The sequence below is a fragment of the Ranitomeya imitator genome, chromosome 3 (assembly GCF_032444005.1).
Source record: "Ranitomeya imitator isolate aRanImi1 chromosome 3, aRanImi1.pri, whole genome shotgun sequence".
Classification (NCBI taxonomy): domain Eukaryota; kingdom Metazoa; phylum Chordata; class Amphibia; order Anura; family Dendrobatidae; genus Ranitomeya; species Ranitomeya imitator.
The window spans coordinates 412,718,193-412,790,281 of NC_091284.1; the positions used below are offsets into that span (position 1 = coordinate 412,718,193).

The 72,089-nt window shown below is 41.9% G+C and overlaps 1 protein-coding gene and 1 long non-coding RNA gene across 2 annotated transcripts; one reads left to right on the forward strand and one right to left on the reverse strand.

Moving 5' to 3' along the window:
* Positions 1-19,963: 19,963 nt before the first annotated feature.
* LOC138672130 (uncharacterized) lies at positions 19,964-24,169 on the reverse strand. Its single transcript, XR_011319596.1, has 3 exons — positions 24,018-24,169; positions 21,646-22,116; positions 19,964-20,207 (listed from the first exon to the last, which is right to left on the reverse strand). It is a non-coding gene; the product is annotated as an uncharacterized lncRNA (long non-coding RNA).
* A 313-nt stretch (positions 24,170-24,482) lies between these two features.
* GRHL3 (grainyhead like transcription factor 3) lies at positions 24,483-42,796 on the forward strand. The gene is made up of 16 exons (XM_069757131.1): positions 24,483-24,759; positions 31,891-32,077; positions 32,396-32,457; positions 32,970-33,303; positions 33,399-33,478; positions 33,803-33,956; positions 34,786-34,897; positions 35,037-35,131; positions 36,536-36,694; positions 36,871-36,946; positions 37,154-37,287; positions 38,037-38,068; positions 38,214-38,302; positions 38,720-38,805; positions 39,488-39,552; positions 41,774-42,796. The coding sequence occupies exons 1-16, from the start codon at positions 24,743-24,745 to the stop codon at positions 41,886-41,888; spliced, it is 1,797 nt and encodes a 598-aa protein (XP_069613232.1). The 5' UTR covers positions 24,483-24,742; the 3' UTR covers positions 41,889-42,796.
* Positions 42,797-72,089: the final 29,293 nt, after the last annotated feature.

A 72,089-nucleotide genomic window follows, 5' to 3' on the forward strand; every position in this document is an offset into this window, starting at 1 on the left:
AAGGATTTTAATACTGACCGCTTAGTATCCTGTCCTATCCTTTCCTATTTTAGCTAGAGTGGCCTCTTTTGCTAAATCCTGTTTCCTGCCTGCGTGTGTCTTTTCCTCTACTACTCACAGTCAATATTTGTGGGGGGCTGCCTATCCTTTGGGGTTCTGCTCTGAGGCAAGGTAGAATTCCTATTTCCATCTATAGGGGTATTTAGTCCTCCGGCTGTGTCGAGGTGTCTAGGATTTGTTAGGCACACCCCACGGCTACTTCTAGTTGCGGTGTTAAGATCAGGATTTGCGGTCAGTATAGTTACCACCTACTCCAGTGAAAGTTTTCATGCTGCTCCAAGGTCACCTGATCATAACTGGCATTATTCATAAAGCATATTTTCTGTTTACATGGAATGCCTGATAAAATTGTCAGCGACTGGTGTCCCCAGTTCGTGTCTCGGTTTTGGAGAGAGCTCTGCCGTTTACTCAGCATAGAGTTGAATCTCTCCTCTGCATACCATCCTGAGACAAAAGGGTTGGTAGAGAGGACCAACCAGACTCTGGTGACATACTTGCGGCATTTTGCCTCTGCTAGGCAGGATGACTGGGCATCTTTGCTACCTTGGGCGGAATTTGTCTTGAACAACGACGTAGCCGATTCCACTGGGCAGACTCCTTTTCTCCTTAATTACGGCCAGCATCCGCGTGTCCCTGTGCCCATGCCCGTGTCATCCACCTATTCTAGGGTGGCAGACTGGGCAGTGGAGGCACGTGACATTTGGGACTGCACACAGGATGCCATCCGGGCCTCCAAGGACAGAATGAGGGTTTCTGCTTATACACACCGGCGCCCCGCTCCGACCTTTGCTCCTGGTGACTTAGTGTGGCTCTCCCCCTGTAACATCAGGCTGCAAGTTGAGTTGAGTCCACTAAGTATGCGCCTCGCTACATTGGCCCGTTCAAGGTTCTGGAACAAGTCAACCCTGTGGTCTACCGTTTGGCTATTCCTCCACGCCTTGGTATCACCGACACTTTTCACGTTTCTCTCTTAAAGCCCGTTCATTTGTCCCGGTTTTCTGAGTCATCTGCCGTGACATTGGGTTCATCCATGGATGAGTTTGAGGTGAATGCTATCGTGGGGTGCAAGGTGGTACATGGCAAGAAATTTTATCTGGTGGACTGGAAGAGTCACGGTCCAGAAGATAGAACCTGGGAACCTGTGGAGCACTTTCGGGCTCCGCTGCTCATTGCAGCTTTTGAGCGTAGCAAGGCTCAGGGAGGGGGGGTAATGTTAGGAGTCGAGTTCCCACTGCTGCACAGGGAGAATCTCGAACCATGTCTGCTGTGGTCTCCCATTCTGCATTGGCCGCAGTGGAGCCTGCTCAGTGGAGACGTCGGTCCCAGCGTCTCACTGAATCTGGGCAAAGGGTTACTGCTGCCTCTCCAGGCTCTACTATTGTACCCTGCACTGGTCTGCGGTGAGCAGGCTTTTCTGGGACTAAGTCCTGCTTTACACACACTGAGCATGCCCAGGGTAAGATCTCTCAGTGGAGATCAAGGGTCACATGCTCAGGTACTGCAGCAACTTCTGTTGGTCTTCCAGGAAGGTCCTGTAGCTGATCAAGTTCTGTGGCAGCCTTCCATTGGTCCTTCTAGGAAGGTCCTGTAGGTGCTACAGCTATAAAAGGTTCTCATGACCGCACGGCCTTGCGCTGGTATCAAATATATACGAGCTGAGCGCCAGCGTGGTCGTGTGTGTGGTCAGGGACCTGGCTGAAATAAGCCCCTCGAATGCTGGCACCTCCGGCGAGGAGTTTATGTCTGAATTCAGGGCTGGCTAATAGCCATTAGAATTCCGGCTCCACCGGAGAGGAGCTGCGTGTTGGTTGGACTGCATGACCACTGTCGGCTCTACACAGTAGCTGTGTCCCCTGTGAGCTAAACAGGGCACAGCGTTCTCTTTACTACGGGCTCTATGAAGTAACAGAGTTCATTTGTACTAATTTGCTTCGCCGCCTTGCTTAGCAGCAGGTTCTTTCCTGCACGGTGGATCCCGGGTGGCGAACACACCTATCTCATTTAATAAATATATTCGGTGCATTCCGCCAACCCTAACACATACATTCTTAAATTGGTACAGTAAGCTGGGTGACAGGGGCATCTCAAACTATAAAAGTCATTAAAATTGATGTGTAATTGCGCTACTGCAAGGCACAGGTTTGAGATTCTGGGGCCATCACTACACATCACAGGGCACTGTGATGCTGATGAGAGGGGGCTGGTAAAATAATGAAGACCGGAGGCAGAGTTTTCTTCCAGGCACTGCATGCCACAGAACCTTGAAGATCTCATTACCATAAAAGAATAAAAGGATTTCTCCACAAGAACACTGTTGATATGAGGCATACAGGTATGACTATTTTTATCATTCCATCACCTGTATGATGATATTAAAAGGATAAAAAAGTCCCAAGAGGTGAAAGATTCCCTTTAATACTGAATAAATCAAGATGTTTTAAAAATTAAATTTTCCTTTTCCATCATATGCAAATCATTAACATTCCCATCAATCCTGTGATTTCCATAAGTCCCCGACTTTTCGTTCTTGATGTTGCAATTTCAATGTTGAGGTATGGGTAAACTGTAGCATACAAGTAAACCTGAGCAAATATAATGACATAATACTCTATGCAATCATACAGTATATATACGCTGCTCCAAAAAATAAATTGAACACTAAAATATCACATCCTAGAAATCACTGAATGAAATATTCGAGTCGCAAATCTTTATTCATTTCGTAATGGAATGCGCTGAAAACAACAAAACTAATATCCCATGGATGTCTGGATTTGGAATGATGCTCAAAATCAAAGTGGAAAACCAAATTACAGGCTGATTCAACTTCAGTGGAAATGTCTCAAGACAAGGAAATGATGCTCAGTAGTGTGTGTGGCCTTCATGTGCATGTATGACATCCCTAAATTCACTTATGAACCCTAACTTCAAAATTCCCTTGGCTTGTGTGTGATAAATGCAAAACATTAATATGCTAGTTGTCATATTACTGGTCAGCTTTAAATTAGTTGGCAATACCATTTATTCTGTTACAGTTTTACTGGTAAAATAAAAAACTATTCTCTTTTCCCCCTCAATCTAAAGGAAAGCCAGCTAATTATGAAGCACGTAATAAGAACATTAAAGAGGAGGGAAAGAAGACTGGAAGAAAAAACAGTACATGAGTATATTTTGCGCCTATTTTAGCAGGTGATATGAATTGTAGAGTGATTTGTGAAGGGCCATTAACTAGAATTGGTGCTTAATGATAGTTGCCATTGTGGATAGACAGGAGGTGATTCTTCAAACAGCCAAAGACCTCCCTCAGCTACACCTGAGGCCGCTAGCTACCATCCTTCAGCCATTATTATGTCACAATAGTCCAGTCCAGAGTATGCAATTACTATAATGATGACCCTCAGTGGCTACATGAGTAGGTATAGTTACATTTTGTATGCCTAAAAGTTACTCAATATTCCTTGTAATTATCCATATCTTCCATTTATGGGGGAAATATAGTATGAGTATATCCACTGGCTTATAATATAAAGAAGGAAATCAAATATGAAGATCTTCCATGATTCAGTGCTGATTCTACTCATCAGGCACTATCTGCACCTTGTTCTGGGACGACGTCAGTGGGAATGATTCACCAGGCATATGACATTGTATGTCTCAATAGGTATATATACATCTGACGTTGACCCGTATGTAGAAAAAAAACTTTTTTATTAGTTGCTTTAACTCTGTTAATAACCAATTTCCATTTTTGTGCTTTTGTTTTTTCCTCCCCTTCTCCCCAGAGTCCTAACTCTTTTATTTTACTGTCCAAATAGACATATGAGGGCTTGTGTTTTGCAAGTTGTACTTTGAATAACTCTATTCATTTTACCATATATAGTATTGGAAAATAAAAAAAATTCCAAGTGGGGAGAAAAAAACACAATTCAATTGTTTTATGGAAATTGTTTTTACAGTGTCCATTTTGTTGTAAAAGAAGATCATGAATTGTGATTCTACTCATTCGTACATTTATGGCGATACCAAACCTGTACAATTTTTATATTATTTTAATGGTGAAAAAAATACGTTTTCAAAAAACATTTTGTTGGATTGTGTCGCCATTTTCCAAGTCCCATAATGTTTTCATTTTTTGGTCGATAGAGCTGTGTAATGACTTGATTTTTTGCGAGGCAAAATGGCTTTTTTATTAATACCATTTTTTTAAAGATGTCTTGCTTTGATTGCTCCTTAGAATTTTTTTGTGGAATTGCAGTGACCAAAAAACATATTTTTGGCATTCTTGAATATCTTCAGTTTGCAGTATTTACTGATTGGTAAATTATTTTTATATTTTGATAGTTCGGACTTGCTTGAACAAGGCATTACAAAATATGTGTAGTTTTTATTTTTTTTAATAACTTTATTTTTAATGGGGGAAAGGAGGGTGATTTGAACCTTCATGTCTTTTTGTGTTTTTGTTTCTTATTTTTTAAACCGTTTTTTACTTTTCATTGTTCTTAATATTCACCTTTGGGGATTTGAAGCTGTGATACTCCGATCACTTGTGCTTTGTACAGCGATGCCACAGAATCATTGGATGCCCAACCACAGGCAGGGTTTCAAAGGTGCTCCATAATAATAAGCATTATCCCATTAATTATCCCATCGGCAACCAGCGATCAAGTCACAGGAGCGCCGATGAGTGTACGTTAAATGTCTCTGTCAGAGATTGATAGCAGCATTTAACAAATTAAGATTCGCACCTCTGCTCCACCTGCGATTGTTAGAGGCAGGTCCTAGCTGTAGCACACATCTATGACCTGCTGGGTTGTGAGCCTGGCCCATACACGCGCTTCCGACTTGCTTTGTACATGTGCGGCAAATGTTGTGAAGAGGTTAAGAAAGGTAGAAGAAAGTGCTTTTTTATATAGTTGACGCTGGAACAATAAAATTGACAAACACAGATAATGAAGAATGGATTTACAGGTGCATCTCACCAAATAAGAATATCATCAATTTCAGTTCTTCAATACAAAAAGTGAAACTCATATATTATATCGAGTCATTACAAACAGAGTAATCTATTTCAAATGTTTATTTTTGTTTATGTTGATGATTATGGCTTACTGTGTTGTGAATTCCGTTATTGGGCTCCCTCCGGTGGTTGTGGATGGCACTTTTGTGAGTTCTGCCCTTGGGCTCCCTCTGGTGGTTTTGAGTGGAACTGCCGCTCCTTGGGTTTAGCTTTAGCAGCTGCTTTCACTAATCGTCTCTCTTGGCTCTGCTATTTGACCTGGCTCTAGTTTTCAGCCTATGCCACTTGTCAATGTTTTCTGCTGGATTCACATCTCTGCTTGGATTCTCCTGGTTTCCTGACCAGTTCTGCAAAGATAAGTTCTGGCTTTGCTCATTTCAGTCCACATGTTGTGGACTTATTGTTCTGTGCATTCTATTTTTGTCCAGCTTGTCATTATGGATTTTTTCTGTTAGCTGGAAGCTCTGGAAAGCAGATTTACCCTCCACACCTTTAGTCAGGTGTGGAGATTTTGTAAACTCTGTGTGGATTGTTTTGTAGTTTTTATACTGACCGCACAGTATCCTTTCCTGTCCTATCTATCAAGCTAGACTGGCCTCCTATGCTAAAATCTGATTTCATCTCTGCGCATGTTATTTTCCCCTCCTTTCACCGTCAATATTTGGGGGGGGGCTATCTTTCCTTTGGGGATTTTCTCTGAGGCAAGATAGGTTTCCTGTTTCCATCTTTAGGGGAAGTTAGATCTTAGGCTGTGCCGAGGGGTCTACGGAGCGTCAGGTACCCCCCACGGCTATTTCTAGTTGTGCTGCTAGGTTCAGGGTCTGCGGTCAGTACAGATACCACCTCCTTCAGAGCTTGTCTCATGTTGTTCCTAAACCACCAGATCATAACAGTACAAGTGGCCAAAAATGAATTAAATGTATCTCAAAAGAAGGAAAAGAAAGTTCTGAACCATTTTTTTTTCTGTGCTCTGGTTTGCCTCTTTTTTTCTCTTGATATCTGGGTGGTGCAGGATATATGCTCTGGCATGGATGTTCAGGGTTTGTTTTCTCGTGTGGATCAACTGGCTGCAAGAGTACAGAATATCCAGGACTATGTTGTCCAGACTCCGGCTTTAGAGCCCAGAATTCCTACTCCGGATTTGTTCTTTGGGGACAGATGCAAGTTTTTGAACTTTAAAAATAACTGCAAATTGTTTTTTGCTTTGAAACCCCGTTCTTCAGGTGATCCCATTCAGCAGGTGAAAATCATCATATCCTTGCTGCGTGGTGATCCGCAAGACTGGGCTTTTTCTCTTGAAACAGGGGATCCGGCATTATTGAATGTAGACGCATATTTTCAAGCGCTCGGATTATTGTATGACGAACCTAACTCTGTAGAGCATGCTGAGAAAACACTGTTGGCCCTGTGTCAAGGTCAGGAAGCGGCAGAGTTATACTGCCAGAAATTTAGAAAATGGTCTGTGCTCACTAAATGGAATGAAGAGGCTCTGGCTGCTATTTTCAGAAAAGGTCTTTCTGAAACCCTTAAAGATGTTATGGTGGGCTTTCCTACGCCTGCTGGTTTGAACGAATCTATGTCTCTAGCCATTCAGATTGATCGGCATCTGCGCGAGCGCAAAGCTGTGCACGATATGGCAGTATCCTCTGAGCATAGTCCTGAACCTATGCAATGTGATAGGATTTTGACTAGAGTAGAACGGCAGGAATTCAGACGTCAGAATAGGCTGTGTTTTTACTGTGGTGATTCGGCTCATGTTATCTCTGATTGCCCTAAGCGTACTAATAGAGTCGCTAGGTCTGTTACCATTAGTACTATACAGCCTAAATTTTTCTTATCTGTGACCCTGATTTGCTCATTGTCGTCCTTTTCTGTCATGGCATTTGTGGATTCAGGCGCTGCCCTGAACTTAATGGACTTAGAATTCGCCAGGCGCTGTGGTTTTTCCTTGCAGCCTTTGCAGAGCCCTATTCCTTTGAGGGGCATTGATGCTACACCCTTGGCTAAGGATAAACCTCAGTACTGGACACAGATGACTATGTACATGGCTCCTGCACATCAGGAAGATTGCCGTTTTCTGGTGTTGCATAACCTGCATGATGTTGTTGTGCTGGGATTTCCATGGTTACAGGAACATAATCCGGTGCTGGATTGGAAAACTATGTCTGTGACTAGTTGGGGTTGTCAAGGGGTACATAGTGACGTTCCTTTGATGTCAATTTCCTCTTCCCCCTCTTCTGAGGTCCCTGAGTTTTTGTCGGATTTCCAGGATGTATTTGATGAGCCCAAGTCCGGTTCCCTTCCTCCACATAGGGACTGTGATTGTGCTATTAACTTGATTCCTGGTTGTAAGTTCCCTAAGGGCCGACTTTTCAATCTGTCTGTGCCAGAACATGCCGCCATGCGGAGCTATGTTAAGGAATCTTTGGAGAAAGGGCATATTCGGCCCTCTTCGTCACCATTGGGAGCGGGTTTCTTTTTTGTTGCTAAGAAGGATGGCTCCTTGAGACCCTGTATTGATTATCGTCTTCTTAATAAAATCACGGTCAAATTCCAATACCCCTTGCCTTTGCTTACTGATTTGTTTGCTCAGATTAAGGGGGCTAGTTGGTTTACTAAGATTGACCTCCGAGGGGCATATAATCTTGTTCGTATTAAACAGGGTGACGAATGGAAAACTGCATTTAATACGCCCGAAGGCCATTTTGAATACCTTGTGATGCCATTTGGGCTCTCTAATGCTCCATCTGTGTTCCAGTCTTTCATGCATGATATTTTCCGCAATTATCTTGATAAATTCATGGTCGTATATTTGGATGATATTTTGATTTTTTCCAATGATTGGGAGTCTCATGTGAAGCAGGTCAGGATGGTGTTCCAGATCCTTCGTGATAATGCTTTATTTGTGAAGGGGTCTAAGTGCCTATTCGGAGTTCAGAAGGTCTCTTTTTTGGGTTTTGTTTTTTCTCCCTCGTCTATAGAAATGGATCCTGTTAAGGTCCAAGTTATTCATGACTGGATCCAACCCACATCTGTGAAGGGTCTTCAAAAATTTTTGGGCTTTGCTAATTTCTATCGCCGTTTCATTGCCAACTTTTCCAGTGTGCTTAAGCCCCTTACTGATTTGACGAAGAAAGGCGCCGATATGACGAATTGGTCCTCTGAGGCTGTTGAGGCCTTTCAAGAGCTTAAACGCCGATTTACTTCTGCCCCTGTGTTGCATCAACCGGATGTTTCTCTTCCTTTTCAGGTTGAGGTCGACGCTTCTGAGATTGGGGCAGGGGCCGTCTTGTCTCAGAGGGAGTCTGATGGTTCTTTGATGAAACCGTGTGCTTTTTTTTCCAGAAAGTTTTCGCCTGCGGAACGCAATTATGATGTCGGCAATCGGGAGTTGTTGGCTATGAAGTGGGCGTTTGAGGAGTGGCGACATTGGCTTGAGGGAGCGAAACACCGTGTTGTGGTCCTGACCGATCATAAGAATCTAATTTACCTCGAGTCGGCCAAGCGGCTGAATCCTAGACAGGCTCGATGGTCCCTGTTTTTCTCCCATTTTGATTTTGTGGTCTCGTATCTTCCGGGATCTAAGAATGTTAAGGCTGATGCCCTCTCTAGGAGTTTTTCGCCTGATTCTCCTGGAGTCCTTGAGCCGGCGTTGGCATTCTTAGGGAGGGGGTGATTCTTTCTGCTATCTCCCCTGATTTGCGGCGGGTGCTTCAGGAATTTCAGGCTGATGGGCCTGACCGCTGTCCAGTGGGGAAGCTGTTTGTTCCTGATAGATGGACAAGTAAGGTAATTTCTGAGGTTCATTGTTCAGTGTTGGCTGGTCATCCTGGGATTTTTGGTACTAGAGATTTGGTTGCTAGGTCCTTTTGGTGGCCTTCCTTGTCGCGCGATGTGCGTGCTTTTGTGCAGTCCTGTGGGACTTGCGCCCGGGCCAAACCTTGCTGTTCCCGCGCTAGTGGGTTGCTTTTGCCTTTGCCGGTCCCTGAGAGGCCCTGGACGCATATTTCCATGGATTTTATTTCGGCTCTTCCTGTTTCCCAGAAGATGTCTGTTATCTGGGTTGTTTGTGACCGGTTCTCTAAAATGGTCCATTTGGTACCTTTGCCTAAGTTGCCTTCCTCCTCAGATCTGGTTCCATTGTTTTTTCAGCATGTGGTTCGTTTGCATGGCATTCCGGAGAATATTGTGTCTGACAGAGGTTCTCAGTTTGTCTCTAGATTTTGGCGGGCCTCTTGTGCTAGGATGGGCATTGATTTGTCTTTTTCTTCGGCGTTTCATCCTCAGACTAATGGCCAAACTGCGCAAACTAATCAGACCTTGGAGACCTATTTGAGATGCTTTGTGTCTGCTGATCAGGATGATTGGGTGTCTTTCTTGCCGTTGGCCGAGTTTGCCCTTAATAATCGGGCTAGTTCGGCTACTTTGGTTTCACCTTTCTTTTGTAATTTTGGTTTTCATCCTCGTTTTTCTTCTGGGCAGGTTGAGCCTTCTGATTGTCCTGGTGTTGATTCTGTGGTGGACAGGCTGCAGCAGATTTGGACTCGTGGTGGACAATTTGACGTTGTCTCAGGAAAGGGCTCAACGTTTTGCTAACCGCCGTCGGCGTGTTGGTCCCCGGCTTCGTGTGGGGGATTTGGTGTGGTTGTCTTCTCGTCATGTTCCTATGAAGGTTTCTTCTCCTAAGTTTAAGCCTCGGTTTATTGGTCCTCATAAAATTTCTGAAATTATTAATCCGGTCTCTTTTTGCTTGGCTCTTCCAGCCTCTTTTGCCATTCATAATGTTTTCCATAGATCTTTGTTGCGGAGATATGTGGTGCCCGTTGTTCCCTCGGTTGACCCTCCTGCCCCGGTGTAGGTTGAGGGAGAGTTGGAATATGAGGTTGAGAAGATTTTGGATTCTCATTTTTCGAGGCGGAGGCTCCAGTATCTTGTCAAGTGGAAGGGTTATGGCCAGGAGGATAATTCTTGGGTTGTTGCCTCCGATGTCCATGCTACCGATTTGGTTCGTGCTTTTCACTTGGCTCGTCCTGATCGGCCTGGGGGCTCTGGTGTGGGTTCGGTGACCCCTCCTCAAGGGGGGTACTGTTGTGAATTCCGTTTTTGGGCTCCCTCCGGTGGTTGTGGATGGCACTATTGTGAGTTCTGCCCTTGGGCTCCCTCTGGTGGTTTTGAATGGAACTGCCGCTCCTTGGGTTTAGCTTTAGCAGCTGCTTTCACTAATCGTCTCTCTTGGCTCTGCTATTTGACCTGGCTCTAGTCTTCAGCCTATGCCACTTGTCAATGTTTTCTGCTGGATTCACATCTCTGCTTGGATTCTCCTGGTTTCCTGACCAGTTCTGCAAAGATAAGTTCTGGCTTTGCTCATTTCAGTCCACATGTTGTGGACTTATTGTTCTGTGCATTCTATTTTTGTCCAGCTTGTCATTATGGATTTTTTCTGTTAGCTGGAAGCTCTGGGAAGCAGATTTACCCTCCACACCTTTAGTCAGGTGTGGAGATTTTGTAAACTCTATGTGGATTGTTTTGTAGTTTTTATACTGACCGCACAGTATCCTTTCCTGTCCTATCTATCAAGCTAGACTGGCCTTCTATGCTAAAATCTGATTTCATCTCTGCGTATGTTATTTTCCCCTCCTCTCACCGTCAATATTTGTGGGGGGCTATCTTTCCTTTGGGAATTTTCTCTGAGGCAAGATAGGTTTCCTGTTTCCATCTTTAGGGGAAGTTAGATCTTAGGCTGTGCCGAGGGGTCTACGGAGCGTCAGGTACCCCCCACGGCTATTTCTAGTTGCGCTGCTAGGTTCAGGGTCTGCGGTCAGTACAGATACCACCTCCTTCAGAGCTTGTCTCATGTTGTTCCTAAACCACCAGATCATAACATTACTGCCAATGAAAACGCAAAAGTTATTATCCAAGTAAATTAGAATAATTAGCAAAAAACACCTGCAAAGGCTTCTTAAGTGTTTAAAAAGGTCCCTTAGTCTGTTTCAGGAGGCTCCACAATCATGGGGAAGACTGCCGACTTGACAGATGTCCAGAACGCAATCATTGACACACTACACAAGGAGGGTCAGCCACAGAAGATCATTGCTAAAGAAGCTGGCTGTTTGCAGAGTGCTGATTTCAAGCATATTATTGGAAAGTTGAGTGGAAGAAAACCGCAGCCTTGAAAGGATTGTTAAGAAAAGGCCATTCAAAAATTTGGGGGAGATTTACAAGGAGTGGATCTTTGCTGGAGTCATTGCTTCAAGAGCCACCACACATAGAGGTATCCAGGACATGGGCTACAAGTGTCGCATTCCTTGTGTCAAGCAACTCATGATCAATAGACAATGCCAGAAGCGTCTTACCTGGGCCAAGGAGAAAAAGAACTGGACTCTTACTCACTGGTCCAAGGTGTTGATTTCAGATGAAAGTAAATTTTGCATTTCATTTGGGAATCAAGGTCCCAGAGTCTGGAGGAAGAGTGGAATAGCACACAATCCAAGCTGCTTGGGGTCGAGTGTGACGTTTCCACAATCATTGATGATTTGAGGAGCCATGTCATCTGCAGGTGTAGGTCCACTGTGCTTTATCAAGACCAAAGTCAGCGCAGCTGTTTACCAGGAAATTTTAGAGTACTTCATGCTTCCCTCTGCCGACAAGCTTTTTGGAGATGGAAATTTAATTCTCCAGCAGGACTTGACACCTGCCCACACTGCCAAAAGTACCAATACCTGGTTTAAAAACAACAGTATCACTGTGCTTGATTGGCCAACAAACTCGCCTGATCTTAACCACATAGAGAATCTATGTGGTTTTGTCAAGAGGAAAATGAGAGACACCAGACCCAACAATGCAGACGAGCTGAAGGCTGCTACCAAAGCAATCTGGGCTTCCATAACACCTCAGCAGTACCACCGGCTATTTGCCTCCATGCCACGCCTCATTGATGCAGTAAATGATACAAAAGGAGCCCCTACCAAGTATTGAGTGCATTTACTGGACATACATTTCATTAGGCCAACATTTTGGATTTTAAAATCACTTTTTCAAGCTGGTGTTATAAAAGCATGAACAGTCTATAACTTTAAGGGTAGGTTAATTTTGGCATTGAGAGATATAATATCAAAAATAAAATCAAGAAAATCACATTGTATAAATTATATAAATTGATTTGCATTTTGCAGTGAGAAATAAGTATTTGATCCCTCTCGCAAGCAAGACTTAATACTTGGTGGCAAAACCCTTGTTGGCAAGCACAGCAGTCATACGTTTTTGTAGTTGATGATGAGGTTTGTGCACATGTCGGGAGGAATTTTGTTCCACTCCTCTTTGCAGATATCTCTAAATCATTAAAATTTTGAGACTATTGCTTGGCAACTCGGAGCTTCAACTCCCTTCATAAGTATTCTATGGGATTAAGATCTGGAGACTGGCTAGGTCCCTCAATTACCTTAATGTGCTTCTTTTTGAGCTACTCCTTTTTTGCCTTGGCTGCATGTTTTGGGTCATTGACTTGCTGGAAAACCCAGCCACGACCCATTTCTAATGTCCTGGAGCAGATAAGGAGGTTGTCACTTAAGATTTTACGGTAAATGGCTCCATCGATTCTCCCATTGATGCAGTGAAGTTGTCCTGTGCCCTTAGCAGAGGAACACCCCCAAAACATGTTTCCACCTCCATGCTTGACAGTGTGAACGGTGTTCTTTGGGTCATAGGCAGCATTTCTCTTCCTCCAAGCACGGCGAGTTGAATTAATGCTAAAGACCTCACTTTTTGTCTCATCTGACCATAGCACCTTCTCCCAATCAGTCACAAAATTATCCAGGTGTTCATTGGCAAACTTCCGATGGGCCTGCATATGTGCCTTCTTGAGCAGGGAGTCCTTACAGGCATTGCAGGATTTTAAACTTTTACAGCGTAATGTGTTAGCAATGGTTTCTTTGTGACTGTGGTCCCAGCTGCCTTGAGATCATTAACAGGTTCCCCCCGTGTAGTTTTAGGCTGATCTCTCACCTTCCTCATGATCAAGGATACCCCACAAGGTGAGATTTTGCCAGTCATTTTGCATTTCTTCCATTTTCTTACTATTGCACCAACAGTTGTCTCCTTGTCACCCAGCTTCTTACTTCTGGTTTTGTAGCCATTCCAGCTTTGTGCAGGTCTATGATCTGGTCCCTGACATCCTTATAAAGCTTTTTGGTCTTGCCCATGTTGTAGAGGTTAGAGTCTGACTGATTAATTGAGTCTGTGTGCAGAAGTCTTTTATAAAGGTAACTATGTAAGACAGCTGTCTTTAATGTAGGTAACAAATTCATTAGGAGCATCTAACTGGTCTATAGGATCCAGAACTCTTAATGGTTGGATGGTGATCAAATACTTATGGAGGCAGTTGAAGCTCCCAGTTGCCAAGCGCCAGCCTCAAAATCTTAATGATTTATGGATGATCTGAAAGGAGGAGTGGACCAAAATTTCTCCTGACATGTGCGCAAGCCTCATCATCAACTACAAAAAACGTCTGACAGCTGTGCTTGCCAACAAGGGTTTTGCCACCAAGTATTAAGTCTTGTTTGCCAGAGGGATCAAATATTTATTTCTCACTGCAAAATGCAAATAAATTTATATAATTTATACAATATGATTTTCAGGATTTTATTTTGGATATTCTATCTCTCAATGTTAAAATTAACCTACTCGTAAAATTATAGACTGTTCATGTCTTTGTCAGTGGGCAAACTTACAAAATCAGGAAGGTATCAAATACTTATTTACCCCACGGTATCTCCTATTGATTTGTTATTCATATTTCTAAGAAAAAAAGTAACATATATTATTAGTCATCATTTAAAAATGTATTTGACTGTGTAAGAGCTAGTCTTGGGTATTTTGGAGTAGGAGTCAGAGTATGGAAATATAAAGTAGGAACCATAGGTAACAACTCCACAACCCTGATGGTGCAAAGTTTCTATGTAATATAAATACTAAAATTTTGCATTATTTGAACTTCCAATCATTTTTGGTGATAACAGTTTTGACTATTGTTTCCCAAAGCTCTTGTGTCTGAGTATACTAACAGATGAATAGTTATACAGTACTAAAGGTTAGTAAAGGCTTAGATAGCTAAAACCCACACATATGCGCACTACGGTAGTCCTTAATGCAAACAAATTGGTTGCTACCAATAAAGATATGTAATCCTTTTAACATATATTGCTAAAAATTAACCATTAGGATCAGCAATTGCAAATCATGAATATTTCTCTATATAGGTAGTTTTTTTGCAGGACAGTTAAATACTTGTTTGATAGCGTCACTTATTATTTGCAGTCCATGAGTGTCCTTTTTGTTCTATCTCCACATCATTCTCAATACTCCTTGACTACTAGCAGCAAAAATTGTTTCTGTTCTTCATTTTTGTGTGCAACTTGTTATATTTTTCTATCAGTGCTACTCCTCGTTCTGCAGTATCATTAGTCACTCTTGTACCACTGACTGTTTTCTTCGAAGCCTTGTAACCTTCATCTGGAGAAGGTTCATCTATATCTTTGGACAGGAACGCCAATGACATGAAGGTGATGCTAAAGAACCTGTAGGCTTTCTAAGTGACAAAGTCTTCCAGGTTCTTCTTCACAACTAAGGCCAGATTCACACTGCGTTTTAGTGGTCCGTTAGATGGAGTACATTACACTGCGGCATAACGTGGTGTAACGCAGTCCGTTAATGCCGCCATTAAGCCCTATGGCGGACGCATCGCTAGTGCACACCCACAATGGGCATGCGCTAGCGATGTGCCGTCATTGAGTGACATACCCTGGGAGGCGGGCTGCAGCGTTTCCGGGTCCGTCACTGCTAGCGCAGATAGAGCATCTGGTAGCTCTATCTGCGCTAGCGCTATGACAAGTCAGCACTTGCGTTAACAGCAGCCCGTTAACGCATGTGTTAAACGGGCTGCTGTTAACGCAAAGTGAAACTAGCCTAATGCTGAATCGTCAGTTGTCTTCTTGGAAGGATGCTCTACAGCTGGTCTTTGTAGGGATGTCACCATCAGATCTTTTGAGTCATTTGACAAAGCATCATCAAACAAGGATATAACGATCAGCTCTTCGGACAAGTACCATAAGGGTATGTGTCCACGTGCAGTAAACGCTGCGTGTTTGACGCTGCATAGGGACGCAGCGTCAGACACGCAGCGTCCAGATGTTACAGCATAGTGGAGGGGATTTAATGAAATCCCATCTCCACTATGCGTGGTAACACGCACGCGGCGGCCCTGCGACTCCGGACATGCTGCGCGTCTTTTCTGATCGCAGCATGTCCGTATATCTTGCGGCGACGCTGCGTCGCCGCAAGATATAGCACAGGGCCCTATGGTGGGGAGCGATGATCCCGGATGTGTGCTATGAACACATCCGGCATCATCGCGTCCCAGAAAGGGGGCGGGGCTTACCGCAGAGCGGCTAAGCCGCTCCGACGATACCGCCGGCCATCCTGAAAGTGGACACATACCCTGAGTGTCTTTTCATCTTTTTCATCGGGAATTCTAACACTGAGTTGTTCTGTTCCTTGTACTTATAGATGTCCTTGAGCAGCAGGTGATTAATGCGTAGAGCTGATGGTGCTGACGGCGCCAGGAATCATACCTTCACATAGATCAAAGCAGTGAACTGACAGATGTCTGTAATAGCCTTTTCTTCCTTATTTGTCAGCACGAACTGACTCCTGAACATCCACAATTTTAACGTATAGATGGCCTTTGCTATCCATCTGGCTCGGTGCAGTCCAGCTGCAGCTCTGAATGAAATTCCACTAGATGGAACAACACCAAGGAAGTCCTCACAAGGTTGGTACTGAAGGAGTTGTGTAGTGTCCGCATCTCTGCCTGCAGTCCCTCTCTCCCTGCAGAGAACACCAGCGTGCTCACCACCAAGGCTCCGGTCCTACTCCTTCTGGGTCTGCTGCTGCCTGGGGTGCATGGACCCCTAGCAGGTCTCCAGGCACTGTGCTTAGGGCACACATGCACACACTTCCTCTTTCTTAAAGGGGTCACGCAACTTCCTCTAAAATGTCCCCAGCCAATAGCTGGTGGTCACTTACTATTTAAACCGCCTCTTCCAACATGGTGGTGCCTGTGCAATGTTGTGAGTTTGTTCCTAACTAGTGTTGAGCGATACCGTCCGATACTTGAAAGTATCGGTATCGGATAGTATCGGCCGATACCCGAAAAATATCGGATATCGCCGATACCGATATCCGATACCAATACAAGTCAATGGGACATCAAGTATCGGAATGTATCCTCATGGATCCCAGGGTCTGAAGGAGAGGAAACTCTCCTTCAGGCCCTGGGATCCATATTAAAGTGTAAAATAAAGAATTAAAATAAAAAATATTGTTATATTCACCTCTCCGGCGGCCCCTGGACATCAGCGGGAGGATCCGGCGTCCGGCACGGCTTCTTTCTTCAAAATGCGCGCCTTCAGGACCTGTGGAATGACGTCCCGGCTTCTGATTGGTCGCGTGCCGCCCATGTGACCGCCACGCGACCAATCAGAAGCCGCGACGTCATTCCTCAGGTCCTAAAAGGCGCTCATTCTAGGACTTTAGCTGAGGAATGACGTCGCGGCTTCTGATTGGTCGCGTGGCGGTCACATGGGCGGCACGCGACCAATCAGAAGCCGGGACGTCATACCACAGGTCCTGAAGGCGCGCATTTTGAAGAAAGAAGCCGTGCCGGACGCCGGATCCTCCCGCTGATGTCCAGGGGCCGCCGGAGAGGTGAATATAACAATATTTTTTATTTTAATTCTTTATTTTACACTTCCGATACCGATACCCGATATCACAAAAATATCGGATCTCGGTATCGGAATTCCGATACCGCAAGTATCGGCCGATACCCGATACTTGCGGTATCGGAATGCTCAACACTATTCCTAACACACTTGTCAGTTCTCAGGTCCCAGTACTTGCATCCTAGCTTGCTGCACCCGCCAGTGCTTTCCTCAATATATTAAGGAAAAAGGAGCGCACTCAACTTTTTGATTGGTGCAGGCTGTACTTGGGAAAACCCCAAAATAGTCCAATACAAGAAAAACAGCCGCACTCTCTTAGGATATATCTTGCAAAAAAGTGATGTGTTTATTCACATGTGTTGAAACAAATCTATATATACACACACAGCAGGAAACATAAACGGAGTAACGTTTCGACCCTGCCTCGGGTCTTTCTCAAACTGCGTTTTTTAGATAATGGGCAGAAAATAGAAGTGTGGTCCCTTTAAGGGCTCCTCTTGTTGCGATATAAGGATGTCCTGCTTCTGTGAGGGTCTGACCCGAGGCAGGGTCGAAACATTACTCAGTTTATGTTTCCTGCTGTGTGTGTATATATATATTTGTATATATATTCATGCTAGCAACTATGTTTGATATTTTATTTTTCTAACCCCTGTAAAGTGAGTATGGTGTACAGGAACGAATGCAAACAGAAACAGACAGTGCTTCTCAGTAAGAGACATTAATCATCTCAGAGCTGTATTGCCATGGCAACCTTGGGGAAGAGGAGCACATTAGAGGACAAGACTGATTGGCTGAGCAAGCTAGAGAAGGAAGGTGTTGTTAATGTCAGGCTATAGTCAGCAAAATGTGTGCCGTCCTGCCACAACCAGATCTTTTATTTATTTATTATTTATTTTACTCACTTATATAACGCCATTAATTCTACAGCGCTTTACATACACACTATTGGCACTGTCTAGTGATGAGCGAGTATACCCGTTACTCGGGTTTCCCCAAGCATGCTTGGGTGGTCTCCGAGTATTTTGGCGTGCTCGGAGATTTAATTTTCATTGACGCAGCTGCATGATTTGTGGCTTCTAGACAGCTTGAATACATGTGGGTGTTGCCTGTTTGTTAGGGAATTCCCACATGTATTCAGCCTGTCTAGCATCCACAAATCATGCAGCTGCAGCAACGAAAATTAAATCTCCGAGCACACCAAAATACACAGAGATCACCCGAGCATCCTTGGGGAAACCCGAGTAACGAGTATATTCGCTCCTCACTAGCATTGTCCCCATTCGGGCTCACAATCTAGATTCCCTATCAGTATGTCTTTGGAGTGTTTTAGAACAGGTGCAAATGGGACTCGGCGATGGCAAAAATCCAAAAAGTGTGATGGTAGGTAGGAACCCCTAAATCTGTGTGTAGCTGGCTGAATTATATTCTGCCGTTTTAGTTTACTTACAGAACCAGAATCAATGGGTGCCTACTGCAGAAAATACAAGTAAGGACCACCCTAATGCGCACTCGGCCAGGCGTGAACATGTTTTCGCCTCTATCAGTGACTTATCTTCCAGATAAACAAAACAATCAGCGCTTTAGCTCAAACTACTTGATCCTGCTGTCCTTTTCGGGACATCATGCAAAATCCCAAAACCATTGTGACAGTCTGGGTATGGGAGTACTAGAATAGTACAGCCCCCGACAAACAAGTCCGCTCCACACAATACATATCAAAGGAGGAGAATAAGGAGCATATCATGGACAATATATAATTAAATCTTTATTAATACATAGAAATGATTAAAACACGATCAGTAATAAGTCACAGCGTATAAGTTCCAATGAAGGGCCGAAAGAGGACAGTCCCTCCAAAATACCCCTAAACATATGACAGGGAAAGTCCCGCTACATGGGTGTTGCTTTTGAATAGCTAGATTGACTTTACTGCTCTACCTGATACTTAGCAAAAAAAAAAGGAAGAAGCCAGCACTGCTTATGGTCAGAACGCAATAACTGAAGTGCAATTGCACATAAATTCTAACTGTATTTCAAATATGAGACATTTAGCAAACAATTGATCAATTCTTTGAGCTACCCCGCCACTTCACGGCAATCTCATAATGGGGCAGTCCTAATCTTCGTATTTTATTTACGTTGTGCCATTATGGCTTCCTGAATGTATAAAAAAAAAAAAAAAAAAGGACCACATTAAATGCGAACTGTACCTGGAGCTGGGTAGCTCAAAGAATTGATCAATTGTTTGCTAAATGTCTCATATTTGAAATACAGTTAGAATTTATGTGAAATTGCACTTCAGTTATTGCGTTCTGACCATAAGCAGTGCTGGCTTCTTCCCTCTTTTTTGCTCTACCTGATACTTACCTGTCTTGTATAGTGCTCCTGGTAAGCATATTGTGTGCTTTATCCATTATATGCAGGACTTTCCCTGTCATGTTTAGGGGTATTTTGGAGGGAATGTCCTCTTTCGGCCCTTCATTGGAACTTATACGCTGTGACTTATTACTGATCGTGTTTTAATCATTTCTATGTATTAATAAAGATTTAATTATATATTGTCCATGATATGCTCCTTATTCTCCTCCTTTGATATGTCCTTTTCGGGACCTAGAGCCCCCATACCCATTAGATGGTCCCAGTGAAATTATCAAGATCTGCTAATTAAAATCTAGTGCATATATAGATTTTAGGCCTCCTTCATATGTATTATTTTAAAGCTGTTTACAATTGGATACAGATTGTTTCCTTTTTTTCTTTTGTGCAAAACTCTGGCATTTTTAAAATCTTTTTTTTACTTACCTGAACGCATGTAATTGGGGCTAAAAATTATTTTTGCAGTTGGGCTTCAATAAAAGTTTTGCGCTGTTTGCCATCTATAGCCTCTGTATTACATTGCCTGTTGAATCTATATTTACCTCCATGACCAGCGCGCCGCTCCTCTGCTCCCAGCCCTATCTCCTACATTTGTTTTTGACATGCCCTATGAAGAAGCCCATATGAGAAATGCCATGAATAAAATCATACTCATTGCATGTTCTGTTTCTAAAATAAAAACACTTTCACCCAAAATGCCACAAACAAAAATGCTTTATATATGGTGCATTCTAAAACACTTGGCCGCAGTATTTGTCATCCAAAAAGCCTATAAAATTGTCAAGAAAAACGCTGCAAAGAAATGCAAATTGCTGTGTGAATCCAGTGTGAGACTGTATATGTAGTGTCACTTGCTCCCAGGGTCTCTGTATATAGACAGCAGGCTGTGTGTATCAGTAAACATGTATACACATCACATTGTTTGATGACCACTGTGTATACAAATCTTCCCGAGCAAAACAGAAATATAAGTTCTGAGGAAAAAGGAACAGAAAAATCGGTCAGGAGAATAGTCAGTACAACAAACTCACTGCAAGCCTGAGCTTGTGTGTCCTACAGAAACTCATCCTGCCCAAGATAACCCATCTGCTGGCTGACTCACAGACTCTGCCCTTCTCTATTGCATCAAGCACAGAGTACACCTTCTGCTCCTGTGCTACATTTATCACTTCACTTGCTTCTCACACTTTCTGTTCCCTATTACATCACACTATGTGAATTCACAGAATGACTCCATTCATACTCCAAGATTATTGTGACCAAGCATTCCTATGATACTCGTATCCCAATAACCTTGCAGATTATACAGGCTGCCGATTACCCAATGAAGAAGCAAAATGCTTGTTCATCAATTGAAATTATCTTTTGTGCTTCACAAAAGATCATTGTTCTCGGCAGCACATCATCCTGTCTAAATAAGACCTGTTCTGACGAGAGCAATGGCACCAAACTATCTATTACCGATCATTTGGTGTGCATAATTAAGAAAGGTCTGCCTGTGTAAACAGGTTATTAAACAACTGTCGATCAACAAGTTGTTGCTCAGCAGTTGTTTAGTGCCACATTAAAGGGGTTATCCACTATTACGACCAACCTTCCTTAAACTAAATGTTCAGCACCGATAAAATACTAATGCCTATACTCACCTCCTATGCTGACAACGTTCTGGTGGTTTCGGCACTCGCTCTCCTGGGGATGTGATGCGGTGTTCTGACACATGACGACGGAGCCCAATCAGCGCTGGCGTCACTGTCGCTGCCTTCACACAAACTGAACTGGACGTCCTCTTTATGATCAAGTTGTCCAAAGTCAGAGACAGAGACACCAGCGTTGATTGGGCACTGTGCATCATATGTCATTCCACCGCAACACAGCCCCAAGACCGTGAGTGCAGACACCATTGGAGCAGAGTCAGCACGGGAGGTGAGGCTTTATTCTCATTATTTTATCTGGGCTGAACATTTAGTTTAAGAAAGGGGTTGTCTTAATAGTGGACAACCCCTTTTAAGAGTCATTCAGGGTTTTTGATCTTTTTAAAAAAATAACATAAAATAGACCAGATTCAAAGTGGCAGAGTGGTTGACTGTTATAATGTATATTTAGAGCCAAGGACAGGATGGTGACATTTGTAGGGTTTTGTACACCATCCGATCCCCTTCTTTAACTTACAAGAGGCAGCCAAGAGTTTTCACGGGAGAAGTGTTCTGATCATGAAAAAATACAGGTCAGGAAAAATCTCACATTCTATGTTAATGATTCCCATTCAACCCTCGCTTAGCCCTACCTCCAAGGAAACCCTCACTACTTACAGTAAGCACTGAATAATCATATGCTTAAGGGCTGCATTTTTATAAGTAACTGAAATTACTGTGAAAAACCTTTTTGGAACAATCCTTAAAATTATGTTTTTACCTGATCGGAAGCGATGGTATGTCACTAAAATATGACGTCACCTTCTGATAGTGGAGTTTCAACAGTTGTGACCCTAACTATCATGGGATTATTGGTTTTACGTCAGTGGTTAAGTATTGCGTTCCTTCTCGAAATTTTCCTGGGAGATTCTCTTTCTCCTATCCTGTGTAGAGAACTTTATAGACATTGACTTGAATGTGGCTGTGTTACAGTTTCCTAATCCTAGTCTTTTTGTTTCCATGGTTCTTGGGATCACAAAAGTCAGTTCCCCACCAGTCTTAAAGTTGTATAACAATGGTCCAACCACTGTGTCTTCAATTTGAATGGAGAGGATGTCTCGCACGTGTGCTGTCACTTCATTCAATCCCCATGGGGCTGATATTAATATTTGATCATCTGGATTGGGAATAACTAGATTGCTTGAATATGATTGGTTAGTCGTTCATACAAATTGTCACTTCAAAGGAAATTCTAGAAGGGAAATCAGAATCCAAGAGGTTAAATGCAGCTTACGCAATCCTTCTTTTCCCTAATAGCAGTTGTGGTAGGACCTTACGGCACTACAGACAAGAGTTTTTATGCAGTTTTTACTAAAAATAAAGTATTTGTTCATCTTAAAATACTTTATTCCATTTCACCACTCCTCAGAATATTCCTTATGCAACCAGACATAGCGAGAAAGTGGCATTATATTACAGATTTTCCCTATTTCTGATGCTACTCTTCAGTCCAGCTAAGGTGCATTCATATCGGATATGAATGCATGTAATAAAAAAAGTAAAATAAAGCAAAGTAATAATTTTCCTGCTCTGACTACATCTATAGAACTTGTCTAAATCCAATGTTTTGCTGAGGCATCTTTTTCTTCAAAGGCAGCGTGGGTACGCCTGAGTTTAAAAGACGTCACCTGGCATATACCCTTAAGGTTAAAAAAAATGTGACAATAAGACTTGGCTACCCTAACAAGCGAATAAATCAAAGATATTACTTTTTACATGGTATTAAGAGATCAACTGTTCCTCACCATTTTCTGCATGCTCCAATTTTATGGACTAAGTGACAATTTTATGGATAAAGAGAACAAATTGGTAAGGTTTTACTTCATGCTGGGCAACGAGATCACCTTAATGATGACACAGATAATCTACTTACAGTGCACATTTAGGCTGTAACAATGCTGCTTGCTCTTAAAAGTAGTTAAGCAACCTACCAAGCCAGGGTACAGGACGTGAACAACACTCTTTTGGCCATTGACTTCTTCAGTGTGTTTTTCTGCAAATTTGCAACAAAAATACACTGAGAACAGAAAAATGTGCTAACTAATGGATGAACTGTCAGAGGGAGCACCATGTCACAGTATATTTATATATATTTTTATGGACCAGTTGAATACACATGGATCAATGCAACAATGCAAATAGAAACAGTCATGAAATAAAAAGCAAAACATGTTAATGCATGCTTATGGAACATAAAACAACCGGGTCATTGGGTCATTTTGTACTTGCATTCATTTTTGTTAATATTTGTTTAAATGAATTGGGGGGTGGCTCTCTGTTGTATTTTTGAGCATCAAACATTGATTAATTGAAATTTAAACGTCTATTTTGGAGAAATTCATTTATATTTTCAGTTTTATAAAAATCACCATTCTCTATTCATTTTGAACAAAACCAAATAAAAGAGCTGGATCATAAGTTGGTAAATGTGCAATATGTAAGAGCACATGCACACTGTGGGCATTTCACAGACAAAACCCAAGAAAAATAAACAAAATGAGTACCGTATATCCACTGTGGCAGGTAAATAGTAATAGTAAATGCAAAAAATATAGGGTGCTTAGTTATTACTATTTTGATTAAAAAAAATAGAATGAAAGCCATCCCACCGCAACAAGGTGTACCCTATTAGGACAGTCTTATCCTGTCTCTACTGTTAAAACCTTATCTGGAGTCAGCCAACCTCAACACAGATAAGGTCAGAGCATGAAAGGGGAGCAACTGTTCAGACACCTGCCCACGAAAAGCTATATAGATGAAATGCCTAGCTCAAAAAGGGGGGCCATGTCCTTGTTTGTACAGAGTACAAGAAACTACAGCAAAACCAAATAAATCAGCTGGATCATAAGTTGATATATGTGCAGTGTGCAAGAACATGTTTCTACTGTTGCTATTTCACAGGCAAAACCCAAGAAAAAACAAAATTAGCATATACCCTATAGTAAGTAAATATGCAAATAGTAATAATACATGTAAATAGCATAAGGTACTTAGTTAACACTACTTTGATCAAAGAAGCATGAAAGTCATCCCACCACGACAAGGTGCACCCATTGGGTCAGTCCTATCCTGTCTCTACTATAAAAACCTTACCTTGTGTCAGCCGACCTCAATGTAAATTATTTAAAAACATTAAGAAACCCATTGGGATGCTTCAGATCAAACCAAATGAATAAAGAATGGGATCTATGGACGTCATGTATAATATGATTATGTCACTATGGGAGAGAAAACTAACACTAATATCTAATCCCCCCTGCTGTAAAATCAATGCCACATTATTCAGCATCGCTAAACTTATTTCTGCCCAGTATTATAATGTGTAAGTAAACTGTAGGAATCTATGCCTGTTAGTTTAAGGTAAGCTTTCATAGATCACCAACTCAGAGAGTAAGTATTCGGCTGTTGCTAAATCTTTTTATTATTCAACCACAAGCCTACAGCGTGCAAAGACATGCCTGGAGTTTTGGTTAAGTTTCGCCTGAAGTCTGAGTTTCTTTAAGACTTTTTTTTATCTACCTGTGTTGGGGGAGGTGTTTGCTTAGCTATGGTTCATTCATATGTATCCTGGCTTCCAAAGAGTTAAGTACTGCACCTGCTGAGGTGTGCCTGTCTTAAGGCACCTGTTTCATCAGCCAATGAGATTCATCGCTGTACAAGAGCCCACCTGTCAAAGAAAATACCTGCACACAAATCCTGGAGCATAAATCCAACACTTCATTCTACAGGGGATGTCTAAGCCTTAGCACTATTAGATAGAAGAGAATCTAGAAGTCGTAAGAACTCGTATCATTGCTGCTGCTGAGCCTTGGGAGACAATGTCTAATGAACTCGAGTAAGTATTGTGCCTGACTTACTATATACACGTTTGTCTGTGTGTGTCTGTGTATATATATTTTGCTCATTTATATAGCACCATCATATTCCACAGCACTTTACAGACATTCTCATAACTACCCCCATTGGGGTTCACAATCTAAATTTCCCATTAGTATGTCTTTGGAGTGTGGGAAAAGAGAAAAAAAAAATATATATATATATATATTAAAAAAAAATATATATATATATATATATATACATATATACAGTGTAGATATATATATATATATATATATATATATATATATATATACATACACATCTCCTAATGTCCAATAATGTGACCTACTGATATAATATGTGAATTATATATATTGTGCTTTATTGCATACCCCTTTTATTTAACATTTTTGTTGTTTCATGTTGTTTGTTTTTGTTGTGGTAGTTTTGGCCTGTAGGCATAAATCAGGTATACAGTAGGAGAGAGTATTGAAAATGTGGAGGATAAATAGTATAATCGGAAATATCAGTAATATCTAATATGGCTTTCCTATATTTCTCAGTAAAGAAGAATTTTATTTTTTCGGTAGCTGGAGTTAAATGGTGTTTGTAAAATTGTTTTAGGCAAAAAAAATTATTGTTCCTCGTGTGCTTGAAATGACTTTGATTCACATATAGTCTACATATGGGCTTTTATAAGGAATAGATAACAGACACGGGGAGTTAAAAAAAATGGATTTTCGGATGTTCTTGCACTGTACGTGATGCCAGATGTGGAGCTGAGATGTAGCAGCTTATCGTTACGCGCAGTGAATGTTACATCCCAATGTATTTTTTATGGTTTTATATAGGCAAGCGAGTAAGTCTTCATCTAGGCACAAAGATGGCAGTACCATTCTGGAAAACGTCAAAATCTCCACTGCCACATGTGTAGCTGTAGTTACTCTGGACTGTCTGCTGTCACCTGGGACTGTATCAGAGAGCAGGAAAATCTAGTGGAAAAGCTGGAGGTCTAGTGATAGTATTGACCAAGTGATGTCCATGGCTGATAACACAGATTGCTCAAAGGATGACCTGCGTTTCAAAGAATTTTTATTTGCAGTTACTTGTACTCAACTGGAAATTTATTTGAATTCCAGCAATAAAAGAAATCCTAATAAAATAAAGAGAGCATAATCCATCTAATTGGAGCCTCTTAAAAGGACGCATGCAACAATTAAACTCTTTGGCGTGGCTCTTTTAGAGGGGAATTAACTTGTGTTTTTCCAAAATTTTCTGAACTTCAAGAGACAAAAAAAAGGGTTCTAGTAGGCAAATGTGTGGGTCCTTAAGACAAAAGAGTTTAGAAGGTGTGAGACAAGCTGGCACCAGGAATACAAAAGCTTGGGTGTCTCTGTTGTATGTTTCAGTCTTGGTGAAGGGAGTTTCACTCTAAACATCTTACAGATCCTATAACCTTTATTTTCATTATTATAAAGGTTGTGGTCATTCGCATATACTAAGGCTACGACAAAGCTTTGTGTAGTCTCATGCTAATAAAAGTAACGTCTCGAATCCCCTCTAAGGGGCTTTCATGTGCAATACATATAATTAGTCCCTTGTTGCTCTAATTGGTTTTATTGTGATGAAACACAGATCCCTTTTTGAATCAATGTGGCATTATACCACCATGACTGAATCACTTCACAGCGCTCACAGAAGGCCATAATTGGCCCCAGTTAATTCAATTGCTGCTTAGTGGTGTCACTTGGTATCAAACTATATGTCCTACTTTTTACATAGAAGTCCACTCACTTTATAGAGAAGACATCTGTATCTTCCTCCCAAATATATGATTTCCAGTTCAAAATAGTTCAGTATTTCAGATAAGACTGGGGCTTCGTGTCGCGTGACGGCAATGCGCTGAAAAGTCGCATCACAAAAACATTTGTGTAACTCATCGGCAACTGGCTGTAACCCCATTATTTAAGGCTACGTTCACATTAGCGTTTCGCTAATGTGCGTCGCTGTTGCGTCGGCGACGCAGCGGCGACGCACCCCTATATTTAACATGGGGGACGCGTGCGTTTTTTTGGTAGCGTTTTCCGACATGTGCGTCGTTTTCGACGCTAGCGTCGGACGCAAGAAAATGCAACAAGTTGCATTTTTCGTGCGTCCGATTTTCGTCAAAAAAACGACGCACGTGTCGCAAAACGCAGCGTTTTTGCGCGCGTTTTTGGTGCGTCGTGCGTTGCGTCGCCGTTGCGTCGCCGACGCACCGGCGCGCAACGCTAATGTGAACGTAGCCTTAGAGTTGCATATCATATGCCACTTGCATTAAAGTCTATGGCAAGTGTGTCATGTGTGACTTGTGCCCAACGACAGAAAATGCAACATATTTGCATTGAGCAAGGGGTTGGACACGATGACCATTGAGGACCCTTCCAACTATAACATTCTATGATTCTATGATATTTGGAAAAATATGCGACTGTGTAGCAGGTTGCAACATGACACCCTAGGAAATCATTCCATCTAATTGTGCAATGTGTTACTGCGATTTCAGTGTTGACGCGTCACCGTGTATCCCTAGCGTAAGATACATTGGGATTATGATAACTAAACTGGTATAATGTTATTTTATAGTACCATATGTCATTACGTTGGAGTGTTGGTGCCTGAGTGTGGATGCAGTCCATTCCATACTGTAGATAGAGAAAAAATGCCACAGCACATGCGCTACGTCTCCTGGAAATACCCTGTCTACGGCAATCCATTGCTTTCTGATGAAGGTCCGGAACATGGGACCGAAGCATCATATATATAGTAGTGTGGATTGTCTAAATAAAATGTTTTCACTATTTTACTGCTCAATCACTAAGTCCAAGCTTTTCTCTATCTACAAACTGGTATAATGATGGGAGTAACTAAACCAGCCTTCAGGTACCTCCAAAAGGTCTTGATTTTAACATAGCCCAATTGGAAAACACCTATTCCTGGTGCATTTATAATTATAATACAGTATATCTGCAATAGTGGGGAAATTCTGAAAATATGATGTGTTGGAGGACTGAAGTTGAGAAACATTAAAAGTTGAGAAATAAAACACAATTCAAGGTGTGTGGTATGTGGTATTAAAAAATCCACTTAACACATGGAAGTAGTCAATTTACTAAGGATAATTAGAAATCGATTTGAAATACAATAAATGAGTTGCAAGTCTGCATATATTTCATCATGGACTATTAGATCAAGGCAGGCAAGAGATAATATACTGCAGTAGTATAATAATAATAATCTTTATTTTTATATAGCGCAAACATATTCTGCAGCGCTTTACACACATTATCATCGCTGTCCCCAATGGGGCTCACAATCTAAATACCCTATCAGTATGTCTTTGGTATATCAGTATACCAATGCTTTGCACGTGAACTATTGACTAGACTATCAAATTAGTTCTCACTCATACCTTCATGATTGATGCAAAAAAATATACGTGGTGATGGCTTATTAAGAACCAAGACTGCGCTAGTCTATACTTGTATGGGTAGGAAATATACAAAAAACATGTAAATATGCAATCGGAGAAATAGATGAATTTTCCATTTCGTGAGAATAGTTATGCAGGTTATACTTGTCACATCACTGCACTTATGACTATACTGCACGCATTATGCTAGAGCTACATAGCGACTATACACCACACAGTAAAGGCCTTTTTAGATGAGCCAATAGTCAGCGAATGGGTGTTTGTAGGCATAAAAATCACTGTTATCAGCAGCGCATCACCATGTGTAAATAGGCCAATAAGGTGCACAAAGCTGTCATATTGGTGATCGTTCTGTCCTCAACATTGGTGGTCATCTATGTAATCTGACTGGTAAACGAGCAACAACAGCTTACACATTGCCAATTGGCATTTTTTATTAGCATTGACCACTATAAAAAAGTCATAAGTCTCTTGGGACTATGACTTGCTTGCAACCTGACTACAACTTGGTTGGGTTTCATTTTTACAGCCGAATCACAGCTAAGAGTTGGACAACAGCAAGTTGTAGACAACTAGTGCAAATTTTTGGTTGCTCAACTTCAGACTTGATGTCTCATGACCAAACTCACTGAGTAGCTCTAGCCTAGCCTACATATCACCTTAATCCAGAAATGAATGTTTGGTCAGCATACCATGACACCTGTCAAATCAGGCAAGTGCATGGACATAAATTGTTTCCCTAGTATCAAATAACCAGACCTACGTGAAAATTAAAAAGCAGCATCCCTTTAAAAGTTATTGCTCGATTGTTTTCTCATGTGTCACCATCTATTAAATTTACCCGTGGAGCCATATGTGATAAATATTTCTGCATGATTTAACATATGATATGACTCAACAATGACTAAGAAGCGTGAGCACCTGCCTAAACTAAATTTGATAGACTATGGAGGTTCGGAATAATAGAGGTCTTTATCTTGAGGGCTTCCTGGAATACAAGGTCTTCAGAAACATTCAAATAACCAGGAGGTAACTTGTTTAACAGATGTAAGGAGTAGATTGACAAGAAGTCATATAAACCAAAAATAGTGAGCCTCTTCTACTAGTAAGATTAGAGTAGCTACACTCAGCCCTGCATAAATGAACATTTCAGTTGCTTAGGCCTCTTTCACACTTCAGTTGTTTGGCGTCAGTCTAAAACCGCCATTTTCCTCAAATAACGGATCCATCATTTTTTTTGACGGATCCGCTATTTTTCCATAGACTTGCATTAGCGACGGATTGTGACGGATGGTCGTCCGTTCCATTCGCCATGCGACGGATCTGTCCAAATTTGGCGGACGTCATCTAGACATAGACGGATATTATAACGTTTTTTGTCAATGCCGAAATGGCGGATCGCGACGGATCCGTCGCGTCCGCCATTCCATAGAATGGCCGCCTATGGGCGACGGATCCGTCGCGACCGTCATTTCGGCGGATCCGTCGCCCCAATCCGCTTTTTCAATTGCGTATGCTCCAAAAAGAAGATACTTTTCCCAGACAACCCCCAAGTAACGGATCCGTCAAAAAAACGGATCCGTTAGAGCCGTTTTCTCAACAATTGTGACGGATCCGTCGAGCCGTCACTTATGTCGGAAGTGACTGACGCCAAACAACTGAAGTGTGAAAGAAGCCTTAGCCCACCTCCACAATTTTCTTGAGGGAACACACACCCTCAGCTCCTGGCCCACACCTTCAGTAGTCCATCAAACATTCAGTGACTTCATTGCCTGCCTTTATTGACACCAGCCACAAGTGTGATTGCTAACTCTTTCAAAAGGTACTGTCACACTAGACGATATCGCTAGCGATCCGTGACGTTGCAGCGTCCTCGCTAGCGATATCGTCCAGTGTGACAGGCAGCAGCGATCAGGCCCCTGCTGGGAGATCGCTGGTCGGGGAAGAAAGTCCAGAACTTTATTTCGTCGCTGGACTCCCTGTAGACATCGCTGAATCGGCGTGTGTGACACCGATTCAGCGATGTCTTCGCTGGTAACCAGGGTAAACATCGGGTAACTAAGCGCAGGGCCGCGCTTAGTAACCCGATGTTTACCCTGGTTACCATCCTAAAAGTAAAAAAAACAAACACTACATACTTACCTACAGCTGTCTGTCCCCGGCGCTGTGCTCTGCACTCCTCCTGCTCTGGCTGTGAGCGTCGGTCAGCCGGAAAGCAGAGCGGTGACGTCACCGCTCTGCTTTCTGGCTGCCCGGCGCTCACAGCCAGACCAGAGAAGCAGAGCGTCGAGGACAGACGGCTGTAGGTAAGTATGTAGTGTTTGTTTTTTTACTTTTTAGGATGGTAACCAGGGTAAACATCGGGTTACTAAGCGCGGCCCTGCGCTTAGTTACCCGATGTTTACCCTGGTTACCGGGGACCTCGGGATCGTTGGTCGCTGGAGAGCTGTCTGTGTGACAGCTCTCCAGCGACCAAACAGCGACGCTGCAGCGATCCGGATCGTTGTCGGTATCGCTGCAGCGTCGCTATGTGTGACGGTACCTTAACTGCATGTGACATAGGTTCCATACAATGACCTTTTGGCATCATGTTTATTTTAGATCCAGTGCTGGTCATTTAGTGGTGAATGGCATTACATTGCTCCCGAGTCTGACTCGAAATATGTTGAGGATATGATATGCGTTTATCTCCTAATCACAAGACAAAACAAATTATTGCCGCATAATCATACCTATTTACCCATTGTATGGCTTGGGTTTAATTCTCTGTGATGCAAGTGATTGGAATATTTATTATCAATAAAAGGTAATACAAGTGCTTATGGCTATGTTAATTTAACAGTATATACTTAGGTTTTTTTTTACTAAACTGTGAGCAGTGCAGTTGCCAGAGGGATGGACACAGGTGACCTTAGCATTGGTGTAACTTGGCGCAAGAGCCCAAGATTTGAGGAGGTCCACTTCCACCTCCTAATCAGCAAATAGCTTCACACACATAAACTGGTCAATTACAATAAACTATTGGACTGCTAAGGGCCCATACACGGTTCTTGCACAGGGGCCCTGTTCTGTCTGCTTCAACCCTCGCATAGTTATGCTGTATATTAAAGCTTATCGTGATTTCCAGATTTCCATGTTGGTTGAACCATAGGCATGTGTACAGAGTACATATTTATCCAATGCATTATGCTGGAGGGACTGAAAATAGTGTTTTCCTGGAAAACAAAGGGAGCAAGTTAGGAGTGGCAAAAAGTACAGAAATGACAGGCGAGAACAATCTATAAAACACATATGAAAAGAAGAATGATTGAAGATTGAAGCTAAGGCATTAAAATAACACAGGCAGGTGCCTTTCCACTTGGTTAAACTTGTAACCTCCCTAAGCAGAGCTGGCAGCCCTGAGCAACCTATGTTTGCTTTATCATAAAGGTTCAGCTTGTGGTCTGAAAGAAGGAGCATTAGTAACAATGCTAGCCTGTCACACTCATCAGCAAGTGTCTGACTTGAGGGTGTGTGGTAACCATATTCCCTTCCTACGGATCAGGTATAACAGAGACGTGAAGGCTCCATCGTGAGTGAAAGTGGTTAAGTAATGACATACAATTATATATTTTTCATAGTATGTATAATAACATATTTGTAATATTAACAATACTATTTGTCTCTTGTTATCAGTTATCGGCCAGTTATGCTACTACAGAACGATAACATAAACCTTCAAAAGTATCCCTACTCTAGTGAAGATGAAGCTTGGTCAAAGTACTTGGACAACCCTATGACAGCTGCTACCAAAGCAATGATGAGAGCAAATGGGGATGATGATGGAGTTGCTGCACTCAGTCTTCTCTATGATTATTACAGGGTAATTAGTTTAATTGCTCTTTTATATTCAGTGCTAACAATACCTGTTATCCTCTGGCTAGACTGAAAGGACATCCATGATTGAGATAGCATTTATGCTCTGTTACTTCCTATGCATATGTCTGAGACATGTCTAATCCATCTCTCGTCTGGTAGCGTTACTGATGCGTTTAGTTGTTTTTTAATCTAAAACATCTTCTACAGCAGAGCTATTTAATGGTTAATATTCATAGGTAGTAGTGTTTTTACATCATGAGTGTGGAATATTTAGTACATGAAGGCATTGGTATCATATACTTCTCATTACTTTATTTCCTAGGTACCAAGAGAAAAAAGAATAATTTCACCCAGTTCAACAGAACGTTGTGAACAAGTAAAAAGGTGAGGCTAAATAATAATAATTATAATAATTAGCTTGAGAGTAACATCATTTACATACATTAATGTGAATTCTCAGAAGTTGTGACTCATATTTGTCTCAAACGCACTAAAAAGTCATCACAAACTCAGTTTCGAGACAAGAACAAGTTTTAAGAATATTTCTTAGTGATAGCACTTTTAGTATAGTAGTTGGAGATGAGCGGATCACTTTATGCAACTTCGATCCATGGTCCATGGTTGTAGCTTCTGGCCAAGGACAGGAGCTGTGCGAAGGATTCGTGGCTCGGCTTAGGACTAGCCAGCTGGTGACACATCACATGTGCACCTCAAGATGCTAAATGATGTCATGCCAGGCTGGCAAATCAAATGTTGTGCTGGGGAACTCGGAAGCTCAGGATATCAGTGCAGCTCCTGTCCATGACTAGAGACTATTGACCCGGACCATGGGCAAACTATTTATAAGTATCTTATAACATTAAAGCTTGATTTTATATTTTTCTTATTCTCTGTAGGAACTGCATTGAATATGATTCAGACATTTCATCTTTTGAAAATTCCACACAGCTTCTGAAATTTCTAACTGACAGTTCATCCTCTGCTCAAGAATATTCAGAAATGAACAAAAAGAACAGCTATCTAACGTTGGACTGTCTCATTAACCCAAACAAACTGACTGTATCAGCAAATAGCAGCAAACTAGCCAGCAACACACATGATGATTTTATGACTACACCATGTGACGTGTATGAAAAGAATCCATTGAACACTCTCTTTGAGCCGCTACATGTACAACAACCTCAACAGAGATGGCAACCAGACAGCACCTTCAAAGAGGACTCACCGGAGGTACATATAATATAAGTTCGTTATAGAACTATATATAACAAATATAAAAGTCTACATCTGCTCTATACAAAATTCTTTCTTTTTGTCATTTCTAGCCTCTTATGTTCAGTGACATTCTTAGAAGTCAAACAGAGTCCACCTGCTCTGAAGACTACCTACCTGGAGAAGCAAATCAGTAAGTCTCATGAGTTTTGGAATACCACCAATCTACATTACAACTAAATGCCATCTGGACAACTATTTTGTGGACTTTGTCTATATTCTACAGAGCACCAGCTGTAAGAACTAATCATTGGGCCCACAGTTAGGTGACTTACGTTCCAATCAATTTCATAAGTCCAGTTGGTTGGAGTATGGCCACCAGCCATCTGTCAATAAGAAGCATACATTGACTGCTCACATTTTAAAAAAAAACCTTCTGTTTACCCTTTATGTCTTCATAATGCTTAAGAAATGGACATCTTGATTGAATGTATGAACACTTGTGTTATTTTTGCAGTGACTTTGAGTACACACTGGAATCCCCCAAAGCGATTCATGTGAAGTCTGGAGATTCTCCAATGGCATATCTCAACAAAGGTCAATTTTACCCTGTCAACCTGAGAATGAAAGACACCAGGAAATGTTTGCAGTTGTCTTCCAATAAAGTCAAGGTATGCCTCAAGATCAAATTTGGGTTAGTGTCTGTTATCAATTCAGTATTTAATAGATTTCACAATTAAAGATGCTAAACACTGCAAATACTAATGTTCATCTGGGAATATGTGAGGTGGTATACTAGGAGTCTAAACTCTTCAAGCAAATATATTAATATTTGGGTAGAAATATAGCGGACATTGACAAATAGGACCACACAATAAACAAACTCAGGGACAAAAAAGACATTATGGAATAGAACAAATGCATCTATTTCTGAAAGTCTAGTAAATGACATGAGTCATTGAGAATACAAGCTTTATTCTCCAAGGCAAACAGAGTGAGTCCACAAGTGGCGTTTACATACACAGACGTGTCTCCCCTGACAAACTACCTGCTTTTCAGCCTCTGTAAAAACCCCTTTTAGATGTTAAAACAATCTATAAAGAAAGACTAATGAATATCAATCGCTACTTATACATACCTAGCAAACTATGCATATGTGGGCTATGACAACACATTCAGAATTTCAGCTCATGATAAACCTAGTCTCCTATAAAATGTTCTTTTTTTTCTCTTCATTAACATGCCGATGAAAGCCAGGAAGGGGATTGTAGGCGACTTCTTGAGCACTTAGGAATTTGAAAAGCATACAAATGTATAACTCGGCTTACATGTACTTTACAAATATAGTAGAAAACACTAAGTAAATCCACCGACGCACAGTAAATTTTTCAAAACATACCCCTCCACCTTCCAAAAGGGTTAGTTAGTCACAGAAATAACATGGTTTATTTAGATCACATGGTTTGTTGTGTAGCTAACAACATATCCCTTTTTTATTAGAGTGTTGTAATGATTGTGTTTGACAATGAGAAGAACCCAGAAGAACAGCTAAAACGTTGGAAGCATTGGCATTCTAGGCAGCCAACGGCTAAGCAGAGGGTTATAGATGTTGGTAAGTTAATCTAATATTTTGTAACATTATATATACTTTCTGATTAAAATACCTCCAAATGTATTGGATTAATGATACTAGATATAGTTTGGATGTATGGGATTGACATATGATATCTATTACATGTTATTCCTTTCAGCTGACTACAAAGAAAACTGCAACACTGTAGAGAATATTGAAGAAGTAGCATACAACGCTCTGTCCTTTGTGTGGAACATTAATGAAGAAGCTAAGGTACAGTTATGGTTTTATTTATAGCAGAACCATTAGCAGCATGAAAGTTTGAAGAAAAATATCCACTGTTTTGTAAAATAAGTGTAAAGCAAACTCATGGAAGGCCTAAACGCATTCTATCAAAATTTTTGATGATGGTACTGAGTGTATATCATAGACATAGTAAATTAAAATGTTTTTTATCAATTAAGGAGACACCAATGGTGCTAATTCATTTTTTGTACACGTTTATAGAGCACTATTAATTCCACAGGGCTTTACAGACATCATCAATGACCCCATTGAGGCTCACAATCTAAATTCCCTATCAGTATGTCTATGGAGTGAGGGCATAAAACCACACAAACATGGGGACAACATACAAACCTCTTGCAGATATTGCTCTTGACAGGATTTGAACCCAGGACCCCTGCCTCGCATAGCTTCAGCGCTAACCACTAAGCCACCGTTCTACCCATGGTGCATGAAAGTCTGATGATGGTCAAGCCTTTGACCATAATAGACCAACTATAAAGCCTTCAAAAACACTGTTAATACCTAACATTATCAATATGTCACCCGGATCAAAAGTGGCTAGCCTTTGCTGTTATTTTCTTATTCTATTTTCACTGCTCCACTAGGTATTGCATTTTTATGCATTTTTTATTAAGTGCTAATTTTTATTGTCTTTATAAAGGGTTCATTGCTCACAGAGCTGACGTATGCAGTGCCGCCTGGAGGATGCAATGAGTGACGCCCACTTTGTAAAGACCATAAAAAGGCCCATATCTATGAAACTGTATAGTGGATTTTAATAAAATCGAGAAACTGATTACTTAGGGGGGCAACAGGAATTTTAAAAAAGAGAAAAAGCTAACCACTTTTGAGGTCCTCTTTAAGCCTAACGAATTTCCAAAATAAAATGCATTTTTATTCAACCCATCTGGATAAATGTAGGATTCATGCATCACTGACTTGCACTTTCAACATTAGTATACTGTTTGTCTTAGGAAAGTTGTTGTTGTTGGTTCACTTACTCTGAAGTTAAGGTAAAGAGACAGTTACTTGGCGATGAAAAAAGATCAGTGAAAACCGTTTTTGATACAATCTTTGTTCCCACGGTGGGGAGAGGTTCTCTCTGGGTGGGTTTGCTGCCTCAGGGAAAGAGAATTGTTAGGATTCGTCAGGATTATCTCTTAGGGTGGAAACAGTTGGAAACATTGGCATATGCACAGGTGAATTGACTGTGTTTAGCACGTCTTAGCAACAAGGCAGGAGTAATTCCTGGGCTATCATGTCTGGAAATAGTGATGCAGAACTATATATTTGGCTACCAAAAATCTAAGACATGAAGAATAAATGATAACATTAATATATAAATCTTTATTAAATTGAATTAACATGTCAATTCATGCTTGCTTTCAGATATTTATTGGCATCAATTGTCTAAGTACAGACTTCTCATCTCAGAAGGGAGTCAAGGGCGTGCCTCTAAACCTCCAGATTGACACTTATGACTACGACACTGGAGTGAAGAGACTCGTTCACCGGGCTGTCTGCCAGATCAAAATATTCTGCGATAAGGTATGACTAGCAGCAAATGAAGCCTATAATAGTAGTTATGTTCACGAGTATGGTATGTAAATAGTATGATGATCTGTCTACCAGAATTAGAAATATAATTTGGTGACCTCTGTAAGAATAAATGCTAATGTTTCACAGTTCTGCGAAAAGGTAATTCCTACTCCTTGATTTTTCAGGGGGCTGAACGAAAGATGCGGGATGAGGAGCGGAAGCAGTTTAGAAGGAAAGGAAAGGGTGTAGAGGCAAACAAAGGTATATACGGTACAAATAAAAAATCTTTAAATTTAAATTTCTATTGTGATAGGTTTAGTAGTGTTCTGTGAGAACCCGATGTATGGAAACATAATAAATATACAGTTTTTAGTAATCCAACAATTTAAGGATAACTAATAAATGAGACAGCGATGATATTGCCATATGAGCCATGCTGTCATACTAATCAATGCCTTAATTTTATAGACATTAAAACAAATGTGCTCCCTGGATATAGAGGGACGGATACGACATATTTCAGACCGGTGACGGATTTGGAAAGCCACCCAGTCTTGTTCATTCCAAATGTTCACTTTTCCAATCTTCAAAGATGTGGAATTGTAAGTATCTTTTTGTGTCAAAAATATATTTTTTTGTATAGGTATCAGAGATGTAGCTATAATTTTAGGCACTCCCATCAGACAAGTTGCTTGAGGAGCACTCTGTACATAAATATTAGAAATTAACTATGGCCTGGTACAAGATACAGATTTTGAGTAAAAGATCTAGGAACATGTTACACCTGATATTACTATTAGAAAGAACCCATTGGGGTTCAGAATCTAAATTCCCTATCAGTATATCTTTAGAGTGTGGGAGGAAACCCACACAGGCACACCGAGAACATAGAAACTTGTAATTGTTGTCCTTGGTGGGATCTGAACCCACGGCCCCAGCGCTGCAAAACAACAGGTAAAACCATTGAGCCTCTGTTTTGCCTGATAGGGATTGTTTAAAAGATGTTGTTATACTAGTAATATCTATATAAATGTTACCAGTGTCATGAATTCAGCCATGACAGAAGGTTTTCTCAATTATGGTAGTTTTCGTCCGTTCTTCTATGTTATGTTTAGAATGTCGACCACTTGTTTTAAACCATCTTCCAAGTCAATAGCAGCCACAGGAATTCAACAAGACAAACACATCTTTCAATGTAGGATTTAGCTAGGGGAGTTATGGACAAAACACAATGGCTGCCCTTTTAAACACAGACAGCATGGAAGCACTAGAGAATGTGTTATAATTCTCAGATTATTTCAGCATTTTCATGATGGAGTCTTGACACATTTTCTTCATCTATTGACCACAGGTTCTTCCCACTGTTACAGATAATAATGACAGGTAAGGAATTCTTCATCTGATGCCACTTTTCCTGTCAATTTATAATAATTCTAAGACTCTTTATAAATTATAAAGTGTAACTATTAGAGTTATTGATACCTGAGAAGTAGCTAAAGTATAACTCCTGTTGACTTGTCTTTTACAGGTTAGCATTGAAGAGAAGTTGTCCATCATTCACAGATGCTTTTGATGTACCACCTTCCAAGCAGCAGGCAACAGAAGACTCTCAAAGAGGTATTTATTTTTTAGACCAAAGACATAAAATAATTTTTCGTCCTTGCTAACATAAAGATCCTAAAGTTATGGATTGAAAATCGTTGAGGATTTCACCCCTGGTTCCTCACTTGACAGGAGAGGCAATGTTTATTCAGAGGGGCTGATCCATATGTGTAATTGTGTCCAGTACTGGTGATCAATGATGCCCGAATTAGGACCCTTACCAATAACGGATTAAGGGGGCCATCATTGGATGATCAAAGAAATATATGTATATAATATATTACATTTTAGTATATTTTTTCTCTTTATTTTCTATAAAGAATACATGCTCGAATAGCAATTTACAGTATCCTAACTGCAGTAAATTGATATGAAGATCACAAAATTGCCTTCTTTTGTAGTTTATTGTATTTGTTTATGTTTTATGTGTAGTGTTATTATATGTACGAAGGGAAACAGAAGAAGTTTTTGATGCCCTTATGTTGAAAACGCCAGATCTCCCAGGTTTACGGAGAGCGGTAAGTGTACTTTTTTTTACTGTGAAACAACACCGTGAGCACAGCTACTAAGTGGTGCTATAGTTAGGCTCCCACGCCATATACTAAATCAACATAGAAATTAACACTCAACTTGGGATGCTTGAACAGAAGAATTTTATTTTGCAGTATACTCAAAACGTTTCGGTTCAACATGAACCTTCTTCAGTTACGTATACGGAATACATATGATGAATGTCCCCGGAAGTCAGCGGGCCAGAATAAATCTATGAAGGAGAGATGCAGTCGTGATATGCGGAGAGAAGTACTGTAGGAGAGTCGGGTAAAGGCATGTATACCGCCAGACGCGGAGTCCACCGCTTGTCCACTTCATAGATTTATTCTGGCCCGCTGACTTCCGGGCACATGTTCATGTTGAACCGAAATGTTTTGAGTATACTGCAAAATAAAATTCTTCTGTTCAGGCATCCCAAGTTGAGTGCTCAGTTCTATGTTGATTTACTTTTTTTTACTGACATTAAATAGAGATCTTGAAGACTACCTGGTAGCCTTGGTCTTGTCTTAAATTCATTTTGACTTTTACTATTACTTTATTAAGCAAACAAATTAAATCCTGTCCCTTATCCTACAACATCCATAGACTATTTTACCGATTTAAGAAAGAACTGTCACATTAACAGCTGAAATACTGACATTTTTACAGATCTCAGAAAAGTACGGTGTACCAGAAGACAGGATTTCCAGGGTCTACAAGAAATGTAAACGAGGGTAAGACTTTTTTTTTCTTTCATCGCATTTGTCATACTTGTACAGACATATTGGCTTCCTATTAGAAAGCAGTATTCTTTTCTCACTAGAACTACTCTGTAATTGTCAGCTTAGACTTTGCAAACAGATAAGGGCAGGTAGAAACAAGCAAACTTTAATAAGGAAACTTTATATAAACTGAAATACTGTATTGCCAATGTTTTTGGCAGATGAGATAGATGTGTTTGAAAATCAAAGGTTATGTTTGAGTCAGGTGGAGTTTTAAGAATGTTTAACCCATAAAAAGCTCATATCGTACTGGCAAGTATAGTACTGTCTTTGAGAACGTCATTCCTTCTGCAATATATTAACTTAGTGGCTTCTTGTAAATGTGCACTAAAAGGGGACAAATACATTTATTTCTGTGTAGTTATTATATAGGTACTAAACTAATAAAAATATTATATGTTTGTTTGATATGTTAACAAGCTTGGACCCAGATATCATTTCTTATGTTACATAGAAAGATGTAGAGAAATATGAATATCCAGGAAAGCAAAGGTTAACTACCAAAATTGCAACACCAGGAAGTAAAGAATTCTTAAAAATATGAACGTTTGTTAAAGACAGAAAGATATAATCGAGTTGCAAGCCCTGCTGACTTTGTAAGAACAGCTAAGGCAATGTTGTTACTGGCCACCAGCCAAGGGTCTGCTTCCCAATAGTATGAGATTGACAAATGAAATGAAGTAGTTTGCTCCTTATGTTACACAATCGGCTTCACGAGAAAAGTCACGCATCCTAAAGATATCTTGAAGACATGAAATTCTTCTAGGCAGCCTTAGCGATAACTTAAAGAAGAGATGTAATCGGTCAAAAGTGGCCAGTTTTTGCTCTTATTTTATTCCCTCTGTTTCCTTGAATCTTCAGGGTTTTGCTTTTTGTTTTTTAGATGTTGTTTTTCTTTTTAAAGCTGCCATAAGGTTTTAGTGATATAAGCCTTTTTTATTTAGTCATATTTTGTATGATTTTTACCAAGGGGACATTACTCCTAGAATTCTTTGGGATCGTGTCCCAACTGTTAAACTGCTCTGTATTATTATCTGGGAGCAATGACCCCTTAGTAAAGACCATAAAAATTACTACTATATAAAAGGCCCACATCTCTGTATCAACTCTATGACTGATTTAAAAACAAAACAAAACACTGATTTGCATGAGAATCTGCCTCAAGAGCTTATTTTTAATAAAGCCTGGAAAGCTCATTTATACAAGAAAACCTTGGCTTTCTCTTGAATAAGACATTACTATGACCTGCTTGCTCATGTAGACAGCTTAAGAGGGTTGACCATACTGACAGATGTCTTTAAATACTATTGGTCTTCTTGTATTGGCGAAAGAAATTTGTTAGACCCCTGAAAGGGAATCTGTAACAACATTTGACTTATCTAAACTATTAATACGGGCAAACACAATATAGAATGATGAAAAACTGTTATCCATGTATGCCTCATATCAGATGCCTGGTTGATATATCATCTTCTATCACTTTATGTAAATGACCTCTTCAATGCTATGAGGAAAACAACTCTGCCTCCAAAGCTTATTTTACATGAAGGGGGAGTTACCAGTGCGATGTGTAATGGACACTCTCTGCTCTCCTGATTTCAATGCAGAGCTGTGTGTGATTATAACTGACACATATGCTGGTTCCTCTCAGCTTCAGCAGCTTCCAGCTCACAGGCAGACATGAGTATAATATTGTTGCAAAATAGCAGAGCTCAAAGAGAGGCAAAAATGTGTTTCCAAGAAGACACATTTAATTTCTCCTGTTATGTGTTAGTTACTGGTCTCACACTGGTAACTTCCCCTTCATGTAAAATAAGTTCTGGGGCAGGGTTATCTTCCAGACAACATCCTCCCCATAGCGTGGAAGAGGCCATTTATATAAAGTGATAGAAGATTATTTATAAACAAGACATCTGATATGAGACATACAGGTAGGACTCTTTTCAGCAATCTATAACCTGTATGCCAATATTAATAGTTTAGATAGGCCAAATGTGGTGACAGATTACCTTTAAGCCCTGCTGCGACTGCAACCTCTGCACTCACAATAGTTATGTCCCTTATTAAATCTTCTGTGGTTTAATTATTTTTATGTTTTAGATGTTACATTACTATGACAATTGTTATCACTATTAGAATTTTTAAATAATTTATTGATGTTTTTCTCCTTTAGAATCCTGGTGAACATGGACAATAACATCATCCAGCATTATAGCAACCATATGGCTTTCCTGTTTGACTTAACAGACATAAATGGGAATTTTCAAGTTACGCTTAAAGAGTTATAACATTCTTTTTGGACACTCATTAAAGACTTGTGAGCCAAGGGATAAGAACTCAGCAAATCCAACCTCAAAACATTGCTCAATGCTTGCACTTGACCCAAGTGAGCAGTGCATCATACCACCAAGTATTGTGAAGCTAGCGCTTCTTGGAAACATTGACATGGGACTTCTGTGTCACAAAAGACCGTGTCATGACATTAGACTTTGTAAAATATGGAAATATTGATTTATGGTATCCATAACTCTGGTGGATTTAAGACAACTGAATGGACATTGGCCACATGTGCACCCAGATTGAGAATGGAGATGGATGCTTATTTTAGATGATGCATGATGAAAAGAAAGTTTTAAGTAACTGCCAAGTCTCTGGCATTACTGTGGTGTGGTCTTTTAACTCTTTACAACATACTGTATGCCTGCTTGGGTAGCAGATATCATTTACATCTATATGCTGCGTTTATACAAGCCACCAGCGATACTCCAATATTTGTGCATACTCAATACTGTGGGGTCACATACTAATATGACACCACACTGCTGCTTATGCACAAGTCTGGAAGCTCATCAGTTTGTTACATTAGTCTACATTTTGCCTTGCTGCTGATATTAATATTATTACATTTTTACCACTTTTATATGCTAAACAGCTGCCAGTTTTGTCTTAAATGGCCTTCAAATATCAAAAAAAAAATTCTGTTTTATACATTTCTTATTGCTGGTTTATATTGTTTTTACAAGACTATATATGTATATATTTGCTGTTTTATGTTATTTGTATTTTAAGATGCACAAATGCATTTTTACCATTTCAACACCATGTCTTATCACATTTCTCTGTCTTTGTATATTTGTTCTAGTTATGTTATAACTTAGATTTAGATAAAAGGGCAAATAAAAATGCCTTGAAAGTAGTGTCATTTAACATATGTGTCCACGAACAACATGAAGATACCAAAAAAATGTCACGGTTCTGTCTATGGATGCTTGCATAAATTGTATGCTACATGCATGTTGCCGATGCAGACAAGTGGGAGATGTAAAAAATGCCAGAAAAGGTTAGGGGGTTTCAAGTATTGTGTAATTTTATCTGTGAATTGCATCATGGAAAGTTATGTAAGGCTAGGGTCACATTGCGTTAGGGCAGTCCGTTTAGCACATAGCGCTAAGGACTGCGCTAACGCAATGTCCCAAAAGGGATCGCGTTTGCCGATCCCGCTAGCGCTAGCGCTAGTGCAGCATTCGCAGTCCGTCACTCAAATGACGGCACATCGCTAGCGCACGCCCAATGTGGGCGTGCGCTAGCGATGCGTTCGCCATTACAGGCAATGGCGGCGTTAACAGACTATGTTACACCGCAGTTTCCATTCACTGACGGCAAACAGAAATCCTGAAATTGATATGCAACGTATAGGAGCAAGAGAATCCTTCATAAATAAGGTTATGAGTTATGTTCGGAATAGCGCAGTTCCCCAGCCAGTATTATTGCTGTCTGTTGTTTAGCGGCATTATTGTCTTATGTTACATAAAAATGTCACAGTGTCTGGTATTTCAGAACATAAGATTTTTTGATAAAACCAGAATAAAAAAACAAAAAAAAAACAGTGACATGTGATGGGGAATTTAAAGCATTTCCCTTACAGCAATAAGAAAGAAATTCCCACGCCTTACCGTAGGATCAAATGAGATACCAAAAGATAAAGACGGTACAATAGAAGGAAATAGGTATTTGTCAATGTACTATTTGCGATCACTGCATGTTTATACCGTCTGAAATGAAACCTGAGCAAATCATCCAGGGAGTTTGAAGATAAAATTAAATCTGCAGATATAAATCAGATTTCTTCCTTGGATTGGCCATTTTTTCTGGGGTTGTCTGGGCTTGGGACAAAAGGCTGCAGTCACTCTGCAGTCATACCTGCAATCACGTGACCGCCCACTCGCTTATACCGGAGCATTATGACAGCGTGTACACTGTATGCCGTCACGGTTCAGCAGCCTGCCATTAGATAGAGTGACTGCAGACTTTTGTCCCAAACTAGGGCAACCGGTAGACATATTTTTAGCTAAATGCATTTATTTGGGATTAAATACCAATTTTGCCACTGTGTTTTATTAAAAATTTTCCCAGCTCAGCTTTTACAGGCTCTTTGTTTCCCTGCACATTCAGCTTTGATGTGGTCTATGGTCATAAAGACGATTTCAGACAGGAGAAGAGCTCAGAAGAAGATACATGAAAGAGTTACAAGTTCCCTGTCAGACTATCATAGCAGGTTGACTGGCGGATTCGAAGATATCTCATTCTACAGCCAGCAATCGACAGTGCAAGATTTTTAATGAAACGAAATTGCAAAACATTTTTAGCACCACTTAAATGCATTTAAGTAAAGCAAAAAGTGACCCCCAAAGGTGGACAACCCTTTTAATCATGATAAAGAATAAAAAAAACATACTAAAAAGTTATCAATGAAAAAATTAACGTAATTTACAATATACCAGAAAACCTCTTTTTTTCCTGGATTGGAAAGTGTGCCCGGTTTGTGCAACTTTTTATAATATTCCCTTGAGGAGTGACAAGTAAAAAGGACTTGGTCTTCCGAGTGACACAGTTTAAGCCAAATGTATTAACCAGAATAAGGGAAAATGGTACTAATGTATGACGAAACCCTACAACTGCTAGCAGTATACGTAAAAACGCTATTTAGCCTGACAGAGACATGTTCCATTAAAAACATGGTTGAAATCTACTGGTCTTTCCCTTTGACTGGAGTAAATGTTGGCCTTTTACTTTATATACTCTTATAGTATCATAATTTTTATTCCTTAAATTATAGATTTCTTTTATGAAACATTTTTCTTCTGTATAATCAGCATAGATTATTGCAGAGAAAAAAAACAGAGACCAGTAATTACACGATGATTATAACTTTGGAAACATTAGTCAAAATATCATATGGGATGCAAAGTTGCACAACAGGTGCTATAAAGTGAGCATGAGACTGCATATTTGTATACCTATATAAAGATCAGCTACCATCATAAGGATCCCTTATGTAAAGCACCAGCTGAAGGCATTTTGCTAACTTTTGAACAAAATTATCAAGATCTGAATTTTATTCAGATATTTTAGTGATCTGCATTCTGTGATAATCCAGCTGCTGTAATACTAAGGCGTCGTGTGTATGTCTGATTTACAACTTTGTATAACCTACGAATTGTAGAGATCTGTAAGGCCAAGATTTGACTTCGTGCCCAGAGCATGAACCACGATGTGCCTCTCTCCACTAATGGTCCCTCATGTTCAGTATGATGTCTATCAAATGGATTATCATTGATTTTTTATTACTGGGATCAGTGGCTTATGCCATGGGCATCGGCAAAGTTACTCAGCTCTGTGACTGGCTGCAGCGCTGTTGATATGACATCACCGCTGAGCCTGTAAGAAACCGCCGAAGCAGCAACTGAGATGCAGAGCTGGACCCTGGAAGGGTGAGTACTGAATGTTTCTCAGATTTTTGACGCAGGCATCTCAAAGGTGTGCAGAATGCTGAAATAGGAAAACCCCTTAAAATCCTCTACAGGTTCTATAATAGGTCATGATAACCATTGTCTGGTATCTGAGCTGTCAAACAGACAGTTTCAGGGATTTCGACATTGGCAGAAAACTGGTAAAATTTTCGGAAGAGAGGGTGAGTTGGAAAAAACTGATTGGGACTTCTATTTAATGCTCCCTAAAAACATATTAAACTGGCTGTCATGCAAAAAGAATTATTGTGGTTGTCAGGACCAGATTAAGGTTGGTGGAGGACAAATTCCATCTTTGAAACACAAAACTTACTGGATCTTTTCTAATAATCATGTATAGCAGAGACAGTCATGCATGTGCATTGCCCTGCTGCCAAGAGAGAGATCTAGAGTACACAAGTGCATTTTCCTCTCTATTCAGCTAGATCACAGGTATGAACCACTTTGTGATTGTTGGTGCCCCTAATTTTCAAAAGCCCCCTTTAAATTTCATGTTCATATCACGTTTTTGCACACTCATCTCTTGTGTAGTTGCCTAATTCATACAAATCGGGAGTATAAACATCTTTACTCGTGTGTTATGACGAGAGTAGCAACTTAATCCTGAGCTGCACTAATCTTTATATTTGAAGCTATCTGCCTGTACTTGTGTAGCAGGATCAGATCAGTGCGGATTGTAGTTTTTATTTCCCTATAGAAGGAATATGCAGAAAATGGTTTTAGCTGACAGTGAGATCCCTGCTGAATCCTTTTTATCTTTGCTTTTATGTAAAAGAACAGAGTAGGTGTAGGTATAGTTATATAACAACTGCCAGCAGAATTTGTCTATTTTTAATGTCACTAGATGTAAATTTTGTAAAAAAATGAGTTGTACAGCTGTCACAATTCGTGTTTGAAGATACCAAAAAATTGACGGTGATATACGTAAGGATGGAAATGTCTAAAAACCAAGTTAAAAGAAAAATGACACTTTGACCACAAAACTACTGTATTTTTTGGACCATAAGACACACTTTTTTCCCAAAAAATTTTGTGGGAAAATGAGGGTGCGTCTAAAGGTACCGTCACACTAAGCGACGCTGCAGCGATACCGACAACGATCCGGATCGCTGCAGCGTCGCTGTTTGGTCGCTGGAGAGCTGTCACACAGACAGCTCTCCAGCGACCAACGATCCCGAGGTCCCCGGTAACCAGGGTAAACATCGGGTTACTAAGCGCAGGGCCGCGCTTAGTAACCCGATGTTTACCCTGGTTACCATCCTAAAAGTAAAAAAATAAACGCTACATACTTACCTACCGCTGTCTGTCCTCGGCGCTCTGCTTCTCTGCTCTGGCTGTGAGCGCCGGGCAGCCGGAAAGCAGAGCGGTGACGTCACCGCTCTGCTTTCCGGCCGCTGTGCTCACAGCCAGAGCAGAGAAGCACAGCGCCGAGGACAGACAGCGGTAGGTAAGTATATAGCGGTTGTTTTTTTTACTTTAACGATGGTAACCAGGGTAAACATCGGGTTACTAAGCGCGGCCCTACGCTTAGTAACCCGTTGTTTACCCTGGTTACCAGCGAAGACATCGCTGAATCGGTGTCACACACGCCGATTCAGCGATGTCTGCGGGGAGTCCAGCGATGAAAAAAAGTTCTGGACTTTCTTCCCCGACCAGCGACAGCACAGCAGGGGCCTGATCGCTGCTGCCTGTCAAACTGGACGATATCGCTAGCGAGGACGCTGCAACGTCACGGATCGCTAGCGATATCGTCTAGTGTGACGGTACCTTTATGGTCGCAATATACTTACAAATCCTGTGACGGTGGCAGCAGTGGTGGTCCCGATGCCGCCTCCCTTCCTAGGCTGGTGCAGCTGTGGCCGTGCGGTGGGGCTCTGTGGTGTGGTGGTGACAGGCTGTGCTCCGAGGCACTGGCAGTGGCTCTTTGTGCTCTGGGGGGGCACAGAGCACAGAGAGACTCTGCAACTGCCCCAGAGCACAGAGCCCCTGCCCCAGAGCACAGAACGCCTGCCCCAGAGCACAGAGCCCCTGCCCCAGAGTACAGAGCCCCCACCCCTGCCCCAGCACATAGCGCCACCCCTGCCCTAGCAAAGAGCACAGCAGCAGCCTGGGATGGGATTTCCCGAAGGCCACCACACCAGCCTGGACCACCAAACGACCCCTGTGACCACTCCTCCACCTGTGCCGATCTGTTCACTGGTAAGCTGAATTCAGACTGTAAGACGGACCCCCATTTCACATATTTTTCCCCCTATTTTCCTTCTAAAAATTTGGGGTGCATCTTATGGTCCGGTGCATCTTATAGTCTGAAAAACATGGTAATAAGGGGTATTTAGAATGTTACATATAAAGAAAATATCATTAATTAAATGTATTTAGTCTTGACAAGAGATGTCTAAGGGGGGCATTATTAACTTGTACAAGTAAGTGGTCCATACAAAAAGTATGTTAAAAATTTTTTTTTCATGTAAATCCTTTCAAAAGATATGGGGGCACTCCCTCTGCCTGGAGAAAAAAAAGGTTCAATCTCAAGAGGAACAAAGCTTCTTTTCCATAAGAACTATTAATCTGTAGAATAGTCTACCTCAAGAGCTGGTCACAGTGGTTGTTGTTGATGGTTTCAAAAAAGAGCATTTTAAGAAAAAAATAACATAAATACTTATATAAATGTATAAAATTATTGATCTGAATGTTGATTCAGTCGACCAATACTCAGAATCAGGAGGTCAGGTATTATGGATATACCTATGCCTTTACCTAACTTTCCTATCCCTGTCTTGTTGGTCAACTATAATAGGAAACACCACTATATATCATAATAGTCATCAAGTGTTGCATGTGGTACCATTTTGTGAAGTTACTGTGCATGACCAAAAGCCTCTGACCACATCACACAGAAGTAGATATTTGTAGTTCTTATATGATTTTGTAAAGTTCAAACCTATTTCATGAAACATCCCTGAAAAGCTTCTTTTCACTGAGGCATCTTACATTGAATTTTTATATTTAAAAACTTTAAGGCTATGTGCACACGTCCGGAATTGCCGTGGAAATTTTCTGCGGCAATTCCGCAACTGTGCCGCGGGTAAAATGCATGCGGAATTGGCATGCGTATTCCCACTAAACACTAGCGTTTTACAAGCGTAATTAGCTTGCAGAATGCTAGCGTTTTCCAAGCGACCTGTAGCATCGCTTGGAAAACCGATTGACAGGTTGGTCACACTTGTCAAACATAGTGTTGACCAACTTTTTACTATTGATGCTGCCTATGCAAAAATACGAAAAATCCTGAACATGTGCACACAGCCTGACTGTATACAATTCTTTTAGATGCAGAGATTTTACCTACAGAAGCTTATGATTTTGACTTCATTAGAGTTGATCAGATTGATCTACGGAGATTTGAATACAAGCAAAATGTCCTGGAATTCGCATGTCCCCCAAATTAAAGTAGTTTGTGTTTCTATTCATGTGGATCAGCCCAAAAAATATTCAACACGAGTTTACACACTTATGAAGTGTCTTAGAGCTAGGTAATGAAGTAGGGCCAGGCCAGGTAAGCTTCCAAATAATGCCCTATAGCTATCACATCACATGATCAATACAGCTAATCAGGTGGGACTATCACAACCAATAAAAAAGATGGGGGCCGGCCAAGCAACATCATCTTTATGTTTCTACAAAGTGAGGATAGAAGGTGATAGTGCACAGCTCATTCACATAGGGACAGAAAAACACTCAAATTTGATTGTCTTGTACTAATGTGGCAGTGTTAAGCACATTGAAAATGGGAGTGATAGTCTCAGTCTGCGAATAATAATGCGAAGATTTGTGTGATATAGGGAGGTGCTGTACCTGCATAGTTAGTGTGACTGTGAATTCATTGATCTATGATATAATACAAGAGTCTCACCTTAATAACAGCATTTTTTAAAAATCTGCACACTCTACAATTGCAAACCATGAGGGTAGTTTAATATCCTTGAATCTTGAAACCTAGGCTTGTGTGTCAAATGCCCGGAAGCCATAAATATCAATATTTTTTCAATACAAATTGCAAATCTATAAAATCCAGAAATTTGAAACCCACTGTCTACCTTATAAAGTGTGTGTATTTATTACAGACTTTTTTTTTTATTGCAGTAGTCCAATATTGGACCAGTACATGCCATCCAAATACAGTGGCCTGTTGCAAATGCTTTTGGGACACAAATTTAACAAGTTTTTATTGTCCCAATAATTCTTGGAAAATACCAGGGGTGAGTTTTTTTACTTTTTAATCTTTTATATATCAGACACAGTTTAAAGGGACACTGTCACCTGAATTTGGAGGGAACAATCTTCAGCCATGGAGGCGGGGTTTGGGTTTTTTTGATTCACCCTTTCCTTACCCGCTGGCTGCATGCTGGCTGCAATATTGGATTCAAGTTCATTCTCTGTCCTCCGTAGTACATGCCTGCACAAGGTAATCTTGCCTTGCGCAGGCGTGTACTATGGAGGACAGAGAATGAACTTCAATGCAATATTGCAGCCAGCATGCAGCCAGCGGGTAAGGAAAGGGTGAATCAAAAACCCCAAAACCCCGCCTTTATGGCTGAAGATTGTTCCCTCCAAATTCAGGTGACAGTGTCCCTTTAAGTTTTTTTTTATACCTGTTTTAGTAGTTCAATTTATCAACCATACACCACATGACTATACTGTAAGCTGTTGCTATGTTTTCTTTTCCAGACGTAAACCTACATGAAACTACTTTGTAACATAGCATTTCCGGTTATGTTGCATTTTTTTCCAATGGGAAAAAACGTTAATAAATAACAATAAAAAGGACAAAAAAAGGTTAAATGGAATTTGTCACCAAATTTAACCTATTTAAACTATTAATATAAGCATACAGGTTATAGAATGCTGAAAGTCCCACCTGTATGCTCCTTGCAGATGTTTTGTTGTGGATAAACCATCTTTTATTACCAGTGTGATGTGTAAGGGCCCGTCTTTGCCCTCCTGATTGCACTGCTGAGCTGTGTGTGATTATACCTGACACATCTGCAGGTTCCTCTCAGCTTCCGGCTCACAGGCAGACAGGGCTGCATTATTGTTACAATACAGCAGAGCTCAGAGAGAAACATAAAATGTGTTTCCAAAAAGACGAAGTTCATTTTTCCTGTTCTGTGCTATTTACTTGTCACTCCGGTAACTCCCCTTTTTTAAAAATATGCTCTTGAGGTGGAGTTTTCTTTCAGGCAACATTCTCCCCATAGCTTAAAAGAAGTCATTTACATATTAAAAAAATGTGGATTTCTACGGAATAAGACATCGGATTGCAGATATCAAGGTATCATTTTATTCATCTTCATATGACCAACATTTCCATATGGATGGCTCAGGAGGGTTAATCCTACTGACAGGTTCCCTTTAAGGTTTTACAACTGTTTTAGTAGTCGAATTAAACAATTGTAGACACTACAATACTGCTTGCTGTTGCCACAAATTTCTTTGCATGTGGGTACCTATATAGTAACATAGTGTTTAAGGTTAGTTTCACACTAGCATTCGGCAGGGCTGCGGATGAAATCCTTCTTTCTCTGTTAAGCCCCGCCCACTGCCGCTCCTCTTCCTTCAGCTCTACCTACGTTGTGATGGAAATATATATCATATAGATCTCACTTGCGTATATACTCCTATATAATTATATATACTCATGTATACTCATATATCCACAGCTAATATATATACACTATAATCAATTGCTTAAAATGGCTGACATAAACTGATATAAGCCAGACAGACTGCTTGGGGATTTCCAGCAGAAAGCGGAACAGCACCAGATGTATTAAGTGATGATCAGATGTCTCAACTTTGTCCTAGATGCAGACCGCTACACTTTAGTTGCTTAATCGGCATTCATATGTGCATTAATCACAATATTACATATATATTTAGATAACCAATAACAGAGGAGCTAGACAATATGGTAATTAACTAACCACCCCTAAGCACCTCCTTTCCATATGCAATTATAAATCCATGTATGTACAATAAATCATCAGTATTGGTGGAATGTTATTGTCACAATATTGTGCAGTCTGATTCTTGAGTGCTCAAAATACTCAGTCTAATTGGGAACGGCTGCAGCACACACAGAGATAGATTTATCCAAACCAAATTTCCATAACATCGTCTGCATGCATACTGCGTACCCTATTTTTAACATTGGGTACGCAGGCCATGTGGATGTATGCGGATGCCTCCGCATGCGTTGTTTTGACCCTGTGCCGACCGCAACAAAATGCAACATGTTCGATGCAGGTCAGCACAGCATCAAGACGACGCATGTGGAGGCATCCGCATACATCCGCATGGCTTGCGTACATGTTGCGGTCGGCGCAGCGTCAAAACGGTGCATGCAGAGACATCCGCATACAGCGTATGTCCTTGTGTACCCAATGTTACAGATAGGTATGCAGGGCACCGCAGCATGCAAGGAGTAGTAGGTGGAGCATAGGCGGAGCTTAGGCAGGGTTTCATGAAGGAAGAAGGAAATAAGTATGCTGCCATCTGCAGCATTCCTGTACGCCATTGTGAAACCAGCCTTAAGAGTTGAATTTAACAATCGTATGTGCTACAACAATCCTGCTGGCTGTTGCCATATATTACTTATTGTAATGTAGAATTCTGGTTTAGGTTTTTTCGGTCAGAGGGGATAATAGTGTTCGAAAAGACAAACAAATATAACTTTGAAAACATGACTCACATAATTTAAGTTTTTGTATACCTGTTTGACTATTCCAATTTGCCAACCGTACACCCCACAACTATACTGTGGGCTATTGATGGATTTTGAAGCTAAATTCCTACCTCCCGGCATATGTTATTGTTATGCTTCTATTTTAGGCAAGGGAAATCAATTTGCTTTAACTAAACATTTAAAAACAAATTATTAAAGCGAATAGAGAAATTTAACAGTCCAGGTCTGCTTTTGCTGTGTAAATTGTCAAATTAGATACATATACAAGATGCCGCACCGATGTTATTGGCAGAATGTTGTTGCATTAGCAATTTTGTCCATCATGTGAATCCTACCTTATATTTTTGTTTGATTCCAAATTTTTTTTTTTTAGAGCGAGTCAGATGTGACTGGTAACACATTTTCATAGCGGACTTAAACATGATACTTATTTCCAAAATGTATGTCATACCAAAGCATGGCATGTATGTCATACCAAAATGTGGGAGCCTTTAAAAGCAGCACCAACCAAAACTTCTGGCAATAACTTTCCCAGTATTACTAATATGCAGGTCACAATAAGGCTAGTTTGCATTTGGCAAGTGTATCAGTGGGGAGCAAGCTGAGGGTATAATGTAATATATTGCATTGCTTGACTCAGTCACAACAGGATGTAGCCTCTGACAGCAACACTATCAGCTTTAGTTAGTGTTCTGCTCAGTCCACTTCCTCCATGGCCTTACCACTAAAGGTACCGTCACACTAAGCGATGCTGCAGCGATACCGACAACGATCCGGATCGCTGCAGCGTCGCTGTTTGGTCGCTGGAGAGCTGTCACACAGACAGCTCTCCAGCGACCAACGATGCCGGTAACCAGGGTAAACATCGGGTTACTAAGCGCAGGGCCGCGCTTAGTAACCCGATGTTTACCCTGGTTACCATCGTTAAAGTAAAAAAAACAACCACTACATACTTACCTACCGCTGTCTGTCCCCGGCGCGCTGCTTCTCTGCCCTGTGTAACCTTTAATGACGTGAAGAGTACAATTTACATTCCATTCAGGACTTCATGATACCTGTTTCTGTTATGTCCTTTAGTCTTCTAACCCACACTACCAAAACAGCTAAAGAATATTATAAACCCAAACAACTTCCAGTTGATTTATTGGAAAAGAGGAACAGTCGGCCTTTTTACTTGGAAGACATGGGGCTGGAAGAGATGGAGCATACAATTCTAATGCCAAGCTATGTTTGTGGCTTTGCCAGCCCTGGTGGAAATGGCACTGGGAGTAGCACTCTGATTCAGTGTAAATCTTGAGATGGGAATCAAGAAAAAGGGCAAGGAGCTCATGCAATTTCCCACACAGAGATAGCTGTCAGCTAAATTACCGATGATGATCATATGGTGGACAAGAACTCGGAACCAGACAGGGGTGAAGACTAGAAATGAGAAATCCTTTTAAGGTTCGATTCAGCTATGTTCACTGGACTTACTGATGTTGGTCGAACAGTTTACTGAACATAGCCGTACACCATTGAATTGAATGGGAGGCAAAACCAAAGGCATCGATAACACCTACAGGGAAGGCAAAATCTGCCAAAACAGCTCAAATTAGGGGCAGACACCAGAAAAAGTGGCATCAATTGACCCATTGTTAGGGGTCGAGTTCCTGCCTCTGCACAGGGGGAATCTCAAGCCATCTCCGCTGCGGTCTCCCATTCTTCTCCTGCTGCTGTTGAGCCTGCTCAGCGGAGGCATCGGTCCCAGCGTCATGCTCAGTCTGACACTGTGCGAAGGGTTACTGCTGTTCTTCCAGCTTCTGCCATTGTAGCCAGTAGTGGTCAGCAATGAGCAGACATCTTTGGGATTAAGTCCTACTTTTCCCCTTCTGAGCATGCCCAGGGTAAGATCTCTCATTGGAGATCAAGGGTCACATGCTCAGGTACTGCAGCTATTCCCATTGGTACTCTAGGAAGTTCCTGAAGTTGCTCAAGTTCTGTGGCAGTTCCCCATTGGTCCTTTTTTGGAAGGTCCTGTAGTTGCTGCAGCTATATAAGGTGCGCATGACCACATGGCCATGCGCTAGTATCTTTCTGAGTTATGTGCTTTGCGCCAGTGTGCTCATGTGAGATTGTATTCAGGGGCCCGGCTGAAATAAGCCCCTAGAATACCAACACCTCCGGTGAGGAGATTGTGTGTTTGTGTGTATTCAGGGACCTGACTGAAATAAGCCCCTAGAATGCTGGCACCTCCGGCGAGTTTTGTGTGCATGCATGACCACTGACTGCTCTCTGTTGGGCTGTTAGCCTGTGCTCCTGTGAAGTCTAACAGGGTGCAGTGCTTTCCTTTCACGGCTACTCTGTGAAGTAACAGAGCTAGTCTATACCGCCAAATAGTGCCACCAATTACTAGCAGCAGGTTCTCCAGTACGGTGGACTCTGGGCTGTGAACGCATCAATAATAATAAACATCTATATTTACTCAGTGCGTTCTGCTAGCCCTAACAGAATACTAGCACCAGGGTCTGGCTAGTAAATGGCGGATAAACAGCAATCCTTGCGGTACATCCAGCAGCTGGAGGGTAGGTTGGCGGCTCTCGATCGCTCAACCTCAGCTGAGGATGCTACTGCAGTTGCTGTTCAGGCTGCTAGCGTGGCGGCAGCTACCTTGTCCACTGCCACCCCTGCTCTCGCCTCCCGCTGCCAGAGAAATTTTCTGGAGATAGTAAATCTTGTAGGGGTTTTGTGAGCCAGTGCTCTATACACCTCGAGCTTCTGGCCGCACGTTTCCCCACAGAGCGGGCAAAGGTGGGATTTATTGTGTCTCTCCTGTTGGACAGGGCGTTGGAGTGGGCTACGCCGCTGTGGGAGCGTGGCGATCATGTGGTGCAGAGTGCTCCACTGTTCTTGAGCACTCTGAAACAGGTCTTTTTAGGGCCTCAAGTCACCCATGATATGGCGCTCCAACTGTTGGCATTGACTCAGGGCTCGTCCTTGGTCAGTCATTTTGCCGTCCATTTCCGCACCCTAGCATCTGAGCTGGAGTGGTCGGATAAAGCCCTTATCCCTATATTTTGGAGGGGGCTGGCTGACCACGTGAAGGACGCTCTGGCCACAAGGGAGGTTCCTGCCACACTGGAGGAGTTGATAGCTGTGTCTACCCGAATTGACCTCCGTTTTCACGAGCGGAGGTTAGAGCGGGCCCAGTGTAGGCAGAGGTTTCGGCTGGCTCCCACCTTCGCTAAACCTTTGGAATCTCCGGTCCTGGTTCCTGAGTCGCATGAGGCCAAGGAAGTGTCACAAGCGGGATCTAAGTCCTGGACCGCTCAGGCACTCAAGGTCTGCCATGTTTGACAGCAGTCAGGACATCTTGCCACCAGATGTTCACAGCGGTCAAGGAAATGTCAGCGTCTAGTGGTAGTAGGTGGAGGTACACTAGACACGGTGACGTTTGCCTCCAAATTGTCCTTTAAGGGGACAATTACAATAGGCTCATTCACTCACTCGGTAGAGCTCTGCGTTGATTCTGGGGCGGAGGGCAATTTTATGTCTTCTGCCTTCACCCAACGTCATGCAATACCCCTGGTAATGCTAGCTCAACCAGTAACTGTACGAGTGGTGAATGGGTCGACACTGCCCTCACAGATAACACACCAGACTATCCCTTTCACTCTGTCCTTGTCGCCATCTCATCAGGAGATATCTCTGCTGGTCATTCCTGAAGGAATTGATGATGTCCTGTTAGGGATGCCTTGGCTACAGTACCACTCTCCTCATATCGAGTGGTCCACAGGCAGAATTTTGGGATGGGGTGAATCTTGTGGGGGTAGATGTCAGAGGGAGAGTGTTCAGGTTGCTACAACAGAGGTACTCGCATATCTTTCCTCTCTGCCCAAGCAGTATTGGTCCTATGCTGACGTGTTCTCCAAAAGGGCTGCAGAGACTCTTCCGCCTCACCGCCCCTATGACTGTCCTATTGACCTCTTGCCTGGTGCTGAGCCTCCCCGGGGTCGAGTCTATCCGTTATCTCTCCCGGAGACGGAGGCAATGTCTCAGTACAACCAGGAAAATCTGGCAAGAGGATTCATTAGAAAGTCAGTGTCACCTGCAGGGGCTGGGTTCTTCTTCGTGCAGAAGAAGAGTGGAGAACTACGTCCATGCATAGACTACAGGGGTCTTAACGCCATCACCGTTAAGAATAAATATCCTCTGCCCCTGATATCTGAGCTTTTTGATAGGCTTTGGGGAGCAAGGGTGTTTACTAAACTAGATTTGCGGGGTGCTTACAACCTGATTCGCATCCGTGAGGGGGACGAATGTAAGACGGCTTTTAACACCAGGGATGGGCACTATGAATATCTTAGTGATGCCCTTTGGGCTCTGTAATGCCCCAGCCGTTTTCCAAGACTTTGTGAACGATATCTTCCAGGATATGCTCTCCACCTCGGTCGTAGTCTATCTGGATGATATTCTCATCTACTCTCCAGATATTGAGTCCCACCGAAGAGATGTTTGCAGAGTCTTTGACCTCTTACGAACTAACTCCCTCTACGCCAAGTTGGAGAAATGTGTGTTTGAGCAGGAGTCTTTACCTTTCCTGGGCTATATCATCTTCGCCCAAGGATTGGCTATGGATCCTGCCAAACTACAGGCTGTGATGGACTGGCAAGAACCCCATTCCATTAAAGCGGTGCAGCGCTTTATGGGGTTCTTTAACTATTATCGCCAGTTCAATCCTCATTTCTCAACTTTGGTAGCTCCCTTGGTAGTCCTCACCAAGAAGGGAGCAAATCCCAAATTGTGGTCTGTGGAGGTCTGTTGTGAATTCTGTGGCCAAGCTCCCTCCTGTGGTCACAAGTGGTACTTCGGCTGATTCTCTCTATGAGCTTCCGTTGGTGGAGGAGAGTGGTACTGCGGCTTCTGAGTTTCCTTCCTCAGGTGATGTGGTGAAGTCGTTAGGTGCTGCTCTATTTAACTCCACCTAGTGCTTTGATCCTTGCCTCCAGTCAATGTTATAGTATTGAACTTGCTTCCTCCTGGATCGTTCTTGTGGCCTGCTGCTCTGCATAGCTAAGTTGCTCTTGTGTTATTTTTGTTTGCTGTTTTTTCTGTCCAGCTTGTTTATTTGTTTTTCTTGCTTGCTGGAAGCTCTGGGACGCAGAGGGTGTACCTCCGTGCCGTTAGTCGGTACGGAGGGTCCTTTTGCCCCCTTTGCGTGGTTGTTTGTAGGGTTTTGTGTTGACCGCAAAGTTACCTTTCCTATCCTCGCTCTGTTCAGAAAGTCGGGCCTCACTTTGCTAAATCTATTTCATCTCTACGTTTGTCTTTTCATCTTAACTCACAGTCATTATATGTGGGGGGCTGCCTTTTCCTTTGGGGTATTTCTCTGAGGCAAGGTAGGCTTATTTTCTATCTTCAGGCTAGCTAGTTTCTCAGGCTGTGCCGAGTTGCATAGGGAGCGTTAGGCGCAATCCACGGCTGCCTCTAGTGTGGTTGGAGAGGATTAGGGATTGCGGTCAGCAGAGTTCCCACGTCTCAGAGCTTGTTCTTTGTTTTTGGGTTATTGTCAGGTCACTGTATGTGCTCTGACTTCTATGTCCATTGTGGTACTGAATTACCTAATCATAACCGTACTGGAGGCCCAAAGTACTAATGATTAAAAAAGAAGTTCTGAGACCATTTTTTTTTCTCTGCACTGTGTTTTGCCTTTTTTTTCCCCTAGACATTTGGGTGGTTCAGGACATAGGTGTAGCGATGGACATTAAAGGTCTGTCTTCATGTGTGGATCACCTCTCGGCAAGAGTACAAAAGATTCAAGACACTATTGATCAGAAATCTATGTTAGAACCTAGAATACCTATTCCTGATTTGTTTTTTGGAGATAGAACTAAGTTTCTTAGTTTCAAAAATAATTGTAAACTATTTCTGGCTTTGAAACCTCGCTCCTCTGGTGACCCAGTTCAACAAGTTAGGATCATTATTTCTTTTTTACGTGGCGACCCTCAGGACTGGGCATTTTCTCTTGCGCCAGGAGATCCTGCATTATGTAATATTGATGCGTTTTTCCTGGCGCTCGGATTGCGGTAGATTGAACCTAATTCGGTGGATCAGGCAGAGAAGAATTTGCTGGCTCTGTGTCAGGGTCAGGATGAGATAGAGGTATATTGTCAGAAATTTAGAAAGTGGTCCGTACTCACTCAATGGAATGAAGGTGCGCTCACAGCTATTTTTAAAAAGGGTCTCTCTGAAGCCCTTAAGGATGTCATGGTGGGATTTCCTATGCCTGCTGGTCTGAATGAGTCTATGTCTTTGGCCATTCAGATCGGTCGACGCTTGCGTGAGCGTAAATCTGTGCACCATTTGGCGGTATTATCTGAGCATAAACCTGAGCCTATGCAGTGCGATAGGACTTTGACCAGAGTTGACCGGCAAGAATACAGACGTCAGAATGGGCTGTGTTTCTACTGTGGTGATTCCACTCATGCTATCTCTGATTGTCCTAAGCGCACTAAGCGGTTCGCTAGGTCTGCCACCATTGGTACGGTACAGTCAAAATTTCTTTTGTCCGTTACCTTGATCAGCTCTTTGTCATCTTATTCTGTCATGACATTTGTGGATTCAGGCGCTGCCCTGAATTTGATGGACTTGGAGTATGCTAGGCGTTGTGGGTTTTTCTTGGAGCCCTTGCAGTGTCCTATTCCATTGAGAGGAATTGATGCTACGCCTTTGGCCAAGAATAAGCCTCAGTACTGGACCCAGCTGACCATGTGCATGGCTCCTGCACATCAGGAGGTTATTCGCTTTCTGGTGTTGCATAATCTGCATGATGTGGTCGTGTTGGGGTTGCCATGGCTACAAGTCCATAATCCAGTATTAGATTGGAAATCCATGTCTGTGTCCAGCTGGGGTTGTCAGGGGGTACATGGTGATGTCCCATTTTTGTCTATTTCGTCATCCACCCCTTCTGAGGTCCCAGAGTTCTTGTCTGATTACCGGGATGTATTTGATGAGCCCAAGTCCGATACCCTACCTTCGCATAGGGATTGTGATTGTGCTATCGATTTGATTCCTGGTGGTAAATTCCCAAAAGGTCGACTGTTTAATTTATCTGTGCCTGAGCAAGCCGCTATGCGGAGTTACGTGAAGGAGTCCTTGGAGAAGGGGCATATTCGCCCGTCATCGTCACCATTAGGAGCGGGGTTCTTTTTTGTGGCCAAGAAGGATGGTTCGCTGAGACCTTGTATAGATTACCGCCTTCTAAATAAGATCACGGTTAAATTTCAGTACCCCTTGCCGCTGTTATCTGATTTGTTTGCTCGGATTAATGGGGCAAGTTGGTTCACCAAGATAGATCTTCGTGGTGCGTATAATCTTGTGCGTATTAAGCGAGGCGATGAATGGAAAACTGCATTTAATACGCTCGAGGGCCATTTTGAGTACCTAGTAATGCCATTCGGACTTGCCAATGCTCCATCAGTGTTTCAGTCCTTTATGCATGACATCTTCTGAGAGTACCTGGATAAATTCCTGATTGTATACTTGGATGATATTTTGATCTTCTCGGATGATTGGGAGTCTCATGTGAAGCAGGTCAGAACTGTGTTTCAGGTCCTGCGTGCTAATTCTTTGTTTGTGAAGGGATCAAAGTGTCTCTTTGGTGTTCAGAAGGTTTCATTTTTGGGGTTCATTTTTTCCCCTTCTACTATCGAGATGGACCCTGTTAAGGTCCAAGCCATCCATGATTGGACTCAGCCGACATCTCTGAAAAGTCTGCAAAAGTTCCTGGGCTTTGCTAATTTTTATCGTCGCTTCATCTGCAATTTTTCTAGTATTGCTAAACCATTGACCGATTTGACCAAGAAGGGTGCTGATGTGGTCAATTGGTCTTCTGCTGCTGTGGAAGCTTTTCAAGAGTTGAAGCGTCGTTTTTCTTCTGCCCCTGTGTTGTGTCAACCAGATGTTTCGCTTCCATTCCTGGTCGAGGTTGATGCTTCTGAGATTGGAGCGGGGGCTGTTTTGTCGCAGAGAAGTTCTGATTGCTCGGTGATGAAACCATGCGCCCTCTTTTCCAGGAAGTTTTCGCCTGCTGAGCGAAATTATGATGTTGGCAATCGAGAGTTGCTGGCCATGAAGTGGGCATTCGAGGAGTGGCGTCATTGGCTTGAAGGAGCTAAGCATCGCGTGGTGGTCTTGACTGATCATAAGAACTTGACTTATCTCGAGTCTGACAAGCGGTTGAATCCTAGACAGGCTCGTTGGTCGCTGTTTTTTGCCCGTTTTGACTTTGTGGTTTCGTACCTTCCGGGCTCTAAAAATGTGAAGGCGGATGCCCTGTCTAGGAGTTTTGTGCCCGACTCTCCGGGTTTATCTGAGCCGGCGGGTATTCTCAAAGAGGGAGTAATTGTGTCTGCCATCTCCCCTGATTTGCGGCGGGTGCTGCTAAAATTTCAGGCTAATAAACCTGATCGTTGCCCAGCGGAGAAACTGTTTGTCCCTGATAGGTGGACGAATAAAGTTATCTCTGAGGTTCATTGTTCGGTGTTGGCTGGTCATCCTGGAATCTTTGGTACCAGAGAGTGAGTGGCTAGATCCTTTTGGTGGCCATCTCTGTCGCGGGATGTGTGTTCTTTTGTGCAGTCCTGTGGGATTTGTGCTCGGGCTAAGCCCTGCTGTTCTCGTGCCAGTGGGTTGCTTTTGCCCTTGCCGGTCCCGAAGAGGCCTTGGACACATATCTCTATGGATTTTATTTCAGATCTTCCCGTCTCTCAAAAAATGTCAGTCATTTGGGTGGTTTGTGATCGCTTCTCTAAGATGGTCCATTTGGTACCCTTGTCTAAATTACCTTCCTCCTCTGATTTGGTGCCGTTATTCTTCCAGCATGTGGTTCGTTTACATGGCATTCCAGAGAATATCGTTTCTGACAGAGGTTCCCAGTTTGTTTCGAGGTTTTGGCGAGCCTTTTGTGCTAGGATGGGCATTGACTTGTCTTTTTCCTCGGCTTTCCATCCTCAGACTAATGGCCAGACCGAACGAACCAATCAGACCTTGGAAACATATCTGAGATGCTTTGTTTCTGCTGATCAGGATGACTGGGTGTCCTTTTTGCCTTTGGCTGAGTTCGCCCTTAATAATCGGGCCAGCTCGGCTACCTTGGTTTCGCCGTTTTTCTGCAACTCTGGGTTCCATCCTCGTTTCTCTTCAGGGCAGGTTGAGTCTTCGGACTGTCCTGGTGTGGATACTGTGGTGGACAGGTTGCAGCAGATTTGGACTCATGTAGTGGACAATTTGACCTTGTCCCAGGAGAAGGCTCAACGTTTTGCTAATCGCAGACGCTGTGTGGGTCCCTGACTTCGTGTTGGGGATTTGGTTTGGTTGTCTTCTCGTCATATTCCTATGAAGGTTTCCTCTCCTAAGTTTAAACCTCGTTTCATTGGTCCGTATAGGATTTCTGAGGTTCTTAATCCTGTGTCTTTTCGTTTGACCCTTCCAGATTCTTTTTCCATCCATAACGTATTCCATAGGTCATTGTTGCGGAGATACGTGGCACCTATGGTTCCATCTGTTGATCCTCCTGCCTCGGTTTTGGTGGAGGGGGAGTTGGAGTATATTGTGGAGAAGATTTTGGATTCTCGTGTTTCAAGACGGAAACTCCAGTATCTGGTTAAGTGGAAGGGTTATGCTCAGGAAGATAATTCCTGGGTCTTTGCCTCTGATGTCCATGCTCCCGATCTTGTTCGTGCCTTTCATATGGCTCATCCTGGTCGTCCTGGGGGCTCTGGTGAGGGTTCGGTGACCCCTCCTCAAGGGGGGGGTACTGTTGTGAATTCTGTGGCAGAGCTCCCTCCTGTGGTCACAAGTGGTACTTCGGCTGATTCTCTCTATGAGCTTCCGTTGGTGGAGAGTGGTACTGCGGCTTCTGAGTTTCCTTCCTCAGGTGATGTGGTGAAGTCGTTAGGTGCTGCTCTATTTAACTCCACCTAGTGCTTTGATCCTGGCCTCCAGTCAATGTTATAGTATTGAACTTGCTTCCTCCTGGATCGTTCCTGTGGCCTGCTGCTCTGCATAGCTAAGTTGCTCTTGTGTTATTTTTGTTTGCTGTTTTTTCTGTCCAGCTTGTTTATTTGTTTTTCTTGCTTGCTGGAAGCTCTGGGACGCAGAGGGTGTACCTCCGTGCCGTTAGTCGGTACGGAGGGTCTTTTTGCCCCTTTGCGTGGTTGTTTGTAGGGTTTTGTGTTGACCGCAAAGTTACCTTTCCTATCCTCGCTCTGTTCAGAAAGTCGGGCCTCACTTTGCTAAATCTATTTCATCTCTACGTTTGTCTTTTCATCTTAACTCACAGTCATTATATGTGGGGGGCTGCCTTTTCCTTTGGGGTATTTCTCTGAGGCAAGGTAGGCTTATTTTCTATCTTCAGGCTAGCTAGTTTCTCAGGCTGTGCCGAGTTGCATAGGGAGCGTTAGGCGCAATCCACGGCTGCCTCTAGTGTGGTTGGAGAGGATTAGGGATTGCGGTCAGCAGAGTTCCCAGGTCTCAGAGCTTGTTCTTTGTTTTTGGGTTATTGTCAGGTCACTGTATGTGCTCTGACTTCTATGTCCATTGTGGTACTGAATTACCTAATCATAACAGAGGTCTCCAAGGCTTTCACTTCTATTAAATCTCATTTTGCTAGCGCTCCCATTCTACATCGCCCCGATGTAGATAAGCCATTTATAATGGAGGTGGATGCCTCTTCCGTTGGTGCTGGAGCAGTCCTCTTCCAAAAGGATGCTCAAGGTCGGAAGCATCCTTGCTTCTTCTTTTCCAAAACCTTCACACTAGCGTAAAGGAATTATTCCATCGGGGACAGGGAGTTGCTAGCAATAAAGTTAGCCTTCTCAGAGTGGAGACATCTCTTGGAGGTGGCTCGTTTTCCCTTCCAAGTATTCACAAACCACAAGAATTTGGTTTATTTACAGACCGCCCAGCAGCCAAATTCTCACCAGGCTAGAACGTCCTTGTTCTTCTCTCGGTTCCATTTCACCCTCCATTTTCTTTCCGGGGAGAAGAACATTCATGATGACACTCTCTCTCGCTCCATTGTATCATCTGAGGAGGAAGAGGAGCCTCGGCTTATTGTCCCTTCCGAGAGCCTGAGAACTGTGGCCCCGGTTTCGCTAGAGTCTGTGCCTCCGGGCAAGACTTTTGTACCATCCAGTTTGCGTCCGGAGGTTCTCTCTTGGGCTCACATGTCTAGGGTGGGTGGACATTTTGGGACCAAAAGGACATCTGAGCTACTGGTGAGGACATATTGGTGGGTGCATATGGCCCGTGATGTCACAGACTATGTTCGGGCATGTGTCTGCTGCGCCACGAACAAGTCTCCTCGTCAACGGCCAGCTGGGTTGCTTCATCCCCTGCCGGTGGCAGATAGACCCTGGGAGATGGTCGGGATGGATTTTGTGGTGGGCTTACCCAAGTCTCGTAGCTGCACCATTATTTGGGTTATCACCGACCATTTTTCCAAAATGGTGCACTTGGTGCCTCTTCCACGGCTACCTTCTGCACGGGCTCTGGCGGCGTTGTTTATCAAACACATATTTCGCCTACATGGTATGCCGGACAAAATTGTCAGTGACCGGGGTCCCCAGTTTGCATCTCGATTCTGGAGAGAGCTTTGTCGTCTACTCAGCATTGAGTTGAATCTCTCCTCAGCTTATCATCCCGAGACTAATGGGTTGGTAGAGAGGGCCAACCAGACCATGGTCACATATCTTCGACATTTTGTCTCAGCCAGGCAGGATGACTGGGCATCCTTGCTACCATGGGCGGAGTTTGTGCTGAATAACGCCGTAGCCGACTCGACCAGACAGACCCCATTCCTCCTAAACTATGGTCAACATCCGCACCTGTGCCTATGCCCATGTCTTCCACTGACTCCAGAGTGGCAGACAGGGCTGTGGAGGTGTGGGATATTTGGGACCGCACTCAGGATGCCATTCGAGCATCCAACCTTTGCTCCTGGCAACTTAGTGTGGCTCTCTGCCCGTAACATCAGGCTGCGAGTTGAGTCCATTAAGTTTGCTCCTTGGGCCCTTTCAAGGTCTTCGAACAGGTTAACCCAGTGGTCTACCGTCAGGCCCTTCCGCCATGTCTGGGTATCACCGACACCTTTCATGTGTCCCTCTTGAAGTCCATATACATGTCCCGGTTTTCCGAGTCATCTGCTGGGACATCGGGTTCGTCTACGGATGATTATGAGGTGAATGCTATTTTGGGGTGCAAGATGGTACGTGGCAAAAATTTTTATTTGGTGAACTGGAAGGGTTATGGTCCTGAGGACAGGTCCTGGGAGCCTGCTGAGAGTATTCGGGCTCTGCAGCTCATTGCTGCCTTCGAGCGTGGTGAGGTCCAAGGAGGGGGGCCTAGGAGGGGGGGTAATGTTAGGGGTCGAGTTCCTGCCTCTGCACAGGGGGAATCTCGAGCCATCTCCGCTGCGGTCTCCCATTCTTCTCCTGCCGCTGTTGAGCCTGCTCAGTGGAGTCGTCGGTCCCAGTGTCATGCTCAGTCTGACACTGTGCGAAGGGTTACTGCTGTTCTTCCAGCTTCTGCCATTGTAGCCAGTAGTGGTCAGCAACGAGCAGACATCTTTGGGATTAAGTCCTACTTTTCCCCTTCTGAGCATGCCCAGGGTAAGATCTCTCATTGGAGATCAAGGGTCACATGCTCAGGTACTGCAGCTATTCCCATTGGTACTCTAGGAAGGTCCTGAAGTTGCTCAAGTTCTGTGGCAGTTTCCCATTGGTCCTTTTTTGGAAGGTCCTGTAGTTGCTGCAGCTATATAAGGTGTGCATGACCACATGGCCATGCGCTAGTATCTTTCTGAGTTATGTGCTTTGCGCCAGTGTGCTCATGTGAGATTGTATTCAGGGACCTGGCTGAAATAAGCCCCTAGAATGCTGGCACGGAGTTTTGTGTGCATGCATGACCACTGACTGCTCTCTGTTGGGCAGTTAGCCTGGCTCCTGTGAAGTCTAACAGGGCGCAGTGCTTTCCTTTCACTGCTACTCTGTGAAGTAACAGAGCTAGTCTATACCGCCAAATAGTGCCACTATTTACTAGCAGCAGGTTCTCCTGCACGGTGGACCCCGGGCTGCGAATGCATCAATAATAATAAACATCTATATTTACTCGGTGCGTTCTGCTAGCCCTAACACCCATCAATTGCGCTATAGACAATTTAACATTTTTTTGACATGGATTTACCTGAATTTTTGATAACCAGCTAGGCAAAACTGACAGCTGTGGGCTACAACCCTAAGCTGTCAGCGTTAACAAGTATGGTTATGAAGAATAGAGGCATCCCCATGCTGTTTTTTAATTATTTAAATAAATAATTTTTAAAAAATGGCATGGGGTCTCCCCCATTTTTGACATCCAGCCAAGCAAAAGCTGACAGCTGGGGGCTGATATTCTCAGACTGTTAAGGGTCTATGGATATTGGCCCCCCAGCCTAAAAATAAGGGGCAGGTCACTGAGGGATTAGTGACCCGTCAGAAGTCATACAGATGAATACCTAATCAGAGCATGACATGAAGACCCCCTTGCAGGCCTGCCCCAGAGCATGAGCATGTCATTAACTGAAAACTGCAAATAAAAATTAAACAATAACCACAAGATTGGTTTCATCAACCAAGGTATCATTTTAATCAGTATAAACCTGACACAGTCTGTAGGTTACTGTGCACAATCCTGTTGACAGGTTACCTTTAACATCGTTAACCATCCATTTTTATCTAGCCAGATATGTTGAGGTCACTTGAACATTAATAAGTCTGTTTGCATTAAAGAGCTCAAAACAGGTTCAATACAGTCCAAGGAGAGCACTGAGTGTTATACAATAGTACAAGAGTACAATTCATCTAATATACCACAATTTAAATTCTAACAAGAGCTTAGTATGATGAATTTTCACATCCATTTTTTGCAGCGTGAAGGTTCAGCAAAGCACCCTAATTTCTTTCTAATTATCTATTTATATTGTTATTGATGTGAGCGAAGACCTAACTCTATACAGTATATGTAAAGCAAACCCTGTTCTGTCCTGCAGTATACTGAATACATGAAACATAATGATCCCAGAAACTGTCAAGCTTAAACATAATTAGTTGAAGAGTGATTTATGCAGCAGAAGCATAAAATTAACATTAGAATTAATCCTCGCCCTTTTTAATCTACCAGGTAGGAATTAGCATGAAGAAACTTATAGTGACTCTGAAGGACCAATGCGATCAGCAATAATAAAAATAACAACTTTTATTTATCTATTATAAAAAATACATAATATACAATGTAATAAATGACACAAAGTTAAAAACTCATTGTTTAGTGGAACATTGTAACAGAAACAAAAAAAAAGCAGTTGCACACATTCTCACAAACCGATAATATGAAAGATAGACATTCAGTGTATGAATATGTCTATTACCAGATCTCAGCACTGAGATCTCATCTCTGTAGATCTTGGTGCCAAGATCTCCATCTGCATATGCGCCGCCCCTGCAGCCTTTTTCTCGGAGTCCACAGCATAGAAAACCATGTAACTGCGGGGGCTCTGGGCTTTCACAAAATGTCGGCAGAACCCCCGCAGCACCGAACACCCCCTCATCCCAGCCTGCGGCCTGCAGCAACGCTCCACACTTGCCTCCTCCAGCAGTGATCTTGGGACACTGCTCCAACGCAGTCGGTAAGGTATATCCGCATTATAAGATGCACCCCCATTTTCCCCCCCAATTTTGGGGGGAAAATAGTGTGTCTTATAATCCGTAAAATACGGTATATTCTTTTGCAGTGAGAGTGCTGTGGCTTAGGAGGCTAGGGGCAGAAAAGAACAAAATGTCATTGACAGAATTCAAAGTCTGTATTTGAAAATATTAAAGTGGTACCCTCATGTTATTAAATTGCTTAAGCTAGTTAGACAGCATGAAAATAAGCAAGTTTGCAATTGACTTGCTTTCTCTGTTTTTATTCATCGCTGATGAGAGCTTACATGCTGTACAACTGGTGTCCATGGAGTTTTCCCACTAGTGCCTGGCCAAGAGTGTGTAGTAGTTACACTCCAGAAGAAGGGTTAACTTCTAGCACATCAGTCAGTTCTATCCAGACCATTCCTTCTGACATGGAGGAATGTGCAAAACAAAATCTCAAACTGATGTCACTGTTAGAGGTAGCATCTTCCTGTTGTGAAGGAGATGAGTGGTGTGCCATATAGTCCATCATGTTCTACACTTCATCTCCATTAGTAGACTTGCCAGTGGCAAAGGAGACAACTGTGACTTACTTTTTATAATAATACTGCTCAGATGCTTGCTGCCAGTGGCTGTGCCGATGTTATCTGTGGCTCCCCATTCATCAGTGCTGAAGTGGCTGTCAGTCAGTACCAGGGCATGCATAAAACCACCACTGACTATTTACTGAGTGGTGACTGAAATCTTGCTCACGGAAGCTGGCTTTCATTGAGGCAACCATACTCCTTCAATTTGCAGATTAAACCCATATCTACAAATTAATAGCATTTTTGATAAGACAAGTTCCTTTAAATGTCTTTATTTTTTTATATGTCTTTTGCATTTTTTAACATAATTTTCTCCCTTTCCGTAAAGGACCGAAAAAAAAAAAGAGGTTCACACCCAAAAAGCAACAAGATGCAGTATAGGTGTGTATGTACTTCAAATTAGACTAATATAACAGACATAACTCCTACAGCCACAATCCATATAATAGATCCTATAAGCATCACTAAGAGATATGCGATTTGCATACATGTGAGTACGTGCCAACTAGACGTGTGCGGCCTAGCTCAATCCAAGTGTATTAATTGAGGTCAGAGACGTCTGGTTAGTATGTGGTCGGAAGTATGCAAATTGCATACTTACGGTCATATGACCACCTGCTCCCAAGCGTCAGAGTATTCTCACAATGTTAGGATTCACAAGCCTGCAGTCACATAGAATGACTGCAGACTTGTACCCTAAGGCAGGACAACTACTTTAATTAAATCATGAAATCTAAAATACATGTTAATATTGAGACATACAGTAGTGAGGCAAAAATCAAGAATGCCTGGAAAAAAGTGAGAAAATGCCCTAAATTATCCTTACATATAAATAAGATACACTGCATATACAGTGGCTTGAGAAAGTATTCACCCCCTTTGAAGTTTTGGTGTTTTGCTACCTCAAAACCTGGAATTTCACTGAGGGTATTTTTGGGGACTTGCATCAGTTCATGTAAAACTGTGAACATTTGGTGATCTTTTCATTGTGAAACAAATAGGACAAAGTAACTGAAAACTTCAGTGTGCATAAATATTCACCCCCTAAAGTCAGTACTTGTAGAGACTCCTTTTGCTGCAATTACAGTCCCAAGTTGATATGGATAAGCCTCTATGAACTTTTCATATCTGGCCACTGGGATATTTGACCATTCCTCAAGGCAAAACTGCTCCAGCTCCTTCAAGTTAGCTGGTTTCCTCTGGTGAACATCAATCTACAAGTCTCACCAAAGATTATCAATTGGATTAAAGTCTGGGTTTTACTATGCAACTCTAGAACATTTACATGTTTCCCCTTAAACCACTCAAGTGTTGCTTTAGCAGTATGCTTTGGGTCATTGTCTTACTGGAAGATGAACATCCGTCCCAGTCTCAAATCACTGACAGACTGAAACTGGTTTTGCCCCAGAATATTGCTGTATTTTGTACCATCCATTTTCTCATCGACTCAGACCATTTTTACTGTCCCTGCTGCCAAAAAACATCCCCACAGCATGATCCTGCCACCACGTTTCAAAGTGGGAATGTTGTTCTAAGGGTGATGAGCTGTGTTGGTTTGTTGCCCGACATAGCATTTTCCTTGTTGGCCAAAAAGTTCAATTGACCACAACACCTTCCTCCATACATTTGGGGAGTCTCCCACATGTCTTTTGGCAAACTCAAAATGAGTCATAGAAATTTTTGTGAGTAAGTAAGGGCATTTTACTGCCCACTCTTCCATAAAGGTCACCTCTGTAGTGTACAGCTTATTGTGGTCATATGGACAGACACTCCAGTCTCCACTGCTTGGGACCTCTGCGGCTCCTTCATGGTTACCTTTGGTCTCTGTGCTACCTCTCTGATTCATGAAAGGTATGCCAATGAATGATGTTCACAAAACAACATTAAATAGCATATAAAGTGAATTTAACAATCTTATTAGAGATTTGGATCTGCCAAAGAGTGAGGCTGAGCTGTTAGGTTCCAGGCTACAGAAGTTGAATCTCCTAGTGAGTGATGATCAGATTTCTTTGTTCCACAACCATGATAAAGATCTTGTCCAATACTTCTTCATGGATGGCATGCAACAACATCAACATTTTAATGTCGGCTCTGAAGAAAAGCCATAATCTAGAGGAATGGAGGCTCTTCATCAATTCATGCAAAACAAGCCTAAAAACCATCTTGCTGCAAAATGGCATTGTGCTATCTTCAATTCCAGTTAGTTATGCAGTTCACATGAAAGAAACCTATGGCAACATGAAACAGCTGCTGAGGTGCCTGAACTTTAATCAACATTTGTGGCCCCTCAGTGGTGATTTAAAGGTGGTTGTCCTCTTACTTGGTCTCCATGGCAGAGTACTGCTGTTTTCTGTGTGAGTGGAATAGTCGTGCATAAAATAGACTGGCCTCTTCGACATTCACTTCAGCTAGGGAATAAAAATGTCCTGCATACAGCACTTGTTGACCCACATACGATTTTGTTACCCCCCATTGTATATCAAGTTGGGCCTAATTAAGAAATTTGTAAAGGCAATGGATAAAAATACAAAAGCATTCAAGTATTTCATTGATAAATTTCCAAAGTTGTGTGAAACAAAGATTAAGGAAGGACTCTTTATTGGACCTCAGATTTGTAAGCTTCGTCAAGATGCCGAGTTTCTACGTTTGCTACCCGGTAAGGAAAAGGTTGCATGGGTAGCATTCGCATTAGTGTTAACTAATTTTTTGGGAAACTCAAGAGCAGATAACTATGAATAGTTGGTGGAAATTCTCCATGAAACACATAAGGATCTTGGCTGTAACATGTCCTTAAAGATTCATTTCTTGCATTCACATCTAGACTTTTTTCATCAAACTGCGGAGCAGTGAGCGACAAGCACAGTGAGAGATTTCAACATGATATTGCAGCTATGGAGAAAAGATATCAAGGAAAATGGAATCCATCAATGCTTGCAGATCAGTGTTGGACAATCGTAAGAGATGATCCGATGCAGGAGTACAAGAGACAAGCAAAAAATGGTCATCGCTGAATAAGGACCAAATTTTGCAGTGCAATTTCTGTAACGGTTTTTAATTTGCAATAGTATTTAGACATGTTTTAGTTATTTGATTTTTGCCAAGTTTCCTCTAAATAAATATCAGACAATTGGCATAACAAAATATTCTGCATCTTGATATTTACATAAATAATAATTTTTCATAGTACTGAAATTTCTATGCATTAATAATACATAGCAGGAAAATAGAAAAAAAAATCATTGCCAGATTTGAATTCAGGAGGTCAAAATTATTAAGAAACCCGACAACTTTTAAAAAACATATAGAGCCCTGTAATCATTGCAAGAAATTAAACCAATCATGTCTCACGATGGGAAGGATCTCTGTGACATAACCTCATAATAACCATAGCAACAGTAAAAAGTTTGAATAAAGACTACACTGGATAGCATTCACATGCTCTTTGAAAAAAATCCCTGAATAAACGCACAACAAAAAGGACCACTTGTAGAAGACAGAAAATAAATAGAAGAGGACAACATAGCCAGATAATACGAATACAACACATAAAATATAGTACACCACATATAAAAAAAACATATAGCCACAAAATGTGACATCACACTAATATGGAAAATATAATTTATTTTTAAAACATGTAAATCCCCTAATTGAAAATGTAAATAAATAAATTAAAAAATAAAGACACAGAGAATACATAGTTCCATCCCAGTGAGTAAAATGTGAAACTTTTGGGATGCACCTGTTTATACACACACAAAGCTAACATATAGGTAAATACTGTATATGTTAATAAATATAAGTATACATATAACTATTATCTAGCCAGTATTAAGTCTTAAACTGTGTTCATATCTAGTGGTGATGCTTAGGCATAAAACCACAACAGCTCCTGCTCTGCTGCAGTCTTTCCATTGTGTCCCTACACAATCATTTAATCTTGCAAGAAAAAAGCTGTTTCACCTGCAAAATTGCTCAAACATTATGATAAGCTGTGAGATCTTGCAGGTGAAACAATAGAATAAGGGGGCTAACCCTTGTGAAATGAGAGTTGCAGATGTAGAGGTGCTTGTAATGACACCCAGCTCTGTTGTACTCCCCCATACGGACAGTGCCAGGAGAGCTGCAGATGGAGGTATGTTTAGTGATACACGGCTCTGCTGTACTCCGCTTCTCTGCTTGTAGTCACAGTAGATGCTGGCAGGGATATCAGTGTGACCTTGTGTACCTGTCTTTTCATATCTCACATCGAAAACCTGTTCTAAGATTATATCAGGGGGTGTGTTCCTTTTTTCCCCTCTGCATGAAGCCTTCTTCTAATGATTGGTTATTGTCATGCAGGGGAAAAAGTACACGCCCCTAGAGACAAATCACTGGTACGCTGCCTTAGGCTTGGCAAGAATCAGAATCTAAACTTTACACTTTAATATCTCTACAATGAGGATGAGAAATGAAAGAATAAAAAATAAATTTTGTTCAGCTCTGCAGCCATTATTACATAATGTGGCCAATTAGGCATGTTCAAACTGATGAAAGGTCCTCTTTTATATAAATGCCTTCCTTGCATAGACAGACTACTGTTGAGGATGTACGGCTCTAGATATATCGTCAGCAGTGGAATTTTTGCTATATATTTTTCCATACGTCT

Bases quoted from the DNA above. Each gene is read 5' to 3' on its own strand.
- GRHL3 (XM_069757131.1), top strand. The intron at 32,458-32,969 runs GTGAGGCTAAAT...TATTCTCTGTAG, and splicing joins CGTTGTGAACAAGTAAAAAG to GAACTGCATTGAATATGATT. The intron at 39,553-41,773 runs GTAAGACTTTTT...TTTCTCCTTTAG, and splicing joins TACAAGAAATGTAAACGAGG to AATCCTGGTGAACATGGACA.